The sequence below is a fragment of the Archocentrus centrarchus genome, chromosome 6 (assembly GCF_007364275.1).
Source record: "Archocentrus centrarchus isolate MPI-CPG fArcCen1 chromosome 6, fArcCen1, whole genome shotgun sequence".
NCBI lineage: Eukaryota > Metazoa > Chordata > Actinopteri > Cichliformes > Cichlidae > Archocentrus > Archocentrus centrarchus.
The window spans coordinates 16,990,005-17,040,566 of NC_044351.1; the positions used below are offsets into that span (position 1 = coordinate 16,990,005).

Genomic DNA, 50,562 nt, shown 5'->3' on the forward strand with positions numbered 1-50,562 from the left:
ATGCACAAAATTAGAGTAAATAAACACATGCATATGTTATAGTTCTGCACAATTGTAATTATTAATCGACAGTTCAGAACATATTGAATAAACTCAATCCAGGATGCTCATATGATATTTAAAAAAAAAAAATCATTAAAGAATATCCCTGGCTGTGAAGTTCCGTCATAAAGTACTGCAGGAGTTCACAGAAATAAAGCGACAAATTAAGTAGATGTGAAAGAAAAATTCATTAAAAATCAGCACAGGAAGTTGACGTGAAATTCCCAGCTGATTATGAATCTAGCTGACGTACTTTGTATGTGTGCGGCGTCTCATAACAATTTACTCAAGGATTCCACTGAAATTGAAAGTGTAATATACTCAAATTCACCAAAGGTAGTACAGTATGAAACAAAGTTTGAAAAATTCATTAAAAATCACGAGCTGGGTTTGGGCTGGCGGGATGTTTCCAGGATCCAGTGGTGGTGGTGAGAGCAAGGCAGGCAGGTGGATGCTGGAGAGGCAGTGACTGCGTATTCAACGATTCAAGGATTGTCTTAAAATGCATAATTTAATAAATGTTATTGTTATATGTGATAGTGTTTTACAGAACGAGAACACACATATAAATCAAAAGTAACTACAGGTTTTTTTTGTTCCGCTGTACAGAAATAGGCAACGAAGGACGAACATTACCATAAAGCTTAGGGTAGAAGCGCAAGAAAATTTAAGCGGCGGCTGATCTGCGGCTGGCTTGACCGCGGCTCAGAACTGACGGCTCACTTGACCGCAGTTTATACCAGCGCTCTCTCTTCATCAGGACATCTTAGAGATAAACATGCTGGTCTGGATAGTGTGCGCAGCTTTGATTTTAGGTGGCCTTTTACTCCGCCATCCTTACTTCTTCCAGGATGTTCAATATGTGCTCTCTAAAATAAAAGTAAGGCGCTTCATCTTAAAGTGCATGCGGACTAATTACTTAATCTTGGACCGGTTTTTAGACTTGGTACAGAAGCAGCCGCACAAGCCTTTCATTTACTTTAAGGACGAAACGTTCACGTACCGGGATGCAGATCTCCTGAGTAACAAAGCCGCCAGAGCGCTTCTGCAGTCTGGATGCGTAAAAGAAGGTGACACGGTGGCACTGTTCCTGGAGAACCAGCCGATGTTCCTGTGGCTCTGGCTGGCTTTGGTCAAGATTGGATGTTCCGGGACTTTGCTCAACAACAACATCAGGTCCAAGTCTCTGTTACACTGCCTCAACTGCAGCGGAGCCAAAACTCTGGTAGCAGCTGAAGGTAGGATCTGCATTTATGTCTGCTGGTGGTGGACAGAGTACAGAACACATTTAGTGAACACAGTAATCAAATGCATAAATAATTTGACATCAAACTAGAGTGAAAGAGTAAAAATCCAAAGTTTGGAAGTGATGGAGTAATTCATTGACTGGGTTTCATTTAAGAATTTCTATTTTACTCCACCAAAATAAAATAGATATCAGTCGGTCTTTATTTATAGTATTTAACATTGTACTGTTATCCCACTTTCAGTTGAATATTTTACATTAAATGTAAAAACAATGTTTGTCACTTTCCAGTAATATTGATTAAATGACTTTTTCATACCTGTATCTGAAGCTTCTTTAACATTTTCTTATTGCATTTTGTTGTTTTAATCAAAATTTTAATTTAAAGACTTGGAAAGGAGTACATTTTTGCTCAAAGGAAAAAAACTGAACACTTGTTCCACCACTGCAGTAGAAATATTTATAACCAAATATGACCATCATCATCTTCATCTGATGTTTGGCAGCGTTTGCGACTTCACAAAGGGGACAAAAAGAAAATAATTTTGTTGCAGTTGTGGTCTGTATGTCGTATTTCAGACATCTTCAGTTCCACCAAAAAAGACTATTGTCTCTTGTAAAGATTTACTGCCTTCCCAATGTGAAACAAATGTCAATAAAACTAGTTCACCTCTTCAAGAAAATTTTATATTTTATCTTTTTTTTTGGACCATAAATCAATCTTGAACCCTCAGATTTATCTAGAGCCTCTTGAAATGGGACAACCCACATTGATTGTGAAATCAGGCAAATTGTCAATTCAAAGGTCATTTATACTAAACCACAATGCAGAGAGGGTCAATAACATTTTGTAGTATAATGTTCAAACATTCACAACTTTTCTCATGTAATATTATTCCTGCTGAGTTTGTTTCAGGATAACTTTTAGGAATCAGGTACATCTCAGCTATGTTATTGAAGCCGGCAGAAAACAGGAACAAAGAGGCAATATTATCTTTAAAGGGACTTACAGTTGTGTGAAAAAGTTTTCACAGGACTGACTCTATGCAGTCCTTTAAGAAACTAGGTGAAGTTTCTTCCTGCTTCCATAGAAATTTAAGAGGATAAGTAGTAGCCAGGTGCTGCTAAGCAAATGCACTTGATTAACTGATCATCAGAGAGTGTGAGCACCTTTTTATAAAAGCAAAAGTTTTATCATATTGCTAGTGTGGAGCATTAAGGTGTGTGTTAACAAAATGCCACAATCTTCCCAGGAGTGAACATCCCAACAAATTCCCCCACACAGTGCAATGCTCAGAGAAACTGCAAAAAACACGAGAGTAGAACTAGAAAAAAGTGAACCTGTGAATCTGTCCGTCAGCTAAAGCTCAGCCCAGATTGGTTCATACAACAGGACAATGACCCCATCAGCAAATCTCCAACAGAAAACAATAAAGGTGCTCCAATGGTCCAGTCAAAGTCCAGACACCAACCTAACTGAAATGCTATGGTAGGACCTTATGAGATCTGTTCATCAATGAATGCCTGCAAAGCTCAATGAACTGAAGTAACCTTGTAAAGAAGAGCAGGTCAAAATTCCTCCACAATGTGAGAGACTGATAAAGTCATACAGAAAATGATTACTTTAACTTATTCCAGTTAAAGTTGGTTCTAAAAGCTATTCAATCATGTGGTGTACTTTTCACAGGACTGCATTCTGCTCCTTTCATGCTTCATATTTTTATTCGTGGACATTTCTAGAGTAGCGTTGCATGATTTGAGATTCAAAATAATGCTTATTTATCTTATACTGTAACTTGGTGCATCCCTTGAGTTTATCTGCTGTATGAAACAAGCTGTTTCAGCTTCCTTCACTCTCTCTAAGTTTCTTCTAATATGCTGCCTATGCATCAAGATAAGGTGTGCTAAACTCTGCACCTGTGTATGTAAGTCAGGACTTTTTTTTTTTAAGTGCTACTGCTGCAAGCACTTTTAACTAACATTTCAAATACACAGTGCTTGGAGCACTCAAGCTGCAGGAGAAGATATAGTTGAAGATGATTAAAATACAGGAACATCCATTGTTCGTCTGTTTTTCCTCTAGAGTTACTGGATACAGTGAAGGAGGTCCTGCCCCATCTGCTCGAACAGCAGGTCACTATTTTCATCTTAGCTGACAGATGCAAAACTGCAGGTTTGGAGAGCTTCAAAGACAAAATGAATGAGGCTTCCTCTGAGCCTCTACCCAAGGCATTAAGGTCACATTTGACCCTGCAGAGTCCAGCAGTCTACATATACACCTCAGGAACAACAGGTAAACTACTTCAGGTGCTGAGATTCACGATTCATTGATAAAGGAGACAGCAGATTCACTATGTGGGCCTCTGACTTTTCTTTAACAGGTCTTCCTAAAGCAGCTGTGGTCACTCATAGAAAACTGTGGAGCTTGTCTTTATTTCTGGCTATGTCAGGAGTGGACTCCAAAGATGTGATTTATGATAGCCTCCCTCTTTATCACAGCACCGGCCTCAATGCCTTCACTGGGGCCATTGAGAGAGGTTAGTAACAACTGCACTTTTTAAATTTATTTATTTTTATTAATCACCATTCAAACATTGATAAATATTGCATTTCATTGGGTAATGTTATGGCTGCGGATTAGTATGCACTTACTGTACACTCACGTCCACTTTATTAGGTACACTGGGTAATAGTACCGAGTTGGTATAGATTCAACAAGGTGCTGCAAACATTCTTCAGAGATTTTGGTCCATATTGCTACGATAGCATCACAAAGTTGCCGCAGATTTGTCAGCCGCATATCCATGATGTGTCATGACCAGTGGACAGGTGGACTCAAAAGGCAGCACTCTGAAAAAAAGTTGACAAAGATTATTTATAGAGCTCAGGGCAAACAGAATATGCAACTGTCTTCCAGTGGCACAGGAAGACAGAATCATCTCTCCTTAACCTCCATCCATCCATCCATCCATCCATCCATCCATCCATCCATCCATCCATCCATCCATCCATCCATCCATCCATCCATCCATCCATCCATCCATCCATCCATCCATTCTCTTCCGCTTATCCTGTTCAGGGTCGCAGGGGGGCTGAAGCCTATCCCAGCTGTCACAGGGCGAGAGGCAGGGTACACCCTGTGACAGGTCGCCAGCCTATCAGGGCTAACACAGAGAGACAGACAACCATTCACACTCACATTCACACCTATGGGCAATTTAGAATCACCAATTAACACCAGTAACTGCATGTTTTTGAACTGTGGGAGGAAACCAGAGTACCCAGAGGAAACCCACGCAGACACTGGGAGAACATTTCTCTTGAACATTTCTCTTCAGCTCTCAGCGGAGATGGTTGCATGTTTCTTCTCTCCCCATAGCTACATTATAGATTCCTGGGTGGTGTGGAAGATGATGTGCCTGGCTGTATTGTTAATGGAGGACACACATTTGGCTTATTGACACTGGGATTTCTCCGAATTGGACCTGGAGATACCTGGCTTGTCGTTGCAATTCAGGAAGTCTAGGCAGCTGTCTGGCCTTGGTAAGGCTGCTTATGACGGGAATTCAGCAAGGTACAGCCTCAACTCAGACTCAGTATATCAGGAGCTGATTCGGAGGGGTAAGATCTCGGAGATGTATGTATCTGTTTCTGCACGGCGAAGGAACGAACCAAGAAGATTCGGATGAATTGGATTTTTTTTTGCCACAGAGAGGTGCCAGAAAGACTGAAGGCTGTCAACAAATTAATCAGTACAGTCTGTACCAAACAAGTCATAGAATCAGAAATTTGGCTCCCTGGCAGCCATGGACTGCCGCTTATCAAATTGTCTCTGGGATGTTTTGTAAACAGATGCTCTACGCCCCTGCTGTCCTGTCTTCTTCTAACCTGTGTTGGACTGATCTTCCTGACCTAGCTGCTAAGGAACTTTACATCTTATCAGAACTGATAGCTGAGGAGGGGAGTTTGAGTCAGCCCCATAGTAGCCCAACCCCCCCTCGCCTCCGCTGGCTCCCCTTTGCATCCCTCCCCACCCTAGTGCTCCCATGCTATATGTTTCTGCACTATCGCAGAGGTTTTTGTAACCTAATACTGTGTATGTGTGTCTGTATACAAAGTATGAGATGATTTTTTTTCCTCACTCATCCCTATATGTTTTCACTATTGCTTCTGTCTATTATTATCTATTATTATCTACTATTGCTTCTCTTTTTTGGCATTTTTGGCCACAGCGGCTTTTGTCTACAGTGGAGAGTGACAGGAAATGGGGGAAAGATACGGGGGAAGACACGCGGGCCCGCACCGCAACGTGGCGTGTGTATGTGGTCGCCGGCTTCACCACTAAGCCACCCAGGCGCCCTGCTTCTGTCTTTTTAATGGCAGCACCTCCAGAAGGGGGGCAGCATGGCCACAGTTCACCTATCTCCCCATGTTTGTTTGCTTGTCTTCTTGGATGGGTGTTCTGTTAACTGTAATTTCCCCATTGTGGGATCAATAAAGTATCATCATCATCATAATCATCATCAACATGCAGAACTCCACACAGAAAGGCCCAGGACAAGGTGGATTTGAACCCAGACCTTCTAGCTGTTCTTCTAGCTGTGAGATGGCAGTGCTGCCCCTCTCCTTAACCTCTCCTCTCAAACTTCAGGGAATTATCCAGTAAATGATGTAGTGAAGACTAATGGGCCATGACAGTAGCCCCCCTGCCCCCAGTGACCCCAACAAGCTTGTCAGGATGCCTGCGCCGATACTCCCTGACCATCCCCCTGTCCAGAATAGCCGTCTGCATTCTCTGAGACCATCGCCCTTCCAGTCGACCCGGAAGTCAAGCATCCATGATACAGGTGATGGAATAGCCCGGCTGACCAGAGGAGGTTCGGAAGGAGGGCACAAAGGACTGGTACTGATGGGCTTAACTTGGGAAACATGAAAAACATTACAAATCCGCATATTGTGGGGTAGATTGAGGCGGACTGAAACAGGGTTAATTACAGAATCAATCACAAAGGGTCCAATGAAATAAGGTAAGAGTTTCTCAGATTCGGCATGGTGAGGTACATACTTGATGGAGAGCCAAACCTTTAGAACTGGTTGGTAGTCGGGGGTCGAAACTTGGTTCTGATCCACCAGACACTTATTCTGGTCCTTGGTCCTTAACAGCGCCCTCCACACCTGCCAGCAACATAGGAGATGATGATGTCTTTTGTCAGGCTTGATGGAAGCCTGACAAAAGACTAACCTGCGCTTCGAGTACTGCACAAAACTCTCCAAACACAAGACATGAACTGGGGTCCTTGGTCTGACGCTATATCCTCAGGGATCCCATGTAACTGGAAAACATGGTTGGTCAATAGCTGGGCAGTTTCTAGGGCAGAGCAACAAAGTGAACAGCCTTGGAAAAATGATTATGGTGAGCTGTATTGGTATTGGAAGGAGGAAGATCAGTAACAAAGTCCAGGGTGATATGGGACCAGGGATGACCTGGAATTGGTGTGTGTGTGTGTGTGTATATATATATATATATATATATATAACAAATAAATAAAATAATAGGACAACATTAATAAGAGGAGCCTATAGAGCTCATTTTGGAAGAGTAAATATGTCTGGCATGACGGTGCATTCAGATCGCAATTCTGGTTGCAATATCTGCCAGACATGACAGACTGAAAAATAAAATGTGGGTCGCATGTAGAGCGATTTCTGAGCAATTGCCAGGTGAGATGAGGTCAGAATTTTGCAGACAGATGGGCTGCCAATGTGGAACAATTTATACCCTGCTAGACCTGTCTCCAGTATGAAGCCTGGTGTCAGAGCGCAGAAATACCTTCAAATGAGAAACAAGCGAAGAGAAAAGAATGGAAATGGGAGCTCAAGCCACCAACTCGCTCAACTACTGTTTTGCATGGAGTGAATGAAGCTAGAGAGAATGAAGTTTCTAAGCCAGCCTCCTCTAATCTGAATCACTCAGCCTACAAGAACGCATCATCTCAGGCCTTTTGTCCCTATTGTAACAAAGATGATCACTACCTCAGTCAATGCACTACCTTTACGGCGTTCAGTAAGCATCAGATGTCTGAGTGGATCCAGACTTATCATCGGTGTTAGTGCTGCGGAAGTATGCGTCAGGCAGCCCAGTGAGCACTGAAGAAACCCTGCAGTATCTGTAAATGCTGTCACCTTCAGATCTTACATGAGGTTAACTCTAAGAGAGCTCAGGAGGATTCCTGCCTGCTAAGCTCACCAACAGAAACCTTGTACAGTATCTGGACAAGTCCACAGAGTGCAGATGAGTCCTCCTTAAGGTAGTCAGAGTCCTGCTCCACCACCAAGGGAAGAGTCTCGACACTTACGCAATGCTGGATGATGGGTCAGAATGTACCATCCTTCTCTCCAGCGCTGCCCTGACACTTGGATCGTTTGTGCCTTGAATACCACCAAGATTTCCAAACCATCAGTGGCTCCTCTGTGTCCTTACAGATATCTCCCGCAGCCCGGCCACATTTGACCTTCCAGATTACAGCAGCTTTTACGGCTAACGGTCATGGGCTGATGGACCATTCCTACCCTGGTGCCATTTTGACAAAATATAAGCACCTCAAAGATCTTCCCCCACAGTCTGTCGAACAGGTTCATTCCCCAACCTGCAGAACTCTACTCTGACCAAGGCACCAATTTCCATGGTGGAGACACTGAAATCAAAGATGCTTTCAGTCAGCTTAGTTCTGACCTGCAACAGCATCTAGCCCAGGGGTGTCAAACGCAATCACAGAATGGGTCAAAATTGATATTGTGACCCCCAACTGCTTGTTAATGGGGTGGCCTGATGGCTCACTGTCCCAGGTTGTGTATTCCAAGTCTGAGCTCCTGAGCATCTTTCTGGACAGCCTTTGTTAAAACCTACTTGCTTGGACTGCAAACCAGAGGGAAGTGGTAAAATTCCTTATCAGGAACCCAAGTTGGAATGGTGGTGATGCTGCTTGACCCCAGTTACCTTGGTCATTATAGCAGATTGGGAGAGTGGTCAAGGTATTTTATAGGACCAGATGGGTGGTTGAGAACAACTGTGGCCTATCACCTGCTTAATAGTGTTCCCAGAGATAACAGATCAAGAGGACAACCCTGACGAGCAAGATGGACGGTAAGTCGGCCTTTACAGGGAGCAAATTTGGACTCAAAGTTTGGGGCGGCGATGTTGGAAAGACCGATCTTCTGAGCATGCTCCAGGCAGCAGCAACAGCGTAGTAGTAAGGTCGGATGACGAGGTTGAGTGCCGGAGTGTGGATGCTGAAATGGACTGGAGCAGAGAAATCTTGTGTGTAGTGTGCATCATTGCTGCAGACACCATAATATCACACTTCAATGCATACTGATGTTACTGTGCTGTTCAAATGCTACTAAATGCAAATAAAGTACACAACTGCATGTGATGGGCTGCTGTGCGTTCTGACCAACACACCAGGAAGATACCCTTTATTAGAAGGTTTATTTACAGAGCTCAGGGCAAACAGAAGTGTGTGATCAGACAACCCGGTCACACAGCAGTATGAAGCGCCTTGAAGTGACTATTGTGGTTTGGTGCTAAATGAATGAAAATTTATGAAGAAAATGAGGAATGATATGACAAAGGGCAAGGAGAAATGCAGACTACAGTATATATACACACTGGGTAATGAGAGAAGAGTGGAGAAGTTTTCTTTCTTTAACTAAAGGGTATCAACTATTTTATCCATGCCGTTAGTGACATGTGAAGCTTTTGGTGTTAAAATTACATCCATTTTAAATTCAATCTGTTTTTTTTTTTTTTTTTTTTTGCGTTTTTGGCCACAGCAGCTTTTTGTTAGCAGTGGAGAGAGACAGGAAATGGGGGAAAGATACAGGGGAAGACACGCGGGCAAATTGGTGACAGGCCGGGACGCGAAACCTTGCCGCCCACACCGCAAAGCGGCTTATGTATGTGGTCGCCGGGTTCACCACTAAGCCACCCAGGCGCCCTAAATTCAATCTGTTAACATGAGGCAATTTTGGTGGTATCAAAGAAATCGATGAAAAGCTGACGGACCATTTTGAAACAGCTTCTCTATTTATTGTTCATAGCAGCATGGTATAAACAGAACTGAACAAACAAAAAGTGCAGCTCCCCTTCATGAAAAGGGAGGAACAAGTCAAACAGTGTTGGCTGATTTGTATATTTCATGTGTTTTTTTTGCTTGGTGGTTTTTGTATTTGTTGACAGAGGAAAAATAGTGACTGCTGCCATTGCTACTCTTGAAAGTGTGCTGTTATCTGTTGCTATGTGCAGGTATTCCTGTTGTTTTGAGGAGTAAATTTTCTACTTCTCAGTTCTGGGACGACTGCAGAAAATATAACGTCACTGTTATACATTACATAGGTGAAATTATGCGTTACCTCTGCAACACTCCACAGGTTTGTACCAACATAATATCAACATTAATACTACTGTCACACACACAGAAATGTTACAGAAACAGCAAACAAATTCATGTTTCTTCTTTTCTCTTCAAACAGAAACTCAGTGATAAAAACCACAAAGTCAGACTTGCAATAGGCAACGGGATGAGAGCAGATGTTTGGAGGGACTTTGTAAGACGGTTTGGAGACATTCAAATCAGAGAGTTTTACGGATTGACTGAGGGGAACTTTGGTCTTTTGAATTATAGCGGCAAGGTGGGAGCTATTGGGCGAGACACCTTCCTGAACAAGGTAAAAGTCCATGTTTGAGTCCACATTAAGAAGGAAAACCTGTCACTCAGTAAGCAGTGTTCCAGTTTTTTTCTTTTAAATTTGCAGTGGCTTTTTCCATATGCTGTGATCAAATATGATATAGACAAAGGAGAGCCTTTGAGGGATTCATCTGGTTTCTGCATAGAGGCTGCCAAAGGTCTGTTGCCACTGGAGATGCTTATAACACTGATGATGGTTATTATTTTTTTTCTGTCCATTTTTTGTTGTTGTTTTATTTCTAAAGTTCTCACCCATGCATCTTTATAAATGCTCAAAACAGTTTCTGTGCTTTCCTAATTCTACAGATTGTTTGCTCAGCCACAGTGTACTTCACAACGCACAAAGTGGATGTTTAAAAGACTCAATAATATGACGTCTTTACAACAATGTCATGTATGCTGCCTTTAAATGTAACAGCCCCAAAGATTATTTCTTTCATAATTAATTTGATCAGGTGAACCTGGACTTCTGGTGACTGAAATAACAGCAAAATCTCCATTTGTTGGTTATGCGAGAGACTTGCAGCAAACTGAGAAAAAGAAGCTGCATAATGTCTTCAAGAAAGGTGATCTGTACTTCAACACCGGCGACCTGCTGCACATCGCTGAGGATGATTTCATTTATTTCAATGATCGTGTTGGAGACACGTTCAGGTGAGTTCATCTTTTGAATTGAAGCTTAAAAATCGGAGTTCACACAAAGCACTAAAAAAAACTTTTGACAGATGGAAAGGAGAGAACGTAGCTACAGCTGAGGTGGCTGACATCCTCGTGCTGGCTGATTGCATTAAAGAGGCCAATGTTTATGGAGTCAAAGTGCCAGGTAAATGTTGCTTTCTGCTGCACTTGTTGCCAAAAACAATAACAAGATGTTCAAGAAGACACTGTGTTCTAATAAAGTACACAAAGAGTTAATGTCATTACTGAATCTAATGCCTTCTCCAGGTCGACAAAACATATTTAGACTGGATGGACAAACTTCCATACACACATACAGTGTATCACAAAAGTGAGTACACCCCTTACATGTCTGCATATATTTAAGTATATCTTTTCATGGGACAACACTGACAAAATGACACTTTGACACAATGAAAAGTAGTCTGTGTGCAGCTTATATAACAGTCTTCATGTAGCGCAACAATTCGTCTTTTAAGATGCTCAGAGAGTTCTTTGCCATGAGGTGCCATGTTGGAACTTTCAGTGACCAGTATGAGAGAGTGTGAGAGCTGTACTACAAAACTGAACACATCTGCTCCCCATCCACACCTGAGACCTAGTAACACTAAAGAGTCACATGACATTTTGGAGGGGAAATGTAGTCTCTTAGGGGTGTACTCACATTTGTTGCTGCTGGTTTAGACATTAATGGCTGTATATTGAGTTATTTTGAGGGAAGAATAAATTTACACTGTTATATAAGCTGCACACAGACTAATTTTCATTTTGTCAGTGTCATTTTGTCAGTGTTGTCCCATGAAAAGATATACTTAAATATCTGCAGAAATGTGAGGGTTGTACTCACTTTTTGTGATACACTGTATCCTTGAGAGGATAAATCAGTGGCCAGGATGAAACACTGTTCTAACAAATTACACCAAAGTTAATTTTATTAACAAATCATTAACCAATAAGTGTTGCAATCTGTTCCAGCATTCTTTTTTGGAAAATATTTAACCAAACTCTTGATAAATGGATAACTTTTAGCTATTAAAATCCTCAGCAAACTTCGACTCTTTATTTATTGGTGTGTTTATTCAAACTATGGAAAGTATCTGTCATGGAACAGCTGTAAATGAATGATCATCTTTAAAAGTACAACTTGTTCGTTAATGTCATGGATCATAAAACCTACCCTACTTTCTCAGTGGTGTTTGTGCTCAGTAAGTCAGCTGAAGTTAATGTGGTGGCCATGAACTGTAACTGGCATATTTGACTTTATGAGTAAATAAAGTTTTTAACTTTAGACCCTGAGAAACTAGAGTGCAGCAGGCTCATCCTACTTTGTCTGTCAGAGGGTCACACTCTTTTATTTCAACACAGCTTATCTAAAATAATGATTACAGAGGGTAAAAGGCATCCAGCATGATAACTGAATGCACCTCACATATTTTTTAAATATACATGTTAAAAGAATGTCCACCCACTTTTACTTCTAAGGTTTTGGTAAGAACCTAATGAAAAATAATTTTATTCTCACCAGGTTCTAAAATGACTTAAATACAAACTCAGATAAACAACAACAGATGGCATAATGCACTGTCATTATTTATTTAACAAGAACTAACTGAAAATGTAAAAGCTGTGTGTGAAAAGTACGTCCTATGATTTATTTATAGAACAACCTTTTTGCAGCAACAACTCCAAGTGATTGTTTTTGGTATGACGTGATCAGTCTGTATCTGTATCAATTATCCTTGGCCCAGTGACTGCAAAACAAATGTAAAACATCATCCCTCCATCACCATGCTTGACATTTGGTGTGAGATGTTTCTGCTGATATGTTGTGATGGCTTTCACCAAACATGGTGCTATGCATTATGACCAAACACCTCCACTTTGGTCTCATCGATCCAAAGGACACTTGACCTCATTCACTAATATTTAGGTGGAAAAATTCTTATCTTGTGCAAGAAATGACTTCACACAGAAAATTTATGAAACATGTGTACTGGCCTATTTTGGTCTCATCACTGTGCGCATGTTATTAAATCAGAATCACTTGGAACCAACAGCCTTGTGCAGTCTTCATACAATTTGCATACTATCTGTAATCTGCCCCATCCCCATTTCTTTATTTAAGGAAAAATGGCTGGCTGGATGGATGGATGGATGGATGGATGGATGGATGGATGGATGGATGTTTTACTTCCAGGTGAAGCAGAGAGAGTGGTGGCAATGTTATAAGAGAGAAGCCTGCAACCTTAAGTCAAAAAATAAGGAGAAGGTTTGATTATAGAAAAAAATATTGCCTGAGGTTCAAGGAGGAAGCAAAGTGTTTCCACTGGAGTGATGACCATTTAAAAATAAATAAATAAATAAAACAAGCTGCTCAGCCTGAAATAAAGGGAGTGCTGAATATAATTTCCCCAGAAACACTCTCACTGTGGTCCCACCCATTCATTCATGCATTCATACATTCATTTTCTTCAGATTATCCAGGGCTGGTCACAGGGACAGCAGCCTATAGAAGAGAAACCCAGACCTCCCTCTCCCTGGGCACCCGGGGAATACTGAGGTGTTCCTAGGTCAGCTGAGAGATATAAAGCTGGAAACCTTTCGCCACTTGGTTATGCCTAGAAATTCTGTCCATAAAAATTATAAACAGAATCTGTGACAAACGGCAGCCCTGACGGAGTCCAGCACCCATCAGAGTCCAAGTTATTGCTGGCAATGTGGACCAAGCACTCTCTGCAGTTGTATAGGGTTTGAATGGCCAGACAGCCCATACTCCCACAGAACCGCCTACAAGATACATCGAGGGAGGCAGTCAGATGCCTTCTTAGGGTTAACAAACTACATATAGACTGGATGGGCAAACTGCCATACACACTTGAACATCTTTAAGAGGATAAAGAGCTGGTCCAGTGTGCTGCACACAGGTTCCTCTTGAATCTTTGGTTCGAGTAATGGATGAACTCTCCTTTCCAGCAACATGGCATAGACCTTCCTGGTGAGGCTGACAAGTGTGATCGCCCAATAGTTTGAGCACCCCCTCCCATCCCCCTTCTTGAAGATGGAGACAACCACCCCAGTCTGCCAATTCAGTGGCACCACCCCAGATCTCAATGCAATGTTACAGCAGTGTGCCAGCCAAGACAGCCCTACAACATCCAGAGCCTTTGGGAACTCAGGGCAAATTGTCACGAAGGAATTGTTTAACCACCTCAGTGACCTCACCCCCTGTGATGGGTGAGTTGTCCGCCTCGTCCCCAGACTCTGCTTCCTCTACAGATGTTTTGTCAGTGGAATTAAGGAGGTCCTCAAAGTATTCCTTCCACTGCCCAATTATATCCTCATTTGAAGTCAACAGTACCCCACCGGCACTATATGCAGTGTGAGTAGAGCACCGCCTTCCCCTCCTGAGTCGCCTGATGATTTGCCAGATTTGCTTCAAGGCAGCCCAAAAGTCTTTTTCCATGGTCTCAATGAACTCCTCTTACACCCAAGTTTTTGCTTTAGCCACTGCCCTGTCATGTTCCACTTTATCTGCCTGTTGCCTCTGGAGTCCCACAGGCTCCTCTCTTCACCTGAGTGCTCTGAACATATGGCCCGCCGATTTGATACGATTTCAAAATTGATCAGTGACCTATGGTGTCCATGTGCCACTTATGGACATCTTTATCTTCAAACATGGTGTTTGTTATGGACAATCTGTGGTTTGCACAGAAATCCAGTAACAGAGCACCATTCGGGTTCAGATCAGGTAGGACATTCCTCCTGATCATGCCTCACTGTCGTTGGCCGCGTGAGTGTTGAAGTAGGACAACAAAGTCATCGGATGGGTCAGTCCAGACCTTTCGGCCCTCAGCCTCTAGGTTAATCTTATGTTCTATCTGCATACCATGATCTCTCTGAAATGTTCATTAGGATCTAGCTCTCTTTCTCTGCCTCCTTACTGGCTGAATGATTATGCCATAGACCTTCTTCCCCGAGCCCCCTTGCCCACCAGTCAGCTCTACAGATTGTCAAAACCATGGGTCTGACTCCCTTTGAAGCCAGCCTGGGTTACCAACCTCCCCTATTTGCTTCCTGGGAGACTGATCTCTGTGTGCCCTCTATACAATTACATCTGAATTTCTGCAGACACCTCTGCAGTGTGACAAGGGCGACACTCTTCAAAACTACATCATTGAACAAGCAACATGCTCACTGGCATCGACTTCTAGCAGTCAAGTACATCCCAGGCCAGAAAGCCTGATTATCTATTAAGAATATTTATTTACATACTGAATCAAAAAAACTGTCACAGAACTTAATTGGTCCCTTTGCACAGTACTGCATGCAGGCTGGAAAACAAAATGCCTGCTTTCAATTGGTAACACTGAACTTCAGGTAACTCCTGTTTTGTGATATTTAACTTTTGTTATCAGGTCAGGAGGGAAGAGCTGGGATGGCTGCTGTTACTTTAAGAGAAGGACTGAAGTTTGACTCCTCAGCTGTTTTTAAACATGTTGAGAACTTCCTGCCGACCTACGCCAGGCCACGCTTTATCAGGATTCAAGCAAGTTTACTCCAGTTATCTTCTAGTTTTACAAATGAATTTGTGCTTTAGCCTTTTTGTTGCCAACATGATTTGTTTCGTCCACTGGTAATTAGTTTTACTGTGATTTTTATTGCAGGTGTCACTGGATGCTACAGGCACGTTCAAGCTAATAAAGACGAAACTGGTGGAGCAGGGCTTCAACCCAAATGAAATAACAGCCCGGCTCTACTTTCTGAATGAAAAAGAGAAGAATTACACTCCACTCACACCAGATGTATTTGATTCAGTTATAGCAGGAAACATCAAAATCTAATTTTAAAGTACAAAAAACCCCCAAATCCACCTTTTCACATGCAAGCAGATCATTTTAATGAGAGTATGTGGTACTTTTGGCTGCACATTTTAATGACAAGGTGTAAAAACATTTTTTTTTTTTTTAGCTTGGATTTTATGCACACCCCCAAGATAATTTTTCCTTCTAAGGCTATCATGTTTGAGCTTGATGCACCGAGCTGTGAGTGTAGTGATGGTTTCACTCAGCAAGTTTTTCCAGTTGATTAAACTGATTGCTGTGAGCTTTCTTACTGCATTGCATTCTGGTCCGTGTAGGCTGTTGGCAGTGTTGGAGCAAGTATATATTTCTATCATTCATTTGTTGTATTGCCCTCTTTATAGCTTCAGTACAATTTAAGCTGCTCTTTTCTATTAATCAAAGTCCAGTTTTTTTTTTAAATAAGTGAACAGTTTTATGCAGGATACCACTGTGGCAAAAATAAGTCTTAAAAAAAACTTGTTAGAGAAAGCTGATGAAATTAATGAAATTTATAGCTTTTTGATTTAAAAATTACTCTTCTATCCTCAGTGTGAACTGAACTTGTTTCTTGTTTTTTTTCTTCTTCTTCTTTTTAATTAATTAGTTAGTTTCCTGTTAAGCATCTATAGAAAAATCACTCAAACTCACTTTAGTGTTGATTTCTGTGTGTTTGGTTTGAAGGAAGGAAAAAGAGTTCCTGCAGAAATAATTGGGCACCAAGTTTGTTGTCATGTCCTGGGTCCTTATGACCCAGCGTTTTTGGTTTATGCTTTGTTTTGTATTGTATTTTTCTTTTCTGGGTTTCTTTTGTTGTGGGTTTTGGTTATGTTTGGATTTCTAGTTCTTTGTGTTGTCCTTCTGGTGTCACGTCTGTGTTATGTTTTGCTTTCCATGTCCTCCTGTTCTGATTGTGCCTATGTAAATTTTGTTCTCGTGTTTTAGTCCCTTGTCTCATGTCTCGTGTTTAGTTTGATGTCCTGATGTTTCCCTGTCTTTTGTATTTGGGTTTCTGTTTTGGTCATGTTTCAGTTCTGTCTGTGTGCCAGTCTCCCTACAGTATGTGTTAAGTCTGCGTATACATGGTTTGGTTACTTCCTGTTTTTATATTGATAGTCTCTTGCACTGTCTGCTTGTGTTTATCATTTTAAGCAAGATTTGCTGTTACAAAACATAGATCTATTTACAGGGTTATTTTGCTGAACAAGGTACTCTGACCCTGATGAACTACATCTGAGTAAATATGAATGACAATGTAAGGGACCAAACAGTCAAAGGATGTACAGGCACAGATATAATTTTCAAAATGTGGGTTTTATTATAACCCAAAGGAAAAAAAAAAATTATCATGAAAATAGGCTATTTTATAAAAGAGGTCAACTAAACAGAATGCTACTCAAAAATCATGCAACACAACAAACTGACCAAACCAAATGAGAGACAGCTCAACATTTATACCGGTGGTGTAAACCCTTTTGAATACAATGGGGGAAACTACAGGGACAATAAGTTTAAGGAAACTCCATTCTCCCCATTCAGTCACAACAGATGGTTCAGTCCATTTGGTTGGCCTCTGCATTTAAATCGGCTCCACCCTCAGCCTCCTCTTTTGCTCAAACTAGTGATGGGCAAAGGGAGGCTTTGTGAAATGTTTGAAGCAATTGTGCTGCTGTTGTGCCAGAAGTGATTTCTGATGTTTCATTGTGTTTTTTTATGTGTAATATCTTTGCTTATAATGGTAAATAGAATGTAGTCAACAGGATTGATGAAGGGTTCACATATATATATGTGCTAATAAGAAATTACCTGTTTTGCATTTATCGTTATGACTGTTATTGTATGTACATTATAATCAATCCAGACCCTTTTGGCCATTTAAAATATCGTGACTGTGATGTCATATTTGCAATTTCTGCTGCCCTCTCGGCCAGATGTTATCATTCATGAAAGATATGTTTGAGGTATGTTTAACAGATTGTAATCATTTAAAACAGTTTAAATACAGATAATCATTCTTTGGCACAGCACCAAAATTGTGTCGTTTTGAAACAATCTGGCACACATCTCCACAGTGACACCTACTGGCAACGTGTTGCTGTTTTCTCCTTCTGTCAGCAAACACGAGGCTTTCAGTTACTTAGTAATTCAGTGCAATGCACAACAAACCAATTTATGAAATAACATATATAGAGCATCCAGTTTATTGTGATAAGCACAGAGGTTTTCAGCTGGATGTGTTTGGCTGATCTTTAAGCTTTCTGGGAGTCATTGTCATCAGGTTTATTCTACACACTGTCAGGTTTTAGGTTTTAATTTCAATTAATTCAGAAATCAATGTTTAAACAAATAAACGACTAAATGTATTTTCCTTCTTAAAAACAACCCTAAAATTTATTAAGTTATCATAGGTTAATTTTGACCAATCAGCATCTGAGTACGTCACAGTTCAGAGGTTAATCAGCGGAGGATGAAGAAACTGTGCTTTACTTTATTTGCAGCTTATACTGCGACATGCGACAATGAGACATGGACAGGATGTTTTAATTCAGTCTGTTGAAGTTTTGGTTACACTGAAGCTGTACACCTTTGTTTGAGAGATATTTACAGTGTCCGTGAGAATAAAGAAAGGTTTGTATTTTTTCTTTCCTAATTTGTTAAGAAATGTTTGTTAAAAAATAATTCACATGTAATTAATGGATTTGTGTTACTTTATTTTTTGTACAGTTCCCCAGTTTCTGGCTGCGGGTAATTTGAGAATGAACTCACTTCATGCAGCAAATACATTTTCTGCCTAAAGTAGAAAAAATACAGAACAGACAAGAGTTAGATGTCTGCCCGATTTATTTTCTAATTTAAAACAGACGTTTTCTGTTGAGAAATGGCTGCGCTATAAATCTATGGATTCACAGCGCAGTGCTACTGCTCTCTCTCTCTCTCTCTCTCTGCTGATGGTGGAGCTCAGCTCACCCAGCAGTCTCTTTCTTTCTCTGTCATATCTATATGACAGGATGTGAAATGAATGGATAGCTGACATAGTGAGCCAGCGTGATGAAAGCGGCAGAAGGGCGTGACTCTGCCATCTCAATGTACAGTTTTCTACCACTATTTCACAGCATGGTGTGTATTACATGAGAAAAGCAATGAGATTTTCACAGCTGTGAATTAGGTTGGGCCCTAAGGCTGAACTTGCTGCTTTGTATCAGTTCATATGACAGATAAAAGGACGCAAAGTGCGTACTTGTCACCTTGCTCGTAATCGCTGGCTGTGTTTACCTCTGTGCCGCACACAGATGCCACAGTAGTTTTTTTTTTTTTTTTTTAACCACAGTCCTGGTGACCCTCTGCAGAGTTCTCCTGTCTGCAGAAGGGCAAGGCAGCAAACCAGACAGACACACAGTACATCAGCAATGGCTCTATGGAGGCTCAATAGAAGGACACCTGCATCTTTTCCTCCAGGTGGTTCCTCCGCAGGACACGCAGGAAGGGGGCTCTCTGCTGGGCCCTTTTTTCCAGTGCTGCTGTGTTGGCAGTCCAGGTGAAGTCCTCAGAAATGTGGGTCCCCAGGAACTTGAAGGAGGCTACTCTCTCTACACCAGGGGTAGGGAACTCCAGGCCTCGAGAGCCAGTGTCCTGCAGGTTTTAGATGTGTCCCTGATCCAGCACACCTGACTCAAATGACTGAATTACCTCCTCAGTCTGCAGTCAAGTTCTCCAGAGTCCTGCTAATGACTTCTATATGTGATTCATATTCTTATTATTTTATTATTTATTGTCTGAGGCACCTAAAAGGAATGCATTTTAAATTTCGTTGTGCAACTTCTGTGTACAATGACAATAAAGATTCTGATTCTGATTCTGATTCTGATTCCCCCCCCCCCCCCCCCCCCCCCCCCCCCCCCCCCCCCATGATCAGGCCGACCAACGTGGTGTCATTGGCAAACTTGATGATGGTGTTTGAGGGGTGGATAAGGGCACAGTCATACGTATGTTGTTAAAACTAATAATAAATTGTCTTCTAAAGGTTACATTAATATCTTTAATGTTTACAAGGATGTTGAATACTGAACTGCACTGATGGCAGTTTTGGGGACTTTAGAATCCAGAAAAGTAACATCAGTAAGATTTGTGTTGCCTGAGCATATTAAACCCATGTGACTTTATTAGTAACCATTTCCTCTTTCCTTCTAACTAGCTTCTTTCTCCTTTTCTTCATTTGCTGCATTCTGTGTGAACAACACTTAAATGTTAAGAGTTAAGTGCCTGAATAAAGAGGATCTGTCTCACAGGTTTTTAGCAGACTCTGGAGAGCAGCTGGAGAACTTGCTGCAGTTGCCCACCAAGGAGCTCATCACAAGGGCAGTCTTCTAACCGAGACCTCAACATGAGTTTAAACTATCAAGTGTTTGACCATTACGCCACTTACAGTTAGACCAACTCAGTCTGTGTCACTACTTGTAGCAAAGGGTTTGATTTTGGAGGTGAAGAGCTCAGCATGATCAGGTCAGCTACAGTACAGTTTCATGGAAACCTTCACTATATTGCACATTATTGCACATTATTAAGTCATGATTAAGATTTCTATACCATAACAGAATGTATGTTGTGTAAAACACAGCAGGCCATATGCAAGAACCAGTCATATGAACCGAACTGTTAATGTACTTTAATGGAATATCTCCTATATTCTAATATCCAGATTTTGAGAGCAGTTTCAATCAATCTCTCCTGTGTTCCAGTGGTACATTGTGGTCCCTAATACAAGTTTTTCCTGTTAAAGTCCAGCTTATCAGTCAGAAAACCTTTTTTCAAACACATTAGCACAGAGCAACACAACTGTAGTGATCAAAGAAACAATACATTTACACACTAGTGTGTGGATCATCCCATTTCTAGTATGATTAAACAAGTTTTCACTTTTGTGTAAAGGGGGTGGCACACCCAGGTGGAAAAACCTTCAGTTTTTTTATGTTTCACACGTGGAATAATTTCCATCCAGTGTCATGTCGGCCGGTGGAAAAGGACCCAGGTGCAGAGGCAACAGTTCACAGGAAACAAGGTTTATTCATAAAAACAGATATAACAAAACAGGCGAGGGTTGAGAATAATCTGGCAAGCACAGAGAATCTGAAAAGAGAAAGCAAACAGGATCAGGCAGGAACTGATTAGATGAAAAGGTGATCGTCCGGGGGGGCTTACTCAGGAACTCAGGTTTAATGACTGGTCTGGGACGTGGCTGGCGGAGTGAATCAGAGCCGAGGAGGTCCGAGGGTCATGCAGGTGGAAGCGGGAGAGCAGGTGGCTGAGAAGATGGGCTCCAGCGTGGTGGAGGCTGGTTTCACCGCTCCGAGGGAAGGTGATGCTAAACGGGCTGAGATGATGAAGCAACATTAACAACAGAGTGAATAACGAGTAAGCAAGAGTGTCTTTCCAAAATGCAAAGCAGCCTGGTTTACCACAGGGAGGTAGAACAATCTGGCGGCGAGTAGGCGTCTCAGCTCGTCCTAAATACTCTTGACCTTGACCACCAGGAACAGGCGTGCGCCCAGGTGACGCTGTGACAGGAAACAGCTACCTGCCCCAACGGATCATGTGGAACACAGACACTCCCACAAACCATGCATGACGCCATGACCCATGACAATTAGAAGAAGATTCCACTTTTGTGTAAAGGGCGTGACACACCCAGTTCGACAAAGCATTCAGTTTTTATCAGTTTGACACATTCCACAGTTTGATTTCTGACTCTGTGAATCCTTCAACAAGTTTTTTCAGTTGTTTCTTTCATCCAGTTCAGTTAAATAAACCTACAAAGCTGATGCTCCAGACCTCAAACTAACCTAATGTAATGCTGCTTTTGACCCACAAAATAGTTTTGAGCTCTGCTTGTTGGTAAGAAGATGTTTGTAATCATATACACTCCTGATCAAAATCTTAAGACCAGTTAAAAAATTGCAAGAATTTGCATTTTGCACTATTGGATCTTAAGAAGGTTCTAAGTAGAGCTTCACAATGCTAAAAGAAGAAATCGGTGCAAGAGACAAAAACTTTTGAGCAGGGAATGTATTGAAAACTGCATTTACACTCAAACATGGGGGGTTTTCATTAGTTGTTATTTATAATCATCAAAATTAAAAGAAACAAACATTTGAAATATATCAATCTATGTGTAATGAATGAATATAATATACAAGTTTCACTTTTTGAATGGAATTACTGAAATAAATTAGCTTTTTCATGATATTCTAATTTTATGACCAGCACCTGTATATAGAAATGATATGGCATTATGTTGAACCATCATGCCATACATTCAGATGCAAATAAACATTTAAAGGACATTTGTGAGTAAATTCAGAGCACTGTATTGTGTTATGCGACCTTAACGCTTACTCCTTTTTCTACAGCAACTGCACATCCTAGAAATTCCATCCTCTGAAGAGTGGTGGTTGCATTGACATGTCAGCATGTTTCTGAATGTAAGAAACATACTGAACTTAGAGGGAACAAACAAGATAAAGCATTGATCCAATACCAATATCAGTGTTGGTATCAATACTATCAGTATTTGGATCAATCCACCCACCTCTACTCCCCGCAGCCATCTGAAAAGCTGAGTGACTCATAACTGATGAGCTGTGTGTTTTTCAGTGATTCGAACTTTAAGACTTTTCATCCATTAAAATCAACGCATGCTTGCACATGGATCTGAATATACACAGATCTCAGTAGACACACACGCACGCACGCACGCACACACACACGTCTGAATGCAATTGTTGCTTCAGTGACTGCAACATTAAATGTGAAAATGAGGCGGGCTTAAATCTGTATCTGAGCTCCATGAATATGAAGTGTGAATAAATATTAAATTATTTCAGTAGTGTGGTTGTGGATATGACCATCACAAACAATAAAATCTAATGCTGTCATCTTAAACCCTCGCTCGGTTATAAGATACTGTTAATAGACACACCCACGGCTGCCATCATGTAACAAGACCATCCCCTCATCTATCACTGTCTGTACACACTGAATGTCTGTACTTTTGCCATCTCTGATAGACTATTATTTTTGGTGCTGTCACATTATAGTAACATGTTGATGGTTGGAGGGGCCCCTGTGAATTTTTGCCTTGGGCCCCAAAAAAACTAGAACTGCCAGTGGCTGTTGGCAAAACAAAAAGTTAAAAGTTATGAACAGTACCTACCCCTCTGTCTGTATGAGGGACCACAGCCCAGCAAAAGCTCTGTCTTTTTTTCTTTGCGAGTGTCTGCAGCCTTTCTTTGTGTTCACCGGCAGCTTTTGTATCGATGATCGCTCCTCCGTGCATCACGCGGGTGTTGGTAATCATCAGTTAACCCAGTCCCAATCACTTCAGCAAGAGGGGATGCTACACCTCTCATCTGTTTGTTCCAGTAATACAATCTAAAACGGCGTTATAAAACAAGTGAAAGCAGTGCTTTATGCTGTAAATCATTGATGTAGATCATTTGATTATTCAGTACATAATTTTATATGTCTCGACCTTTGGCATTGTGTCTGGGCTCCTCCCCGTCACCCCTTTTTATACCAGTGCTCTCTCTTCATCAGGACATCTTAGAGATAAACATGCTGGTCTTGATAGTGTGCGCAGCTTTGATTTTAGGTGGCCTTTTACTCCGCCATCCTTACTTCTTCCAGGATGTCCAATATGTGCTCTCTAAAATAAAGGTAAGGCGCTTCATCTTAAAGTGCATGCAGACCAATTACTTAATCCTGGACCGGTTTTTAGACTTGGTGAAGACGCAGCCGCACAAGCCTTTCATTTATTTTAAAGATGAAACGTTCACGTACCAGGATGCAGATCTCCTGAGCAACAAAGCCGCCAGAGCGCTTTTGCAGTCTGGATGCGTAAAAGAAAGTGACACGGTGGCGCTGTTCCTGGAGAACCAGCCGATGTTCCTGTGGCTCTGGCTGGCTTTGATGAAGATTGGATGTTCCGGGACTTTGCTCAACAACAACATCAGGTCCAAGTCTCTGTTACACTGCCTCAACTGCAGCGGAGCCAAAACTCTGGTAGCAGCTGAAGGTAGGATCTGCATGTATGTCTGCTTTGTTAAATCGTGGACAAAGTACAGAACACATTTATTGAACACTCAGTAATCAAATAAATTCATAAATAAATAATTTGACATCAAACTAGAGTGGCATGTAAAAATCCAAAGTTTGCACAGTGTGTCAGTCAAAGGTCACTTTCCAGTAATACACTGTAAAACCTAAAAGTATATCTTAATAAAAGAAGTAAGTTCATTTAACTTAATCTGCTGAAAAAGTCAGAGCCACTCATTCCCATAAATTAAATAGAATTAAAAATGAATTGTTGAAGTTCTAACTCAGTTGTTTTGAGTACACCTAAATTTGTTGAGTATTTTAAGCTGTGGTAATATATTTCCAGTTAGCTCCACTGACTGATTTACAGAAAATTCACTATTTTAACAAATGTTTGTATAGGTACATTTGTAGAGTTAAAAAAAAAAAAAGGGGGACTCAGGAGTGCCTAATTGTCTCAGTGGAAGAGCAGGTGACCACGCATGCCACGTGTAGGTGCCGACAGTGCAGGTTCGCATCTGGTCCTGCGTGACTTCCTTGTCTCTCTTCACTGCTGACAAATAAAGTGAAGAGAGACAGTGTCTGCATGCCATATTTCAGATATCTTCAGTTCTACCAAAAAGACTTGTCTCTTGCAAAGACTTCACAGAGTGAAACAAATAAAGATTAAAATACAAATGTTAATAAAAACTAATCTAGTCCACCTCTTCAGGAAGATGTTATATTTTGTCTTTTTTTTTTTTTTTTTTTTTTTTTACCATAAATCAATCTTGAACCTCGGATTTATCTAGAGCCTCTTCGAAGGGGACAAATCCCTGTGTTAGTAATCAGTAACTAAACAGATGAGGAGCATGTAAAGCATTAACAGCATTGACAAGGTAATAGTTCATATATTGTAGGTATACTTTTCCATTGGGAGACTTGTTGGCTTGCCTCCCTTCCAGGACATTTTGATTGTGAAATCAGGTAAAATGTCAATTCAAAAGTAATTTATAATAATCTATAATGCAGCGAGGCTCACTGATATTTCAAATGTTGAAACATTCAAACAACTTTTCTCATGTAATATTATTCCTGCTGAGTTTGTTTTGGAATAACTTTTAGGAATCGTTTACATCTCAGCTATGTTATTGAGGCAGAGTGAAAACAGGAAAAAGAGACAACATTGTCTTTAAAGAGACTTACAGTCCTTTGAAAAATGAAGTGCACCTTCCACTTCAACAGGAATTTAAGAGGGTAAGAAGTAGCAGGTGCTGTTAATCATATGCACTTGATTAACTGATCAGTGTTCAAAAGACAAAGCAAAGGTTTTGTCAGGTGGTAATTTGGAGCATTCAGATGTGTGTTATCACAATGCCACAATCTTCCCAGGAGTGAACATCCCAGCAAATGCCCCCCAGACGGTGCAATGCTCAGAGAAACTGCAAAAAACCCGAGAGTCCAATTAGAAAAAGACTGAACGATCTGTCCGTCAGCTAAAGCTTGGCCCAGATTTGTTCATGCAACAGAATGGCTGATAAAGAAAACGATCAAGGTGGTCCAATGATCCAGTCAAAGTCCAGGCCCCAACCCAACCGAGATGCTATGGCGGGGCCTTAAGAGATCTGTGCATCAATGAATGCCTCCAAAGCTCAATGAACTGAAGTAACTTTGTAAAGAAGAGCAGGTCAAAATTCCTCCACAATGTGAGAGACTGATAAAGTCATACAGAAAATGATTTCTTTAACAGTTATTCTTATTAAAGTTGGTTCTATAATAATGGGATGTACTTCACTTTTCACAGGACTGCATTCTGCTCCTTTCAAGCTCCACATCTTTATTCTTGGACATTTCTAGAGTAGCTTCAAGATTCAAGATAGTTAGGGCCGGATCAGGTGACCGAACCATCCCTTAGTTATGCTGCTATAGGCCTAGGCTGCTGGTGTGTGTGTGTTCCCATAATGCACCGTTTCTTTTCATTCACCCTATTTACTTTATACTTCACTCTGTATTTAATCTCTGGCTCTCTTCCACAGCATGTTTTGTCCTGTCTCTCTCCCCTCAGCCCCAACCGGTCACGGCAGATGACTGCCCCTCCCTGAGCCTGGTTCTCCCGGAGGTTTTTCCTGTTAAAAGGGAGTTTTTCCTTCCCACTGTCGCCAAATGCTTGCTCATAAGGGGTCTTTCTGACTGTTGGGTTTTCTCTGTTAAGAACCTTGGTGTCATATTTGACCAACATCTGAATTTTGAATTTCACATCTCAGTGCTCATTCAGTCTAGTTTTCTTCACCTCAGAAATATTGCAAAAATCAAAATCCTTCATTTTCTCCTGCCTTGATTATTGTAACTCACTTTTTTTTTGGCCACAGCAGCTTTTGTTGAAAGTGTAGATACAGGAAATGGGGGAAGCACACACAGGCAAGTTGGCGACAGGCCGCGACTTGAACCCACGCCACATGCAGCACAAGATGGCATATGCACATGGTCACCTGCACCACCACTGAGCCACCCGGGTGCCCCTTGTAGCTCACTTTTTACGTGGATATCTCAGTCCTTCATAGCTTGTCTCCAGTTGGTGCAGAATGCAACAGCAAGACTGCTAACAAAAACTAGCCAACATTCACATATCATACCTATTCTTGCAGCGCTTCACTGGCTTCTAGTGAAATTCAGAATCTACTTTAAAATTCTATTATTATCATATAAAGTGCTATATGGACAGGCCCCTGCTAATATATCAGAGCTATTGAGACCTTATTACTGCAGCCGGCCTGTAACCAGAGGCAATTGTGCTTTTGAGGTTTTGGCACCCAAACTTTGGAACAGCCTTCCTCATAAAACCAGGTTGGCTGATTCTGTGATTCATTTTAAAAGATTGCTGAAAATACATATTTATAGATTAGTGTTCCCTTAATCTTTTTCACCTAATTTTTGGCTATAGTATACAACTATTTGTGTATATGTTGGAATGAAATTGTGACCATATGATTGATGATGTGTCTGTACATTTATCTATATATGCGAAGCACTTTGTAACTCTGTGTTTTGAAAAGTGCAATACAAATAATATTTTTATTATTCCTAAAATCTCCACTTATGTAAGTAGCCCAGGAGGTTTTCTACGTGCTATTGCTGCAAACACGTTAATCTAACATTTCAAATACACAACTTTTACTTGTGCTCAAGTATTTGTTCATTTTTGTCTTTTTACTTAAAGGATCTAAGCACCTCTTTCACCACTGATATCCTACAATGCTGCCAGAGAAGATATAGTTGAAGATTATTAAAGTGCAGGAGCATCCTACCTATGTCTGTTTTTCCTCTAGAGTTACTGGATGCAGTGAAGGAGGTCCTGCCCCATTTGCTCGAACAGCAGGTCACTGTTTTCATCTTAACTGACAGATGCAAAACTGCAGGTGTGCAGAGCTTCAAAGACAAAATGAATGAGGCTTCCTCTGAGCCTCTACCCAAAGTGTTAAGGTCACATGTGACACTGCAGAGTCCAGCAGTCTATATATACACCTCAGGGACAACAGGTAAACTACTTCAGGTGCTGAGATTCACCATTCATTAGTAAAAGAAACAGTTGACTCACTACCTGGGCCTTTGGCTTTTCTTTAACAGGTCTTCCTAAAGCAGCTGTGGTCACTCATAGCAAACTGTGGAGCTTGTCTTTATTTCTGGCTATGTCAGGAGTGGACTCCAAAGATGTGATTTATGATAGCCTCCCTCTTTATCACAGCACCGGCCTGCTTGTCTTCACTGGGGCCATTGAGAGGGGTATGCACTCTTTTGTTTTTTTTATTATTACACCAGTCAGACATTGGTAAATATTGCATTTCATTACCCTGCCCACCAGTAGGTAGAGGGAAGTTACATTTTCAGTTGCAGTCTGTCTGTCCGTTAGCAGGATAACTTGGAAAATTATGACTTAGATGAAATTTGATTAAACTTTGGTAGCGTAGTATCAGCACATAGAAAATTTGGGGTGGGCCAGCTATGCGCTCTATTGAGCGCCCTTCAATTTGGGTACTGTTATAGCTGTGGATTAATATGCACTTACACTCACCAACCACCCCATACTATCAACTGAAGTCAGAGGTAAAGCCAAGTACAGTGAACCCTCGTTATAACGCACTTCACCTCTCGCTGCCTCACTGTTTCACGGATTTTTTAGTGCAGTTTTTTATGCTTTTTTTTTTTCTTTTTTTTTTAACAGTGTATGAACGCGCATCGTGTTCTGCGTCCTGATTGGCTGTCAATCAATCTCCTCCGTCCCTCGTCTCTGTCCAGCACAGAATGTGTTCGGCTTGAAAACAGGTTTTGATCTTTGGTTTCGTTCTATAGTACTGTATAATAATTGTAAAAAATAAAGCTGACTACTTCACGGATTTCGCCTATCGCGGGTTATTTTTGGAATGTAACCCCCGCGATAAACGAGGGTTCACTGTACTTAGTTTGTGGAGAGCAGATTACAGTGTTTAACGATTACAGTTTGAATCAAAAACAGAAGAACTTGACTGATGCAGGAATGGACATCTGAACCTTTGCTAGCAAAGTTAAAAAAGCAAAAATAACTTTTTACCAAGATTTACACATCCAGGGATGCAACAGTCAAGATGAGCTTTGATTTCCAACAAAACTGCAAGATTAGGGAGGATCTGGCAGCAATGCACTCAGTGAAAGGGACGACAACAGAGAGTGATCTGTTCATTAAGGTAACTGCATGTTTGGGGCTGAAATAGGATAAACTGGCAGGTGTTCCAACTGATGGTTGTCCAAATCTGACAGGGAAAAATGTTGGACTTTTGAAACGGAGCAAGAAATGAACCCTGAACTGAAATTGGTATTTTTGCACAAGATGTTGTGCAAGTCAGTGCTAAAAATTAACCACATTGTTGATATTGTAACTAAAATAGTTAACTTCATCAGGGCAAGAGCACTGACTTTTTGTTGTACTTCTGATTCACTTTAAATCAGCATCACTGCTGGATTTTTACACATAAGGAGACATGCTCAGAAGATGTTGGTTGTATTTGGATCTACTTCATATGTGAACAAATATTCTCAGTGATGAAGTTTAATAAATCCCGTTACAGATCCTCTCAGTGATAATCACCTGCCTGCTGTCCTTCACATTTCCATTTCAGACATTCACCCTGACTTTAACGGACTTGTTCAAGGCCAAAGCAGACTAGATTTCTCTCACTGAACAAAGAAATGAAAAAAGAACTGGAGATGAAGAATTAAACTACAGTTACAGCACTTTGCATAAAGTTAAACATCTAAGAACAGGTTTGATCCTGGTCATTAGCAAAGTTAGAACCACAAGGACAGAATACGCCTCTGACCAGTCAATCAGCTGTAACTCTATCTACTGCAAGTGAAAACTAGGTAGCAGCAGATGTCGTGACACCTGAAGCTTTCAGTGTTTTCAATTACATCCAATTTAAATTCAGTCTTGATTTACATGAGCAGATTTGGTGCTATCAATGAAGAGCTGACGGACCATTTTGAAACAGCTTCTCTATTTATTGTTCATAGCAGCATGGTGTAAACAGAACTGAGCAAACATATAGTGCAGTTCTTCTTCATGAAAATGAAGGAACAAGTTATCTGGTACAAACAGTGTCGGCTGATTCATATGTTTCTTGTAATTTGTTGACAAAGGAAAAATAGCGACTGCTGCCATTGCTACTCTTGAAAGTGTGCTGTTATCTGTTGCTGTGTGCAGGTATTCCTGTTGTTTTGAGGAGTAAATTTTCTACTTCTCAGTTCTGGGACGACTGTAGAAAATATAACGTCACTGTTATACAGTACATAGGAGAAATTATGCGTTATCTCTGCAACACCCCACAGGTTTGTACCAACATAACATCAATATTAATGCTACTGTCACACACAGAAACGTTACAAAAACAGCAAACAAATTCATGTTTCTTATTTTCTCTTCAAACAGAAACTCAGTGATAAAAACCACAAAGTCAGACTTGCAATAGGCAACGGGATGAGAGCAGATGTTTGGAGGGACTTTGTAAGACGGTTTGGAGACATTCAAATCAGAGAATTTTACGGATTGACAGAGGGGAACTTTGGTCTTTTGAATTATAGCGGCAAGGTGGGAGCTATTGGGCGAGACACCTTCCTGAACAAGGTAAAAGTCCATGTTTGAGTCCACATTAAGAAGGAAAACCTGTCACTCAGTAAGCAGTGTTCCAGCTTTTTTCTTTTAAATTTGCAGTGGCTTTTTCCATATGCTGTGATCAAATATGATATAGACAAAGGAGAGCCTTTGAGGGATTCATCTGGTTTCTGCATAGAGGCTGCCAAAGGTCTGTTGCCACTGGAGATGCTTATAACACTGATGATGGTTATTATTTTTTTTTTTCTGTCCATTTTTTGTTGTTGTTTTATTTCTAAAGTTCTCACCCATGCATCTTTATAAATGCTCAAAACAGTTTCTGTGCTTTCCTAATTCTACAGATTGTTTGCTCAGCCACAGTGTACTTCACAACGCACAAAGTGGATGTTTAAAAGACTCAATAATATGACGTCTTTACAACAATGTCATGTATGCTGCCTTTAAATGTAACAGCCCCAAAGATTATTTCTTTCATAATTAATTTGATCAGGTGAACCTGGACTTCTGGTGACTAAAATAACAGCAAAATCTCCATTTGTTGGTTATGCGAGAGACTTGCAGCAAACTGAGAACAAGAAGCTGCATAATGTCTTCAAGAAAGGTGATCTGTACTTCAACACCGGCGACCTGCTGCACATCGATGAGGATAATTTCATTTATTTCAATGATCGTGTTGGAGACACGTTCAGGTGAGTTCATCTTTTGAATTGAAGCTTAAAAATCGGAGTTCACACAAAGCACTAAAAAAACTTTTGACAGATGGAAAGGAGAGAACGTAGCTACAGCTGAGGTGGCTGACATCCTCACGCTGGCTGACTGCATTAAAGAGGCCAATGTTTATGGAGTCAAAGTGCCAGGTAAATGTTGCTTTCTGCTGCACTTGTTGCCAAAAACAATAACAAGATGTTCAAGAAGACACTGTGTTCTAACAAAGTACGCCACAGTTAATAAAACCAAACTTTCAATAAATGGGTAACTTTTAGCTGGAAGATAATATTAAAAACCTCAGCAAATTTTGAATCTTTACGTATTGGTGTATTTATTCAAAAATATGGACAGTATCTGTATTCTGTTCTCTTGTATTGTTTATCTTAAGAAAACTGCAAATCTGACTCTTTAAATTATGTTTTTATTAAGATAGAAATTCTCAGATATTCTGAATTACCAGTTTTTAAAAGTATTGCCAGGAATCATGAAACCTACTTTCTCAGTGGTGTTTGGACTTTGTAGATCAGTTGAAGTTATTGTGGTGGCCATGCACCTTGACTGAGATATTTTACTTCAGTACACAAGGTTTTTAACATTAGACAAAGAGTTTAAAACACAGCATGATAACACACCTCACATGCTTTCTTAAATACACAGTCAGGTTAAAAGAAAGTGCACCTGCTTTCACTTCGAAGGTGTTGACCTCAGGAGATGATAAGAACCAAATGAAAGATCATCTTATCCTTTACGAGGTTCTAAAATTACTTAAATAGAACAGCAGATGAACAACAACACACTGCATACTACACTGTCATTATTTATTTTACAAAAACTAACTGAAAATGTGTCAGCCTCCCTGTTTCTCTTCCTTGACAGCCGCCCTTCCACTAAGAACATTTCTGATGAGGCTTCAGTGAACAGTAGATGGATCAACTGAAGGGCCAGATGCATCTCTCAGATCCTGTGTAGGGTGCTTTGATGGATTCTTTCAGATACTGTTCATCTGCTGTAGAGAGTTCTTTTTTAGGCCTGCCACGTCTTCTTTTAACCTCCATTTGTCCACATTCCTCAGATTTTTTTTTCCCAAGGATACACTGCATATCATGTCGTGGATATGGCTCTGTGGAAATCACCTTGTTGGTGCAAAAATACTATTTTATTCCTGTTAAATTGTGTTATCTTTGGTATTTTTTGTAGATTCAACTAAAGAAATGGGAACAAATGATGCATTTTTGCAACAGGCTGTCAGTAACAAAGTGCCTAAAGATAAAGTTTCTAATTGGTTCTTTGCCATGTTGTTTATGTGTAGGCACAACACTGGTTCATACCTTGAGTCGGTGCCTTTTTTTATGCTTGAATGATTCATAGGACAGTACTAAGCAGCGTAACAGACAAAAAACATTCCTCTGAAAATGAGTGAAAAAGCAGCCAATGTCCAAAGAAAAAGCCTGGAGAACCATTGGTCATGACCACTTTTTAAAATGGCAAGAAAGTCACAATATGAAGAAATGATGGGTGGCTTGAGACTTTTGCACAATACTGCACGCAGGCTGGAAAACACCTGCTTTTAATTAGTAACTGAACTTCAGTTAACTGCTGTTTTGTGATTATTTAACTTTTGTTATCAGGTCAGGAGGGAACAGCTGGGATGGCTGCTGTTACTTTAAGAGAAGGACTGAAGTTTGACTCCACAGCTGTTTATAACCATGTTGAGAACTTCCTGCCGACCTACGCCAGGCCACGCTTTATCAGGATTCAAGCAAGTTTACTCCAGTTTTACAAATGCATTTGTGCTTTAGCCTTTTTGTTGCCAACATGATTTGTTTCGTCCACTGGTAATTAGTTGTACTGTGATTTTTATTGCAGGTGTCACTGGATGCTACAGGAACATTCAAGCTAATAAAGATGAAACTGGTGGAGCAGGGCTTCAACCCAAATGAAATAACAGACCGGCTCTACTTTCTGAATGAAAAAGAGAAGAATTACACTCCACTCACACCAGATGTATTTGATTCAGTTATAGCAGGAAACATCAAAATCTAATTTTAAAGTACAAAAAAAATCTACCTTTTCACATGTTAGCAGATCATTTTAATGGCAGTGTGTGGCACATTTGGCTGCACATTTTAATGACATGGTATAAATGTCTTTTCCTTCATAATTTTATTGATGACAGACAACAGTCAGTGGAGCTGATCAGATTCTGATTTTTTTATTTATGTATTTATTTTTACAAATTTTCAAAACATTCAAGAAATGAAATGCTGATGTTTAACTTTGCTACTCCTTCCTTATTTGTTGGCAAATTCTTCTGTATCTTACTATGAGTATTCATTGGGCAAAAGGCTACAGAATATTGTGGACAGATTTTAAATGTTTTACTTTTTTTTTTTTTTTCACAAAGTTTTGCAATTTGTAAACAACAAAAGAGTAAGTATCAGGCCCATAATGGCTGACCTACAGCCAAATTAGTTTCCATTCCAATATATCACATATTGTGCAAGTAAAACATTTGACAGCAGAGCTCTGTAGGCCAACAGGTCTCTTATTTTATCTGGGATTTCATGCACACAGCCGAAATGATTTTTCCTCCTCGGGTATTGTGTTTGAGCTTGATGAACCGAGCTGTGAGTGCAGTGATTGTTTCACTCAATGAATTTTTCCAGTTGAGTAAACTGATTGCTGTGGACTTCCTCACTGCATTGCATTCTGGTCCATGTAGACTTTTGGTAGTGCAAGAGCGATCATATCTTTCCGTCATTCATTTGCTGTTCTGCCCTCTTTATGGCAGGATGATTTTAAGATTTTTTTTAAATGTACAATGTAGTGGAAAATTTGTGTTTCACCTGATTTAATCTCTGTGACTGTCTTGCAAGAATTGATTTCTATGTATGAAAAGGGTGTGTGTGTGAAGATAGAAAGCAATTAATTGTAAGGTTTGTTTGAGATTATTAGATACATGAAGGTGGGAGGAAAACTCCTCTCAGCTGGACTAGGCAGACTGTATCCACACATGAGTAAAATGAAGTATTATTTCTCCTTTTCAGTATCAATGCTGGTGTGAAGACTGTGTTGTATTGATCCGTTTGCAGACGGTTCTTTCAGTAAATTTCAGAGAATCAGTTTGGGTTCAGTGCTCAATTTTTCCCACAACATACAATTTGATAGCTCCAGTACTAATTTAAGCTGCTCTTCTCTACAAATTAGTCCAGATTTTGTTTTAAGTGAATGGTTTTATCCAGAACATCAATGTAGCAAAAATGTCCCTTTTAAAAAAAAAAACTTGTCAGAGAAAGCTGGTTAAATCAGTGAAATTTACAGCTTTTTGACACAGGTATACTTTTCAAAAATGTGGGTTTTATTATTTTATTATTATTATTATCCCCCCAAAAGGAGAAAAATACATAATCATTAAAATTGGCTATTTTAAGAAATACTAATAGTCAACTAAATTGGCATTTGGCATTTTTCATATTCAACTAAAGAAATGTGAATAATGATATGTTTTGTGACAGGCTGCTAGTTACAAAGTGCCTAAAGCTACAGTTTAAAAATGGTTCTTTGCTAAGTTGTCTGTTATGTGTAGACATAACACTGGTTCATCCCTTGAGTTAGGTGCATTTTTATACGTGAATGATTCATAGGTCAGTGTTAAGTGACTTACAGTAATAAACAAAAAACATTCCTCTGAAAATGGTCAAGTACAAGGAATGGACTGAAATTAAGTGAAAAAGCAGCCAATGTCTAAAGAAAAAAAGACCTTACAAGGGTGGAGCAGTGGTACAGTGGTTAGCACTGCTACCTCAGCTGGGGCCTCTCTGTGTGGAGATTGCATGCTCTCCCTGTGCCTGCTTTGGTTGCATCTGGCTACTCTGGCTTCCTTCCACAGTCCAGAAACATGCCTGTTAGGAGAACTGGTGATTGACTAAATTGACTGTGGTTATGAATGGTTCTCTCTCTTGTTAGTGCATAAGTTATGGAAGGCTTTTTGTATCCCTCCTTGTGGCAGCAGAGCTGGAATAGTCTGTTGGAGAAAGAGGATGATCAGGATTATCCATGACGGAACAGTTCACTCAGTGACCTCAACTCCACAACAGCTTCAAATGTGTTCAGATTGCAGAAACAATAGGAAATCAATGTCGAGGGATTTTTGTTTATTTGTTTGTTTGTTTGTGGAATTCATATTTGGAATTATTGCCAAATTATTTACTTATTTTCTGGAAATATTTTCAAAAAGTTAACAGGATGTTCAATTTCAGTTCTTTCTTTTCTTTTTTATTTGGAGCCAATTAACAACAACAGTCGCCTCAAGGTGCTTTATATTGTAAGGTGAGGGCTGCTTCCTGCTGAAGGCTCAGGGAGGGGCTGCCATCTGCCGCAACCGGTTAGTGAGACTTAAAAAATCCTGTACGATGACGAGTTATCCTAAAGAAATGTTGACCTTCTCGCACAACTTGTAATTCTTTCAGCAGGTTTTGTATTTCTATCTCACTACTTAATGTAACAGTAAATTCTGAATGTGCTGTCTTCACTTGTAATTGAGTATTTTTATCTTTATTATGGCACAAATTTTACTGATCTTTACATTTTGAAAATATTTAGCTTTTTCTTAAAGACAATCCCTTTCTGTGGTCCAGCAACAGGAAGCTGGTGCTAAGTAAGATGTAAGATAGTTGTTGGCTGCTCTGTGAGCTCAGCAGGAGGATTTGGAGCTGAAACCATAGCCGAGAGTGTTTTCTTGGTGGGTAGGGGGTCCTTCTTCAGGTTACATATAAATACATTCTGAACCTCAGAAAAGCATGAGGATTTAGCAGGGGGTGAACTAGTGGCACCATATCAAAGTTATTTTCTGGAATTGTTGGTTCTTCCTCACTTCCAGCAGTATTTAAGGCCTGAACAGTCACCGGTGGTTGAGCAACAGTTGTATGATGGGTCAAGTCATTGGGGTTCACGAGCTGAAACATCTGGAAAATGTGTTTCACTGTCACATCAGTAATTTTAGTGTGCAGCACTGCTGCAAAGTTTGCATTGTCATTTGGCTGCGATTGTCTGATTTCTGTGAGAATAGAAAGGACCGTGTCATCTCTGATGGAGCAGGAGGAGGTGGCCTGATGTTCCACTGTGGTGAGAGTGCCACCCTGTGTTGAACTAATATTCATAGGTTTAGCAAGAGGATCCAGAGATGTAACCTCAGCAAAGTTGGCCTCTTTTGTGAGTTTGCCGTCCTTCTCGGGATTGGATAGTACATTTTCATCCTTCCTGGCCTGAACCTCAGACAAGGATGGAGATACAGCAGGAGGTGATGCAGAACCTGGTGGGACAACATCAAATTTATTTTGTGGTCTTGGGCGAGGACGAAGCTTCCTGTGCGGTGAGCAGTCTGAATTTCTATTTCCTGCTGCTTCCTGCTGGAATTTAGGAGTTTCGGTTGTCTGTTGTCATGTATGCATATGGAATTTTTACTTTCACTTAAAGGTCCTCTGAGTGTCCTGTGTAAAACTGCTGTAATTATTAATGGAAAAATATACTTTGATCCAGCTGCTTCCCCCCCTTCCTCTGCTTTTTTTCTTTTTTGACTCAGAGGGATTAATCCTTTTTGGGACATATTGATCAAAATATTTTACTTTCTCTTGCATGATTGTTATTTATATATCACAAGCACAAAAATATACACTTATCAACCTGTTTTGTCTGTTTTCTGTTTGGGACCACCTTCTTGCTGGTGCAGGGCCCGAAACAGCTGCCTAGCCTGCCTTGGGCCGGCTCTCCCTTGACACACAAATGCATGTGTTCCCATTCTGCAGCACTTAAAATGCTTTCACCTGGACTTTTATGTGGATACTTTTCAAACAGCCAAACCAGTATTGCTGGTTATGGAGAGCTTCCACTTCTGAAAAGTGACTCACTTAAAAGGCAGGGAGGCCTTAAAGCGGCATTCTTTCTTATGGCCAGCAGGTGGCGACCCCTCTGCTTGCAAAAAGAAGTCTGATTTTACGGGTAAATGACACTTTCCTGTTTCTAGTTTAAGATATTGTTCAAGATAAGATGTTCATTTAGTACGTTATGAAAGAGAAAAATAAATAATGACGCAAGACATGTTTGAAGTTGTGACTCCCTTGTAACTGACAAATAGCCGTCCTGTGGGGGTTTTCATTCAGATCCACCCATGCTTGTAACATCCAGACTGAAGAAAAAAGATGGAGGACTGCCAAAATGCTCAAGCCACGGTCTCAAAACGGATAGTGTGTGAATTCCCAGTCAGCTGGCTAGTAAATTAAAAAAAAAAAAAAAATCAGAGAGGAGCTTATCCTGTTCTGACATTACAACAGCTCAGAGAGACACTTCCTAATCTATGGAGACACGGTCTAAACACTGGGGACAACTCAAAAACAAGGAAAGGTCCCATTGAAGTCTCATTTTCATTCCAGCTGCTGCTTTTCTCTATATTTTTATACAGATTACAGAGATTACAGAGATCTACTGGGGGGAAAAACTGCACTGTTACTGGAAATCAGTATTGTTTACGACCCTGTTTCACACTTTGAAACATCCTCGACAATTTTACACGTCTCTCAAATCTGCACGACAGCAATAATATCTGACACTAAAAACACACATCTTCACTGAAAGCGCGGCCTGTGCAGCAGCACACTGTCGCAAGATGTTTGTGTTACTTCTCCCCGGAGTAAAAGGGAGCTTTTGTGCAGCTTGCAGAGGAGCTCTTCCCCATAAATCAGGAGACAAATACAGAAGGCGCGCTGGTGCACGCCCACTACCGCTCAGATTGCGGAGTTATGAGGCAGGTTGCCATTTACGGAGTTGCTGTCACGGTTTCTGGCCGTTGTTATTAATGCCGATTTCATTTCTCCCCCTGCTTGCGTTTAGAATTTTTTACAAGGAAATCGCAGTTACCTGTGGTAAATTGGAAGTGTCGCGGATATAAATCAGCATGATGTACTGAAACAAAGAGCCTTCATTCTCCCTACAATAAAGTGTCAAACGATTCATTTGCTCACTTTTTTTTTCTCACTTTTTTGGTCCGGGATAAACATGTTTTAGAGGATACCAGGAGAATAATCAAACACGAGAACACCAACTGCACGAACACAAATGAGTTGTAGAACCAGTATAGAGTGAAAGTGGAAATACTCGATCTGGCAACTGAAAAATATTCCTCGGAATGAAGGAGGGGTCAGCGGTGCAGATCCGAGCACCGCCCGGGACCGAGACAGTGAACTTTGTCACAAATTTAACCGAGCGCCACTGTGTGCACTTTCTCTGCGTCGCACCACTTATTCCTTTGAGCGCTCTGCAAAATGTACATCTGCTTCACCGTCTTGGCCGGACTGGCTATTTTAATTTTTTCATACATCAGAGCGTTTTGCCCCTATTTTGGTGAAGATTGCTCGTACACACTAACGTCCATTAAACTTGGCACCAGGCTAGCCATATACAAGAAAATCAAACCCTTTTACAGCATCTTGGACTGCTTCTTGGATGCAGTGAAAAGGCACCCCAATAAGATCTTCGTGCACTTTGAAGGTCGCGCGTACACGTATGGCGAAGTGGACAAACAGAGCAACAAGGTGGCCAGAGCGCTGCAGGCTGAAGCCCGGCTGAAGGAGGGCGACACGGTGGCCCTGTTCCTTGCGAACGAGCCCAGCTTCATTTGGACCTGGCTCGGTCTGACGAAACTGGGCTGCCCGGCCGCCCTGCTTAACTTCAACATCAGATCCAAATCTCTGTTGCACTGTTTCTCCTGCTGCGGGGCCAAAGTGATCATCGCCTCTTCAGGTGAGATATTAAGTAATGTGTCGTTAATTGGCATGTCCCCCAAAGAAGCGCAACATTCAAAGTACCAACAGTAAATTAGAGATACTTTTAGTTTTTACATTTTGTGCAAGAAATGTGTGGAAAGTGTCCTCGGATATTTTATTCCTTCTTCTTTTCAACCCATTTTGACAGCATGATGTGGTGGCAAAGAGAAACGTGGTTCTGCAGCGTTTTACCCTGCGGATCATTACCAAGAAAAAAAAAAAAGACGCAAACCTTTTTACACATCTAAGAGGTTAAAAAGAAGCGTCAATAAACAGCAAATTTATGCTGCTGAGTGCAGTAATGCGTCAGCATTGTGTTTATCCTAAGTTGGAGAAAGGCAGCATTATAAGGCACTGCATCCCAGGTGGAGTTTAGCAACTTAAATGCATTGATTGATCTGACGGCTGTGTTTACCTTACAGGTAACGATCGCATTAATGAGATTAGATCATCATGTGGTCTGTAAATGGTGGAATGACATGATAGACTAGAGTTTGGGTCAGGCCCCCAAGATTAAAGATGCGCTTTACTGATGCATGATGATACCAAACAAATGTGGTTTTATTGCCACAGTGAACCTCGGCCCGTAGAACCAGGTACAAACTCAGTGATTCCACAAAGGAGAAACTGAGCTGATCTTTGAACCACTGGAGATTACAACATAAACCTAAACTTTTGTTTCACACCAGTGCCAGCCAATCATTAACCTCTGATTAAAGGTTGTTACTGAAAACTTTTAGTCAGGAGCAGAAGTTAGACATAAGGATGGACCTAAAATGATTTTTTTAAAAACCCAGCAGGAACTGCATTTTCACTGCATTGATTGTTGATTGTTATCCTATTTATGGATATATGGAGAGGATGATTTCACATGTTTAATACAAATTATATAAGCCATAATGTCTTGTTATGAAGGTTTTGTCCTGCTATAATTGGAAAAATAACTGATGCATCAGCTGAAACACTATTTATCTTCCTTTTTGAATCCAGCTGTGGCACTGCAGTTTTCAATTAGGGAGCATTTTAAGGAATATGTACCGGGAAAGAGACTTCACACAAGAGTCTAAATGAGTGAAGGTTTAAAGAACAAGGGAGCGATTTATGCCCTACATTGAAGAGCGACTTTACCGGAAGCAATATCCCACCTTGAAAATATGTTTCTCTGCATTCACATTATAGCACTAAAAGGTCTGAGAAATGCATGCATTAGAGCTGAACTTCCTACACCACGTGCTCATTCCCGAGTGGGATCTGGAATACATGATACAGGTGCACATGTGTGAGCCAACATGTGCCGCATTTCGCAACACAGTGCTCTGACATGTTGTGCTGAGCTGAAAGCTTCTGTCTATTTGTAGAGCTGCAGGACGCTGTGGAAGAGGTCTTGCCGACACTGAGAGAGCAGGGTATCAGCATGTACCTCATGTCGGAGAGCTGCAGCGTGCAGGGCATCACCGCTTTGTCTGACAAGATCTCCAAGGCCTCAGATCAGCCACTGTCCTGGGACCTCAGGGCCAATGTCAATATCAGGAGCACTGCTCTCTATATCTACACATCTGGGACCACAGGTATGGGTGGTGTGTGAATTTCCAGTCAGCTGGCTGAAATGGCTCTAGGTAGTTAAAAAAAATAAAATAACCTAATGTATGGAGACAGGGTCTAAACACTTGGGGCATTGAATTCTGTTGAAAAACAATGAAAAATTAGATTTTTCATGTTCCCTTGAAGTCTAACCCCACTATCCTCCAGTAAAATAAGATCATATTGATGACTGTCCAATTTATGAGATGCATCATGCTTAAAGCAACAGGCCTGTCCTCAATCCTACCTTCTGTTCTTAGAGAGGTGTGTAGATTGAATGCGGTCATCTGTGGGATTGGTGTCGCTAAAAGGCATTTACAGTATTAATGCACTTCAGTGAGCAAACACATTCAGAGCTTAACTGATCAAATGAGAGCGCTGGTGTTTTCTTGTTACATTCAGCATTGCAGCAATATATATGTGTAAAAGCAATCCCTCAGGGCCTTTCTCTTAAATGTCTCTATTATTTACACTGTTTACTAGCAAGCAGTTTTATTCTTTCCTGCCTTTGTTGGCATGCTACAGAATGTCTTGGCACAGTAGCACCTGTATATCAGTGGAATTGGCACGTGTGCTTATCACATCTTGCATACATGCATGATGTAAAGAAACTGTGGATGCTCTCACTACTCCACAGGTGAAAACCTTAAGTGAGAATCTTTAACTCCTGTTTCAGATGTTCTAGTTTTATATATATTAGTAGCTTGGGGGGAAAAAAAAGACTTCCTCATGCAGGCATGTTGGAGAGGAGCTCGTCTTTCCACGTTATGTTCTCTCCTTCAAGACACATGAATGCGCCTAAATGAAATGTCTTACTTCCCACAGACCTTTTTCACAGAACAATAGTACATGCTTTGTTAGCAAGGAACATTTGTTATTCAGCGTCGTATTAAGTGGGCTGCTAATTTACTTCCAGTTGAGCCCTTAAGACTGTCTTTTACTACAACTGAGCGAGATTGGATCTGTAGAAACCCCAATGGTTGTGCAAGCCCACACTTTAGTGACATCTTCTATGGAAGCTTGTTTCTGCCACTAAAATCCTGACTCTGTAGCTGCTAAGAGCCCAATTATATTCATCAGCTACTTGCCAACTTTGTCTGATTGCAGTTTGGTGTTTAGAAAGTAGTGGACAGTTTAGGAAATGGCCACCTCCCACTGGAAATGCTGTTATGGGGAAAGTGAGAGCTGATAAAAGATGAAGGCTGCAAAATCTGAGCAATGTGCTGAAAGATGAGTTCGTCCACGGAATATAGAAATGTTGCCTTATGCAGTCATAAAGAAAATAGCAATATTAGAAGGTCCAGAATCAATGAATGAACCACGGTGAAGTGGATCATACTGCAGTGCTGCAGTTCATCTTTAATTCAAAAGCAAAATTTGTTATTTTTTGACCTTGGAAGGTTTGCCTAAAGCAGCCATTGTCACACATGAGAGGGTGTGGGCCGCCTCCTTCCTCCAGGCAGTGTGTGGAATCACAGCAGAGGACATCTGCTATATCAATCTGCCTCTCTATCACAGCTCCGGCTTCTTGATCGGGATGACCGGAGCCATCGAAAGAGGTAATGATCCTCTTAATCCTCTCATGAGCATGGGAACAAAAGCATTTGCACACCTGATCTGAGAGCTTAAGTGGCTGAGGATGATACAGGTAGTGTAATGTGATTTTAATTGCAGGCATAACCATCGTTCTGAAGAGAAAGTTTTCTGCCTCTCAGTTCTGGGACGATTGTAGGAAGTATGACGTCACCGTGATGCAGTACATCGGTGAAACATTGCGTTATCTCTGCAACATGCCCAAGGTAAGAGGAAACCTAATCAGTCTGCAGCTACGCCGGTCAGTTGCTGTTCTAATGGTGGAATATCTCTGTGTCCATCTCACTCTCGGCAGAAAGACAATGAGAAGAACCACAAAGTGAGAATTGCCATCGGCAATGGTGTCCGAACTGACATTTGGTCTGAGTTTCTTAATCGCTTTGGGGACATTAAAGTTAGAGAGTTGTACGCTGCCACAGAGGGAAACATCGGCTTCATCAACTACACGTCCAAGATCGGTGCAGTCGGACGAGTCAACCTCGTGCACAGGGTAGGAAGAGGAAGCATGCTTTTGCAATGTGATGCACTCCCTGTTTTCAGATCTGGAGCCTAAATTGGTGAATTGTGGAATCACATTTGGCTAAACTCGGAAATTATATAGTAAAAATGTCAACAGCTACAACAGTGAAGTGCTTTTGATTCTTCTACATTGTACCAGCAGCTGATGATATTATTCAAAGTTGTGGTGGCCTTTTTATTGTGTGACCGTTATGTTTAAGAGTCCAAAAACTTGACAACAGTGCACCTTATTCATAAACAGTACATTGAAATAACCTGTCTTCATCCGCCATGAAGAAGCCTTGGGCCATGTGTACACACAAATAACATATCAATCTAACTATGAGTGCATTCATAAAAGTATGAAGCAGTTAAACAAACAGTACGGACTAAAAGCAGCACAGCTGCTGCAGAGCATGCAGCGGTGTGTGTGTGTCTCTAACAGGAAAACCAGCAGTTTAGTGTTAAAGCCGCTGTGTGGCTTTGTGTGTACTTCTAAGTGTCTGGAAAAGACCGACTGTATAAATAAAGCCTGAAGAGTGGAAATAAAGTTGGAAAAAATGCTGACTGTGTAAGATAAAGTATCATAGCTCTTTCATTACTACAGTAGAATGTGATGGATTATAATTGTTATTCCATTAATCAATATTTAGATGTGCATAACTCTTTCAGCTGCAGCCCCGATTGTGTTTAAGAGTAAAGAATAAATCTAAAGTCAGAATTCAAATGTAGGCTTATGTGCATATTTGACGTAAGTATAAATAGGTTCCCCATTTTAGCATATACATATATTTTAACCTAACCTCACTAACTGCATGTCTTTGGACTGTGGGAGGAAACCGGAGTACCCGTAGAAAACCCACGTAAACACAGGAGACATGCAATAGTGCTAACCACCACGCCACCGTGCTAAGTTTTTTCCTTATAAAGAGAAATGGTGCCACACAGGGTTTTTTTTTTTTTTTTTTTTGTGCAACATAAGAACATTTCCGTGCAAATATTTGCAATTGAGGCCCAGAGTTACTGCAACACAGTTGTGCGCTGACTTTTTGTCCAGACAGGACGCACAGCTTGAGATTCTTGATATTCTTAACTCACCTGTTCAAGACCCCCAATCCAGTGAGTGTGGAGGGGATCTATCCACTTTACAGGACCATACCGTGCAAAATTAAAGTAGAAAATGCTCTACAATGCTGTTAGGAACTGCTTTCATCACATTAGGTCTGGAGTAAATGTCATTAGAAAATGAGAACTGCATCCTAAACCAGCAGCCACATCAGTGTTTGGTTAAGAGCAAATATCTTTACAGGGAGCCTCGGTTTTATGTTTACTGCCAGTTAAAACAGTTTCACATGCTAACACAGTCAACTCAGATATGTGGTGAGTATTAGGCTTGCTAAGCATGTTATCATCATATTTTGAGGCCATGTTTATATTCGTGCATCCTCACAGAGCTGCTGTCATTTGTGGTCTGCAAAGAAAATCCAAACTTCATCGACTGGAGGCTGTTAAACTACTTTTAGGAATAAAACATTTTAACTTTTTTTTTTTTCCTTCATCCTTCCTAGTTTTTCTTCCCCTACACTTTGATCAAGTTTGACATTGAGAAGGAGGAACCCATCAGGAACTCCCAGGGTCTGTGCATCAAAGCAGACGTGGGTGAGTCTCTAAGCGGCCCTCTGTTTTCTCCTTTCTGTTTGACATGTGAGGAGCAGGATCAGGTTTTTGGTTAAAGGATTTTTAGTTTGATAGAAACCAAATTTGAAAGCATTTCAGAGTTTCAAAAGAATTTACAGCAATTTGTTCTCAAAGCACAAAGCATAAAAATGTGGTGTTCTTGACCTTTTCTTTAATATAACTTGCATATTTGTTCGTGTGGTACATTTTTTTTTTTTTTTTTGAGTTGCATTTCCTGATGTCTTTTTCAGGTGAGACGGCACTTTTAGTGGGAAAGGTGACGAAGAGGTCTCCCTTTGTTGGCTACGCTGGTAATGAACAACAGACGGAGAAGAAGAGGCTTCATGACGTCCTGAAAAAAGGCGACCTGTACTTCAACACCGGCGATTTGCTTCGGTTCGACAAAGACAAATTTGTGTACTTTCAGGATCGGGTCGGTGACACTTTCAGGCAAGCTGGCACTCATTTTGTGTTGTTCTGCCAAACAATCCAGTCTGGACTGAGTCACTGTTGTACTCTGGTTTGTCATTAAAAGCAATGGTGCAAAAAGTGGGTATGCACTGTGTGCAGAGCATAGTGGCGCCGCGATGTTGGAAAATTATTTCTCTAGTTGGCATTTTCTGTATTTAACAGCTGTGCATATGATATGCTCAAAAACAGAGGCATGGCACTGATTAGGCGCCTCTGTGATAACAGATTCTTGTCTTGCCTTTAACCATCTTGGATCTGAAGTTTAGTTGCATTGTGGATGATATTCCTCCATGAACCCTGGTCTAGCACAGTCCTCATTGTTTCTTCCAGTGTCAATCCGGTCCATGTCTTTTCTATTCATTTTATTCTTGGTCTCAACCAGTGTTCAGTTATTTTCTCAGTGTCTGTGGTGATTACAGCATCTTTTGCCTTGACGCAATTTAGTTGTGGCTGAAACTTTCGGGTGATACGTCTTGCTGTCTGGTAGAGCTCACTCATATTTCCTTTTTGCTGAGACATCTCCATCTCCTCGCACAATTTGCTCAGTTGCTTTTGTTTATCTGTTCTTATATTCCTTTGAACCTCAGTCTTCACGGCTTTGTACCGTGTTTGGTCTTTGTTTTACTTTGCGCTTCTCTTGTACCAGCTTCTTTACTTCTTCCGTAATCCAGGATGTTTTGTTGTTCATCTGTGGTTCTATATAAGTAATAATAAGATGATTTTTCATTTGGTTCTCTTCATCTCCTGAGGTCTAAAGCTTCGAAGTGAAAGCAGGTGCACTTTCTTTTAACATGACTGTGTATTTAAGAAAACGTGAGGTGTGTTATCATGCTGTGCTTTAAACGCTTTGTCTAATGTTAAAAACTTTGTGGATTAAAGTAAAATATCTGTCAAGGTGCATGGCCACCACAATAACTTCAACTGATCTACAAAGTCCAAACACCACTGAGAAAGTAGGTTTCATGATTCCTGGCCATACTTTTAAAAACTAGAAATTCAGAATATCTGAGAATTTCTATCTTAATAAAAACATAATTTAAAGAGTCAGATTTGCAGTGTTCTTGAGATAAATAATACAAGAAAACAGAATACAGATACTGTCCATATTTTTGAATAAATACGCCAATACGTAAAGATTCAAAGTTTACTGAGGTTTTTAATATGATCTTCCAGCTAAAAGTTACCCATTTATTGAGAGTTTGGTTTTGTGGCGTACTTTGTTAGAACACAGTGTCTTCTTTGAACATCTTATTATTGTCTTTAGCAACAAGTGCAGCAGAAAGCAACATTTACCTGGCACATTGACTCCATAAACATTGGCTTCTTTAATGCAGTCAGCCAGCACGAGGATGTCAGCCACCTCAGCTGTAGCTACGTTCTCTCCTTTCCATCTGTCAAAAGTTTTTTTAGTGCTTTGTGTGAACTCCAATTTTTAAGCTTCAATTCAAAAGAAGAACTCACCTGAACGTGTCCCCAACACAATCACTGAAGTAAATGAAATCAACCTCATCGATGCGCAGCAGGTTGTGCAGTGTGTAGGGCGCTGGGCTTGGACAGGCCTTTCATAGTTGTTGATGTTGGAAGCAAAATTTTTCTAACTCGTTTTTCAGTTTTCTTGAGTTGTTGTGACAGCCAACAACAACACAAGTTGAACCCGAGCTCATGTTAGGACTAATAAAGCCGCCCGTCACAGCACAAAGTAACCATTATCGTAAACTCGGGCTCTGACTTTGGGTACCCGAAACCGGACAGCGGAAGTAGCAATCTGTCATGTATGCTCTTACAGAAACCTGTGGATATACTGTAGCTGCGCCCCTGTTTAAAAGTATGCAAATATGTAAATTAAAACACCTGATTATAATGGAGAGTATGAGCTTTTGATGTTTTCCTTTTGTGCGGGTGATTATTGGTGGGTTGGGTTCAGACTGTTTGCATGCTGTTTGTTGCAGATGGAAAGGAGAAAACGTCGCCACATCGGAGGTTGCAGATATTCTCACGATGTCTCGTTGCATATTAGAGGCAAATGTTTACGGTGTTAAAGTTGAAGGTAAACACACTGAGGTTGTAAATATTAATATTTTGCAGATCTGTCAGTACTTTGCATTTAATATTTCTCTTTTTTTCCAATCAAGGTCATGAGGGGCGCATCGGCATGGCAGCCATCACTTTGGAAGAAGGACAAGAATTCGACTGTTCGGACACTTACAAGCAGGTCGTCAATTACCTCCCAGCTTACGCAAGACCCAGATTCATCAGGATTCAGGTAATAAATATTATAAGTTAATAATGCATTTGCCAAGACCAGACTTGTTCTTGAAGGCCTCTCAGGCTGCTGTGGCTTAAAGCAGCTCTTTTTGTTGTTGTTAAACCAGCTGAGATATCATTTTAATTTGTGATTTACATTATGCAATGTTTTCTCTCGATACCAAATGGACATGCATCCGTCATCCTTTACAGTTTTAACTAATGCACACTCAACCGCTCCACTGTGTCACCTTGGTGTCTGAAATCCAGATGCAAGAATCTGTGAGTGGATCAAAATGTGCTGGTGTGAGTCTAAGCCTCAGTTATTACTGTGTACTCAGCTGGGTTTTAATCAAGGGAACATTGAGTAAGATCACCCGAGGGGTCTGGATGTTATGCCATAAACAGAGATCAGATGTGTCATTAAGTTCCAATTTCATCTTTTCTAGAGAAATATTAGGAATTTCAAATTGATCCTTTTAACAAAGAGGAAGGCGGTGCAGTGATGTAACCCTAACACGTCCCTCAGGTCAGGGTTAAGGCTGCTGGAGTCAGGCATAAAAATACTGACTGTGGCAACATACTTTCATGACTGAGGGAAACTGTAGATGCTACTCAACCGAAAGAGATAAAATAATTGTTTTAATAATAGTATTTTAATAATGATTTATCCACACATCCATGATACAAATCTCTTATTTCACCACATCCCAAAGGTGCTCTTTTGGATTGAGATCTGGTGACTGTGGAATACAGTGACCCTATTGTCATGTTCAAAAAACCAGTGGGAGATGATTTGGGTTTTGTGACATGGTGTATTATCCTGCTGGAAGCAGCCATCAGAAGATGGGTACACTCTGGTAAAGGGATGGACATGGTCAGCAACAGTACTCAGGTAGGCTGCAGCGTTTAAACAATGCTCAGTTGGTACTAAGGGGGCCCAAACTGTGCCAAGAAAATATCCCCCCACATCTCCAGCGGCCTGAACTGTTGATACAAGGCAGGATGGATCAAGATATGCAGACAATCTCTGATGTATGTGTTGTGCATTCAAAGACGCTCTTCTACATAGCTTGGTTAAAACAAGTGATTATTTCCTCGCCCGCTGACAGGTGGAGGGAGGTTACGTTTTTGGTCACGTTTGCCTGTTAGCAGGATACCTCAAAAAGCTTTGAAGCACAATTGATGAAACTTTGTGGAAATAATTCTCAGGGGCCAAACAACGTTTGATTTCATTTTCAAGGTCAAAGGTCGAGGTCATCAAAAATAGTCCAAAATTTAAAAAAAATATCTGAGTGAATTTTTCATCTGTCGCAATGAAATTTGGTGCTCAGGTATAAACAGTTACTGTTAATGTTTCATGGTCTTTTTCTATTTTAAATTAAAATACTCACGGTAATGCAAAGTGAACTACAAACCCTACAGAAAAAAATCACACACATACAATTCATATCTCAGCAAACATTTGTTTTTTTTTTCTTAATTCAGATTTTTCAAAGGATGCTATTGGGGTGCATAGACAGCACAAAATATATCCAGACTATATACGCCATCATCTGTTCATGTGGATCAAATTTTTAAAAATAAAATGTAAGATCATAATACATTCTTACTCTTTGTGATGAAGTAATTTTTGATGGAGTATGATAACATTGGGTGATAGCCATTGTAGCACAATACTGGCGAATAGAACATTTGGGGTGGGCGAGGTTATGCGCTCTGAGTCTAGTTTTAGTTACTGTTGCCTTCCTATCAGCTCAAAGCAGTCTGGTCATTCTCCTCGTTATGGTCTGCATTGCTCCCTGCATGAAACTCATTGGAATCATTTCACTTAAGTCAACATAAGGCTGGAGACTGCTGTACAGTAATAACTGTGTAATACAGATTTCCAGTGTTTAGCTGATATCTGATTGATACATTGGTATTGGCAGTGCATCTTACCTATGCAGATTTTTTTTTTCCCAAATAAAAGCTGAACACAACTGTAAAAAAAGTCTTTCAACCTGTTTTGCAGCCCTGCCTGGAGATGACGGGAACCTACAAGATGAAGAAAGTGAAGCTGGTGGAGGAGGGATTCGACCCGGCTCACATCAAAGATCCTCTGTACTTCCTGGATCCTGAGAAAAAGACTTATGTGCCCTTGACGAAGGAGATCTACAGAGCAATCATCTCAAAGGAAATCAAACTCTAACGCAGAAACTAAAGCAGCCAAGAAAAAAAAAAAAAATCATGGACCTTAACAGAGACTGCTCTCAGGGACCGACTTTGAAACCTCACGTCACGTTTAAAGAGATGTTTTTCATCATTAACACAGTTACCTTCACCTCTGCAGTTATGCTGACACTACGGGATACAGATACAGTGTGTATGTGCCATTCTTTTTAAAAAAAAAAAAGTATGTTTGGAGAGATAAATGCTAACATTTACATTTTACTGTATGGGCTTTGTTTTTACAATGGACTGAATTTTTTATTAATCCATTCAGGTCAGATATCACAGGCTGGATACCCACCTGTTAGCAGCTATCTGGTCTCTTTATGTAGGCATTTGTTACTGTGGACTAACTGGACTTATCTGCAGTCACTGCTTTATCTATTAGTGACGCATACTGTGACTTGACAGCTTTATTGTGTAACACTGCCCTGTGTTAATGTAGCTGTTGCCATTGTGCTCTTCTAACCACATTCCTGTGCAACAGAAGGAACCTCCAGGATTGTGGGGTGATTGACCTGCACAACCTTTGACATAAAACAGACTGTCACAAGCTCAGTTGTGTAACAACTTGACAAACATGCAGAAATCAATGAACTTTGCTAAGATATTTTAAACGTTATCTCACACTGAACTTTGTCTTAAAATACTCCTCCCCTTTTGGTTTTTGAACTTAAAGGTTGGGTACCTTCAGTCAGGTGCAAAGCCACTGAGCTACTATGGAGTGAATCTTATGACAGTGTGATTTATGTATGAAAAATAAATAAGAGTTTGCCGATTCTATCGTACTTTATTTTGTACAAATTGTGGGGTGTGGGTTGGGTTTTTTTTTTTTTTTTGGGCTTCTGAAGCAGGGTTTAAGATGCATGCATTCCTGTTATGGGGTGATCTGAGAAAGGATATCTTATGTGCAATAGTTGTATAGTAGTAGATTATGGAATTTTAAATGATGCAATAAGATAAATCCCCCCCCTAGTTTCTGGTACAGCGCTATCAGGAAACCAATTCTAAGGAACACAGTGCAGAAGAAACCAGGATGCATTTAAAAGCACTACATTTACTTTAATGATCGATCCATAAAGTATCCGGGACCCTTTATATATTTTGCACACCTTTTGTTGTAGACTGAGTTTAAACACTTAATAACCCATAAAACCTGTAAATCCCTCATATTTAGACTTTGCTGCCACTTTAAAATTATATTTAATGTGACTACAACTTGACTGGATTCCAGATGTGGCAAAGTGAACGCACTGGATTGATAAAACTATGCACAGGTCAGGATCGAATAAAACCTATTCCCAGGAGCACAGTGGCCTCAATAACTGACCAAGCCTTCCTAGTCTGACAGAACTTTAGAGATCCTCTTTCACTCTGCTGAGTCAGAACCTGCCACCAAGCTCCATCAGTCAGGCCCCCAGAGTGAAAAGAATATGACAGCCTACTCTGAGTTTGACAAGCAGCATTCAAACTCAGAACAGAGATTCTCCGACCTGATGAGTCTAAAACTGAGCTATTTGGAATAACTCCAAAAATTCTACAGTATATCTAAAACACGAAACTTTTCATTGGCTTGCCAATAAAACTCTTATGATGCAACAAGATGGAGGCAGCACCGTGCCATGGGTGCACGTAATTGAGAAAAGGCTAAATATAGCCAACTATTGGGGAAGGCTGGGAACGATGGTGGGAAACAGATGCTTTGTGTCGTATCTGAGAGACTCAAATGAGAAGTTTCTCAAATCCAAAAGAGGCTGCAGACGTGCTCAACAATGCTCAGTGCTAACGGCTGCTGACGTCATTCTAAGAACATGCTTTCACGTGGTCTTAGTGGCTTCTTATTCAACATAGTTTGATACACAAACCTGCATTTTTTTTTTTATTTTACTTATTTAAAATGAATTCTGTAGCACAAGGTCAAGATGGCAAAGGGGGTCAAGAGTAATCCTCCCAAACTCTCACTACATTTACAGAAGGAACACTTTAGCAGGCAGCTGTAGAA

The 50,562-nt window shown here is 40.6% G+C and overlaps 3 protein-coding genes across 5 annotated transcripts; all 3 read left to right on the forward strand.

The window, feature by feature from the left end:
* Positions 1-731: 731 nt before the first annotated feature.
* On the forward strand, positions 732-19,268 carry LOC115781360 (very long-chain acyl-CoA synthetase-like). 3 transcript variants are annotated; one of them, XR_004020076.1, is made up of 11 exons: positions 732-1,280; positions 3,372-3,581; positions 3,670-3,825; positions 9,594-9,718; positions 9,821-10,015; positions 10,103-10,193; positions 10,491-10,689; positions 10,761-10,858; positions 15,129-15,259; positions 15,378-18,179; positions 18,880-19,268. XR_004020076.1 is itself a non-coding variant. In XM_030730991.1 (10 exons), exons 1-10 carry the CDS (start codon positions 821-823, stop codon positions 15,552-15,554), a joined length of 1,842 nt encoding a protein of 613 aa, XP_030586851.1. In that variant the 5' UTR covers positions 732-820; the 3' UTR covers positions 15,555-19,268. The 3 variants fall into 3 exon arrangements, 1 of the variants encoding a protein (XP_030586851.1); XR_004020077.1 differs by having other exon boundaries at positions 19,008-19,268; XM_030730991.1 differs by having other exon boundaries at positions 15,378-19,268.
* Positions 19,269-23,103: 3,835 nt separating this feature from the next.
* On the forward strand, positions 23,104-32,524 carry LOC115781813 (very long-chain acyl-CoA synthetase-like). The gene is made up of 10 exons (XM_030731678.1): positions 23,104-23,619; positions 26,945-27,154; positions 27,243-27,398; positions 29,353-29,477; positions 29,578-29,772; positions 29,860-29,950; positions 30,251-30,449; positions 30,520-30,617; positions 32,097-32,227; positions 32,335-32,524. Exons 1-10 carry the CDS (start codon positions 23,160-23,162, stop codon positions 32,509-32,511), a joined length of 1,842 nt encoding a protein of 613 aa, XP_030587538.1. The 5' UTR covers positions 23,104-23,159; the 3' UTR covers positions 32,512-32,524.
* Positions 32,525-37,697: 5,173 nt separating this feature from the next.
* On the forward strand, positions 37,698-49,338 carry LOC115782228 (very long-chain acyl-CoA synthetase-like). The gene is made up of 10 exons (XM_030732301.1): positions 37,698-38,262; positions 39,644-39,853; positions 41,267-41,425; positions 41,541-41,665; positions 41,755-41,949; positions 43,526-43,616; positions 43,886-44,084; positions 46,055-46,152; positions 46,238-46,368; positions 48,364-49,338. Exons 1-10 carry the CDS (start codon positions 37,785-37,787, stop codon positions 48,538-48,540), a joined length of 1,863 nt encoding a protein of 620 aa, XP_030588161.1. The 5' UTR covers positions 37,698-37,784; the 3' UTR covers positions 48,541-49,338.
* The last annotated feature ends 1,224 nt before the right edge of the window (positions 49,339-50,562 follow it).

Bases quoted from the DNA above. Each gene is read 5' to 3' on its own strand.
- LOC115781360 (XM_030730991.1), top strand. From the start codon at position 821: ATGCTGGTCTGGATAGTGTGCGCAGCTTTGATTTTAGGTGGCCTTTTA. The intron at 9,719-9,820 runs GTTTGTACCAAC...CTCTTCAAACAG, and splicing joins ACCTCTGCAACACTCCACAG to AAACTCAGTGATAAAAACCA. The intron at 15,260-15,377 runs GCAAGTTTACTC...TTTTTATTGCAG, and splicing joins CACGCTTTATCAGGATTCAA to GTGTCACTGGATGCTACAGG.
- LOC115781813 (XM_030731678.1), top strand. From the start codon at position 23,160: ATGCTGGTCTTGATAGTGTGCGCAGCTTTGATTTTAGGTGGCCTTTTA. The intron at 27,155-27,242 runs GTAAACTACTTC...TTTCTTTAACAG, and splicing joins ATACACCTCAGGGACAACAG to GTCTTCCTAAAGCAGCTGTG. The intron at 29,951-30,250 runs GTCTGTTGCCAC...TAATTTGATCAG, and splicing joins CTGCATAGAGGCTGCCAAAG to GTGAACCTGGACTTCTGGTG.
- LOC115782228 (XM_030732301.1), top strand. From the start codon at position 37,785: ATGTACATCTGCTTCACCGTCTTGGCCGGACTGGCTATTTTAATTTTT. The intron at 39,854-41,266 runs GTATGGGTGGTG...TGACCTTGGAAG, and splicing joins CTACACATCTGGGACCACAG to GTTTGCCTAAAGCAGCCATT. The intron at 44,085-46,054 runs GCAAGCTGGCAC...TGTTTGTTGCAG, and splicing joins CGGGTCGGTGACACTTTCAG to ATGGAAAGGAGAAAACGTCG.